The sequence below is a fragment of the Drosophila suzukii genome, chromosome 3 (assembly GCF_043229965.1).
Source record: "Drosophila suzukii chromosome 3, CBGP_Dsuzu_IsoJpt1.0, whole genome shotgun sequence".
NCBI classification, from domain to species: domain Eukaryota; kingdom Metazoa; phylum Arthropoda; class Insecta; order Diptera; family Drosophilidae; genus Drosophila; species Drosophila suzukii.
Window position 1 is genome coordinate 20,147,272 of NC_092082.1, and position 60,948 is coordinate 20,208,219.

Genomic DNA, 60,948 nt, shown 5'->3' on the forward strand with positions numbered 1-60,948 from the left:
AAACAAATAATTATTATTAAATTATAATCAACGCTTATACCCAAAACTAATTTCAGCCCATTTACAATGCAATTTGTTTAAATTAATAAACTAAAATAATAAATTCCATATGCACTTTATATTTAGAACGATAAAGTAAGCTTCAATAACTTGGTACTCATATTTTTGACAAGCCGCGAATTCTTTAGCTCAAAATGAATCAAAAGGAATTTAATTTATACATTTTAGTTTTCATATTTCGGCCATAATTTCAAAACCCATATTTTAAATTGTCCCATTGAAAGTATAGATAAACTTAAAGAAATAAAAAAAAATCTGAAGAACTCGCGCTAAGGTGGTTTTAGGAGGGTTTTTTGCTGCTTTTAATATTTAAGTACTCTGCTAATGTCGATCCCTTAACCTATTAAAATCGATATTTTGTAGTTTGCATTATTCAGCCATAATATCAAAACCCATATTTCAAAATGTCTCATTGAAAGTATAGATAAACTAAAAAAAAAATCTGAAGAATTCGCGCTAAGGCGGTTTAAAGAGGGCTTTTTCTGCATTTCGTATCTAAGTACTTTGCCAATGTCGATCCCTTAACCTATTAAAACCGTGATGATCTGTAATTTTTTCTCTCTGCATCTATCCCTCTCTCGCTCGCTCTTTCGCTCCGTCTCTCTCCCACTCGCGCCGTCTCTCTCTGTTCGTGTGAACTCTGCTTTTGACCGACGAAGCAATGTTGTTCGTTGACCTTTCCCAAGTGTTGTTGCCATGAAAGGAGTGTAAGTAAGTTGTGGGCGCTGCTGCCGCCGCCGCTGCCTCGGTCGGCGTCGCTGCCCGCTGCAGTTTACGCAGCAGCGCCTAGTTGTTGTTGCTGCGGCCCCGCTTTTGTTTCATATTTCGGCAAAAGTTTCCTTGGTCATTAAACTCTTTAATGCAACGACCTTCCAGTGCGATCGAATCGACAACGACGCGAATTTCAATTGAAGTCTGAGGCCTGAAAAGCTTTTTGGCTTTTTGTTTTGCTCTTCCATATTTTATTATATTTTGTTTTATTTTTTATTTTTGTCGTATGAAGGAGTTAATCGTTATTGACAGAAGTGTAGTAGTGGCGTTTTTGGCCAGGTTAGTGCCTTGAATCTGAGCAATGAACCTTCCGGCGTAAAGTGAAGGTTCCTCGTCGTTTTTGGGGCTTTTGAACGCTTTACTGAGGTCAGGGATGGGCTTAAAAGCCGAAGGATTTAGCCTACTCGTGTGAATGAGCTGGAAAATTTGTGGCCACCAGCAGGTTTTTGGAAATTTTTCTAGATATTTTCGTACTTACTTACTGATATTGAAGTTGCGTTTTGGGGAATGCAAATGAACTTGTTATAAACGTTTACAATCAATTGTAAATGCATAGCACTAAACATTTTGGGAAGTTGTAAAGTTCTTACGCATTTTGTTTAACATTGATTTTAAAGAATAAATTACAGTTTATAAAACTGCGCAAATATACATAGAAACTTGTGTTAAAAATTAACATTCTATACTGTTTGATAAAACTTGCATTTTTAAAAAAGGGAATATCTAACGATATTTCCAAGAAAAAAATACATTTCTTTCTGTTTAAAAATGCTTATAAAGAAAACATGATTCAAAAACAATTTACTGGAAAAATGAAATATTCCTCAAATTTAATGATAATGATTTTTAAAAATGTTAAATCCAATTAAAAATAATTTGCTTTTAAATTTTAATTTTTTTTTTAATTTACTTTGATATTTAATGTTTTCTCTAAAATATCAATAAGTTTAAAATATGTATTAAAAAAAAGCGTAAAAAAAACAATTTACTGGAAAAATGAAACTATCCTCAAATTTAATGATTATAAGAACTTGGGTATCATGAAAAGATAAAATTAGTTCGTAACTTTATAAAAATGTTAAATCCAATTAAAAGCAATTTGTTTTTAAAAATTTTATAATTTACTTTAATAAGTAATGTTTTCTCTAAAATATCAATATAAATATGTATTCAAAAAAAGCTTAAAAAAACAATTTACTGGAAAAATGAAGTGTTCCTTAAATTTAATGATTATAGGAACTTGGGTATCATGAAAAGATAAAATTAGTTCGTAACTTTATAAAAATGTTAAATCCAATTAAAAACAATTTGTTTTTAAAAATTTTATAATTTAATTTAATACTTATTGTTTTCTCTAAAATATCAATGATTTTAAATTATGTATTCAAAATGAAAAACCTTTTATTTTGTTTATATTTTCGTATACAGTCTTGTATGCATTACCTCGATGTTCATATTTGCCCGCCAATTTGCAGTTCCCTGCCCTTTTGCAGCCAGAAATTACCTCACAAATTGTAATATGTTTCTTGTGAGTAATTTCGCACAATGAAAAGTAAAATTTGCGGCTGGAGTAACAACAACAAAAGCAGCAGCAATAACATAAACAAGCAAACTCTCCCACCGTTTTGCGGTATTTGCACTTTTGCGTTAAACAATTTGAATGAAATCAGAGCGGGCGAAAAACCAAGAGAATTCCATTAAAGAGTATTAAAACGAAAGAGCAAGTGTCAAGGGAAGAGAGTAAGAGAAAAAAGCTTTGACCGAGAGTGAAAGAGAGCAAGTGCAATTGCAACTGCATGTGATCTCACAAATTTGCACAGAGTCCATGTGTGTGTGTGTGCTTTACTGTAAATAAATTGTTGTTGCTGCATTTTGCATTGCATTTTGCCGGGCGGGCTTTTTTTGTTTTTCTTCTAATGCTGCTCAGTGTACGAGTGTGTGTGTGAGAGAGTGTATTCGAGCAGTTGCAGCTGTGTGCGTGCAACAGCGACTAACTTGTTTTTGTTGCCGTCGCATTCGACTTTTTCAATGAGTCAATCCTTGAAATGTTGACTTCCTGATACGCATATGACTATTGAACAAGTTTGCTTTGTTAGATTTTTTTGAAGGTTGCGTATTTTATTCACAAACACACTCGCACACACACACACATGCACTTAGCTGGGGCAGACAGACAGACATACAGACACACATTAATTTTCGTAGTAAGATATGCCCCTTGCTTTTGTTTCTATTTTTTGGCTTTTGGTGAGTGCTCGTTCTTCTTGTTCTTCTATTTTAATATTTCAATGCACTTTCTGTGGCGTAGGCTAAATATTTGGCAGCGAAACACAAAGCTAATGACTAATATACACAGCATAATTGATTCAATTAAGTCATTAAAATAAGTTCTTAGTATAAAAGATAAAAACTTGGCATTCGATATGAAATCTTTAAATATTTATATATTGTATTTTTTGAAAATCAATTATTATTATGTATTAAAAATACAATTTCGATGTAATAAATTTATTGAAACCTGATATATAAAAAGGAAATATTAAAAAAAACTGATTTAAAGACATAAGAATTGTGGATTTTTCCATACTTTTATAACAAATTATTCGATTATATAATTTTTAATGCATATATACATTAATAGCGAGTTGTTCTATTACTTTTGTCTTCATTATGATTTAATTCTCATTTTTAAAACTGTCAGATGCTTAGAGAAATTCTTAGTTTTCCTGTGTATTCAAATCTGTTGTGGATTTTCCTCTGTATTTACAGTTCTGTAGAGAACAATGGGATCAGTGAGAGGGACAAATATGTCAGACGACAGCTTTGGGGGACCTGACTCAACTTTTCCTTCGCCGCCATCTCCATTATCCATTATCCATTATGCATAATGGCCGCTTCTCGTATGTCTGCTATTTCTTGATCGCACTTTTTATGGCAGTGGTAGAATAATTTTTCCATTTAACATTTTTTCTACTGCTGCTGTTGTTTATGCTTATTTTTTTTGTTAATTTAATTAGAATTCATTTTGTGTTGTTGCCTCTTTGTTGGTTAAATTTGGTTTCTTCTTTGTTTGCTAGCCGTCAAGAATTCGGGTATAGGTTTTTATAATAGTGACCCAAGGTCGCTGGTTTCCCATGGTTAAACCTTATGTTGTGAGTTCTGCTGTAACAATGAGGCCATCGGCAACATCGACAACATCGACAACAGCAGCTAACAGAAATATTACGCATACGCCGCGTGCGCCAGATTCCAGTGAGTTCTCGTCCACAACGATAATGATGATAATAATTTGGTAAATGTTTTTTAAGGGCATATAAGCTTAAAAAACAATGCCCCATCAATTAACAAACCTTTATAAATTAAATGTTTCAGTGGGACAACAGTGCGTATGCGCAATGTGGTGCAGGTTTTTGGGGCTTAGGTGTGATTCTAAGAGTTTTAATGGAAAATTCCTTTTGCTTAAAGTGACTTATTTAAGTGATATAGCTATTAAAATATTTAAAATTAAATTTATTTTTCTTGTTATTAGCTACATAAAATGCCATCATTTGTCTCGCCCCCATTTATATTTCTGAACTGAACCTAAGTGAATTTATTTCTAAGTCTCCCTGACCGATTTCCTTAATTTTGTTCCCCTTTTTAGTAGGTGTAGTGTTTCTCCCAATGCAAATTAGTCACACATAATGAGGTGCATTAGCCAATTGAATGTTTTTCTTTCCACATACGTGGAGCGTTCAACTAAACCGAATTTATGGCTAAAAAAAATCTACATAAAAGGGAAGGAGACTCGATTACAACAACATTCGCTACGCCCTTGGCCAAAGGGGGGGTACTACCTGTAACAGCAACAACAAGCACCCTACAGCTCGGCCATTAGTGCGGCATTAGCGACTGTCTACAGACTGTAGTCTACCGCCAACCGTCTACCGTCTAGACCCCCAAAGCGACGACCTTAAACTTGAATCGGAATAGCAACAAAAACTGAAAAAAAACGGCAGCAAAAGAAGAAGAAGCAGGAAAGAAGGTCACCAGAAAATACAAATAGTAAAAACAATAGCATTTGTGGTTACAACAGAAAACGAAACAAAAAGTAAGGCAGAAAACTAAGGTTAAAATTTGCCCACTTGCTAAATTGTTTCTCAAGTTGTGTCTAATAATAATCAAGTGGCTAAAATCATCTATTAGGTAGACTGATCAAGGGAAAACATTGGTATCCAAGTGATATTTCTTAGGGATTTAGTTGTGGATCAAATGAATTTTTAAATATATGTAATGTACAAATAGTAATACTAATTTTCCCAGTGACCTTGGAACTGCTGTCCAGAAATAAACTAATTAAGCACGAAGCAAACTAAATTAATGTTTTTTCAATTTCTAGCCTGTCACCAAAGCATAGTAAAAACGCAAGCTTTTTTCGCTAAATCGGAAGTATCTTAAGTCAGTTGGCAAAAAACAAAAAACAAAAAAAACAAATGTGGCTAACTTTTGCGAGACTGTTTTTCAACTATCCGCAAGCTACAACAATAAAAAGCTGGCAAAAACAGCGATCTTGAGCGGCACGTTAATAATATTTTGTTCAATGAAAAGCCGTGTGGTTGTTGTTGCCATTGTAGTTTTTCGTTTTTGTTGCTTTTCTAAGCACGACTCGCTTATGTTCTTCACGCACACACACACAGAAAACACAAGTCGACACGCATTGAGAGCTGCATACAAATTATACAGCCGAAAGCTTTTATTTTTATATTATTTTATACGTAGCCATGACAGTGTGAGAAGGTCACCACCACTCACACATACACTCGCAAACGCTTAGAAACTAAACGCACACTGGCACAACAACAATGCAAAAAGCTAAGCACAACAACACACACATATTTACGCAGTAAATAGAAATAGACAAAGTCAAAGAAGCCGGCGCACTTCGCGCTCCCTGTTTCTCTATTTCTCTATTTCTCTACTTATCTCATTCTCTTCCTTGCCACCTGTCTCTGTCTGAGTGTATGGCCCTCTCTGTCTGCCATTCTCTGCAACTAACGCATTTTGCATGCTTTACTATAGTCTATATAGCAAAAGCTCCTCCATAATTTGCAGGCGTCAAAAGCTTCAATGTGTTTCTTTTTTTGTGTTTTCTTCAAAGTGTTGATCGAATTCTATGCAGAAATGGGCGGTTCGAGAGTGGGGGTGTTCTAGAAAAGATCATATTAGATGAGATATACATTAATTTAGATCATATATTTATTGGTTACTGTAAAAGTCTTTCTTTTAAAAATCGGATAGTTTTGATACTTCCTCTTTTTAGGGAGATCGTCCTAAGAATCATTGACTCCAAATTCATTTAAAAACCTTAAATTTCTGATACCTTCCTCTTTGACTCCAAATGCTTTTAAAAATCTGATAGTTGTGATACTTCCTCTTTTTAGGAAGTTTAAAATAGATCGTCTTAAGAATCATTGACTCCAAATTCTTTTAAAAGTCTGAAATTTCTGTAACTTTCTCTTTGATTCCAAATTTTTTTTAAAATATGATTGTTCTGAATGCTTCCTTTTTTTAGAGAGTTTAAAAAAGATCGTCTTAAGAATCATTGAGTACAAATTCTTTTACAAATTTGAAATTTCGGATGTTTTTTCTTTTGAGGGAGTTTAAAACAGAACGTCTTAAGAATATTAACATGCAGAATAAGTAAAAAACTTACTTGTTCCGCATGTTAATATTATAATAATGCTTATATGACAAAAATATTTGTAATAAGTTACATACAACTTAGGACTTATGTAAAAAAGATAAAAATATTTTAAAATAAAAGATAATTATTCTCTATATTACTTATAGTTATCAAAAAAATTTCACTGAGGGGTACTTTTTCTTAAAAATATTGTTATTCAACATCGATAAAATTAATAAAAAAGGTTAAAAAATATAAAAAATCTAATTTATAATGGTAACTGAAACAGTATAATATTTTCAAAAAACAAGATACTAAACAAATTTAAATATGCTTTGATATTTATGATCTCCCGCCAAAAAAAAAGTTAATGGGAACACCCGCCGCCGAGTTATCTTGGCCTCTGCCTCTGGTGACTGTCGTCAACCGGTTTGTCAATGTCTCGCGCGTTTTTTTTAAACAATTCAAACTTATGCAGCGAATTTGTGTTTATTTCATATTTATTGATTGGCCACTTGCCGTGTGGTTTCTTCTCTGGTTCTACTTGCAGAGGCCGCACTGCGAGCCGACATAGGGCCACTTTGGGAGCCACTTCCTCGGGATCCGCTCGACTTCGGGGCCCCGCCCAGCGCCCCCGCCCCCAAATGCCCCAGCGCACCTTCAAACACCATAAATGCGTGCCAAAAGCAGCAAACTGGGAACTGATGCAAATTTGGTCAATGCCATCGAAGTCGATGCTAATGGCAATAAAACTCTATACATCTATCGCATTCGCTGTAAGATAAAATCGTCTAGTTCGGCTAATTCAGAGACAGCTTCCCCGAACTCCTCCTGTGACCTGTGACCTGTGACAAGTGCGGTGGCCACAAGAAGCCAAATTCTTAAATATATATCTAAATATATTTTAAAAACGATACCTAATAAAATGCGCCCGAGTGCGCCGCAAAGCAAATACAACAACATCAAGTGGCGCATCGGTCAATGTGCAACAAGTGAATCGACGGAGGAAATCAAACAACAACTTTTTGACAACTTTACACTGCCTTACGGTTAATAACAACAATATTAACTTACAAATTAATACGTAGTATAATATACAACAAATATACAAACAGCAAAAACAATCAAAATTTATATATTTACACCAACGAAACCATTAACAAATAAGTAAATAAGTAAACAACATTCAGCAACGTCGAGGATCGTCAACGGACAACGACAACAAAAAAAGCGAAAGGTACGTAGTGAATACTTAATGGTAAGAGTTTATTAATTAACACTTTTATATTGTCTAGCAAATGTTCGATTTTTAAAATTATAGTAATTTGAAAAGCATTTTTAAGTAGTTTAAATATGCCAATGACAAAAGCCCTTATAAACATTTATATTAATATAAAAAAATTAACATTTTTAAGTTGTAATTATACTCTCAGAAAAAGTAATATAAATTATTATATAAATAAATAATTATAAATTATATTTGATTTGATTTTTTTTATAATTTTTTTTTTTGATTTTGCTATATAAGTTAGAGGGGGAACACAGATACGTCAGTTCTTGTGAGACAGATTTTACAAAGGCATGTGGCAAACCCAATATTAAATTTTTATTAAATAATATCAACTTGATATTTGTAGCATCGAGGTATTTTTATATAAATAGTAATATAATAAAATCATAGTAATTATTGTATATTATTTAATATTATATATTATAGTATATTATATAATATAATTATAGTAGTGTTATAGTAATGTAACAACATCAATTTTTTTTCCTTAAACAGACAGTTTATATGACGGACAAATAAGTTTGATCTGATTAATAATCCAAAAAATCTTTCTTTAAATTGTAAATTAAAGACTAAAAACGAATAGCAACTTTACATATTTTATTTATAGGATTTTGAATTTATTAGAACTGAAAATAGTTTTCTAAATGTTATATTGGTTATATGTACTATAATTATATGTAAAAGATTAAAAATGTAGAAAATTAGACACTATATATAGTGTATGTTCTTTGGAATTATTTTTTTTTATAAAAATACAGATAAATTAAATTTTTTAGTGATATCCTGAAAAAGTTTTCAACTAGAGTACTATTAGTCTTGATCTGAGGTGATAGCTATGTAAATGTAACTGTTTTATGACTAAAAAATTGTTCCTTACTTTCTTTAATTTTTACCCTGTTTATACCAAGCAATTATTTATTTAAAGTAAGTTCCTATGTATTTTATGTGGTATACCTAACATTAAAATAGTACACCTTATTTCAAGTGGATGTCTTGACTTCCGAATGCAAATTCCACTATGCGTTGTCAACTGTTCCTGCTAAGCGGCCTTAAGGTCACCACTCCCAGGGGAAACTGGAAAGCTTTCAACTTTCGCGAGCAGAACCCCCATTTGTGGAGAGCACTCGATCAACCGATGACTGGGCCCGGGGAGTACGAGTACTGGGTACTGAGTACCGATTACCCAGTACCGAATACCGAATACCGCTCACCGGTCAATCGTAGATCGTCGATCGATAGGCCGCACCCAAATCGGGAATTCTCATTGCCAGCCACTCGCAGGGGAAACCAGGAAGTAATCGCGCGCTGCACAGTGTAGATTCTCGGCTAAGTACACAGGCCAGCAGGCCAGCCGGCCAGCCGCCTTTCTATGCAATCTGGGCTGCCCGCCGATTGCCGCGCTAATCAGAGATTGCGTATACGCACTGTGGCTCTGTGATTACTCGCAAAATGCAAAAGGGAGGTGGGGTGGAGTGGGGTGGGCAATGGCAAAGCAAGCCAACCAATATTTTGCATAAATGTTGAGCAGCTCGGGCCAAATGTCTAATTATAATTCAGCCCGCGGGGAATGGCGAACAGTAAACGGGCAAATGGCAAACTTGGCGCCAGCTGAAGTTGAAGTTGAAGTGGAAACTGAAGCTGCGGCTGCGACTGCGACTGGAGGTTTTCCATTGGCTTTTCCTTTCGTGCTTCTCAGTTTTCTTTCGCTTTTTTTTTCGTTCGCCTGAACTTGCAGTTTGGCTGGAAAGTGAAATAGTTGCAGCGGCTCGAATCGCTTGTATTGAATAATGAAAAACGAGTTTTCCGCCGCGCATGCGCATCATAATAGCAAATGGCAACTAAGCTGTGGAAAACCCGAAGAGGCTGAAAGAAAAGTGCCGATAGGGAGCGAAAAAGAGAAATGACGATGACGCGGGTGCCAGGCAGCGCAATGTTGTAATGTCTGTGCTGCATGCTGAATGTTGCTGTTGTTGCATGTTGCTGCTGTTGCACTGCAGCAATTGATGTTGCTGCCGTCGTCGTTGCCGTTTCTATTGTTTTTGTTCTTTTGACTTCTAATGCTGATGCTGCGAGATATATTGTTTCTTCAAATATTTTATTGTTTAATCTTTACTCCGTTTTTACTTGCATTGCTGCTGTAATTTCTTTTATAAGATGTCATGTATCTGAATCTTTAGCAGTTTTTTTGTCGTGATGTTTCCCCTTCCTTTAATTTAATCGATGTTATTGATTATGTTCTTTATGTCCTGGCGGAATTGTCATATTTTGTTCTTTCTATAGAAAGATTATAATTCGTAAACATTACTTAATGCTCTTAATTATAAGAGAAGATATTTGTAGTCTATTAAGTAATATTTTATCGGATTAAAAATATTATTATTGGATTTTCTATTCAACAATTGTTATAACTTTTTAACATTTTTTGGTTTTAACCTTGTTTGAATTTGATTGCTTTTAAAAAGATAATAATAAACATTTCCATATTTTAATTTTTGTTTTTTTTATGTTATTTTTTCATTGTTATTTCCATATCTCAAAGTTTTAAATAAATATTAGTACAAAAATGAAAATTGTAATTAAATTTTGAGCTCTGAATAAATAAAGCCCATTATTATCATCAGTTAAAAATGCTTTGCCACGTAAGAAATGTTAAAAAAATAGAATGTAATATATTTTTATTAAACCAGGCAAATTTATTGAAGGTCTTTAGGGGTTTATAGTTCGTTGCTTTAGAAACAAGGTTATGGTTGTATAGTATTTCTTTTTTACTGCTTTGGGTTTTTTCTTGAATCACCTATGTTATAATATATATTTTTCAGCTAACTATTGCACTTAAAGTGTTAAATAATTTAGTAGAATCTAATATATTTTTATAAAACCAGGTGACTTTTGACGAAGGTCTTTAAGGTTTTATAGTTCGTTGCAGCTTATCTGAAGTTTTTAAAACAAGGTTATGGATGTATAGTTTTTCTTTTTACTGCTTGGGGTTTTTTCTTGAATCACCTATGTTATAATATATATTTTTCAGCTAACTATTGCACTTAAGGTGTTAAATTACTTAGTAGAATCTAATATATTTTTATAAAACCTGGTGACTTTTGTCGAAGGTCTTTAAGGTTTTATAGTTCGTTGCTGCTTATCTGAAGTTTTTAAAACAAGGTTATGGATGTATAGTATATATTTTTTACAGCTTTGGGTTTTTTCTCGAATCACCTATGTTATAATATATATTTTTCAGCTAACTATTGCACTTAAGGTGTTAAATTACTTAGTAGAATCTAATATATTTTTATAAAACCTGGTGACTTTTGTCGAAGGTCTTTAAGGTTTTATAGTTCGTTGCTGCTTATCTGAAGTTTTTAAAACAAGGTTGTGGATGTATAGTATATATTTTTTACTGCTTGGGGTTTTTTCTTGAATCACCTATGTTATAATATATATTTTTCAGCTAACTATTTCACTTAAAGCTGCTGTTGTTGTTGTTGCCGAATGCGAGTGCTTTCAAGTTTGCTGCAGTTGTGTTTTTCTATGCGCATTTTTCTCTTCGTATTCCGCCTCGTTTGCTTCGTAGTTCAATGTTAACGAACTTTTTGCGCTGTGAATGCATGTTGCTGTTGCTGTTGCTGTTGTTGTTGTTGTTGTTGCTGCTAGTGGTGTTGCATTTGCTGTTGGTGTTGCAAACGCTGGTGTTGCTGTTGTTTTTGGACTTTCACTTGTAATGAATTTGGCGAGTGCAAAACTTGTTGCCGCTGCATTTTGTTGTTGCTGCCGCAGTGCGGTGTGCCTGCAGTTCAGTAACATGTTATGTAAAAAGCATTTTTCCAGCTTTGCTTCTATTTTCGTTTTTGTCTTTCTTTCTTTCTTTTTTCATTTATTTATTTTTTTGCGCGCGCGCAGTTTTCAGTTTTAGTAGTTTGCCACAAAATTTGTGCTGCACGTCTTTCTCCCGCCGTGAATGTGGATGTGGATGCAGCTTGCCCCGATCGCCGAGTTTTCTTTCCGCTCTTGCTTTTATGTTGTAATTCGCAATTTCTAATGTTATTGAACTTTAAACACAAACACAAAATAACAAAAAAAAAATACGAAATACGGGGAGCGGGGTGAAAAACTTTGATTCGGAGGAAAATTAGTTATAACCGGAAGCCACAAGGCAAAAATTGAAACAATGCAACGAGGCGACTTTCTATATTTTCATCGTCTTCTTGCCTTTTGCTCTGGCTATACGTATATATATATTGCCTGCGGATCGGCTATGTATAAATGTAAATATTTTAATGGATGCCCAATGATACGGCATTGTTGGGATGCAGATGCAAATTCAGATGGTCTGGAATTTCCCCAAGAAAGTATCTGTGTACGTTGCCAATGCAATTAAAACGCCTTGATTTGAGATAAGATGATGGGAGGAAAGGTGGGATGTAGGAAGATAAATTAGTTAAATAAAAATACAAAGTTACACAGTAGATATATACATTTAGCTTGAAAGTTAAACGTATTTTAGATTAATTTAATGTATTTATACCATTTAAAATATATAGTTTATTATTTTTATATGTAATACTTTTAATATATAATATTGTATACTTTAGGTTATGATTAAAAATAATTTATGGTGGGGTCCAGCAAGAAAATTAGTTAAATAAATAATGAAGATACATAGTAAATAGATACATTTAGGTTGTAAATTGAACATATTATAAAGCAATTTAGAGTATTTATACCATTTACAATATATACTTTATAATTTTATTACAGGTTAGGATAAGGTTGAGATAAAGGATTTAAGATTAGGATTTTTTCTGGTCGAAGAAAATTAGTTAAATAAAAAAAGAAGTTACATAGTAGATAGATACATTTAAGTTGAAAATTGAACATATTTAAGATCAATTTAGTGTATTTATACCATTTAAAATATACACTTTATTAATTATTATTTTAATTATTATTATTTAGGATACAAAATATTTTTTAAATTTTTAGATATAATTTATAGGCATTTCATTTCTTTGAAAACATATTACATCCATTCACTAACTAAACCATTTTTCTTCCTTTTCAGACTCCAAAACAAAGCCAAAATAATATTAAAATTAAAATTATATATATACACGACGAGGGGATTTTGAAATCTTTACAATTTTAAGTGCGTTGATAAACTTACAACTTTTACACATCGACAAGGAACCTTTTGTCTTTACGTTCTGTGCGATCTTGCGTCCAGAAGCAAACAAGACTAAAGCTAAGCCAACTCTATACAAATTTTAAAACAACCAAACCAAAACCGTCTCATATAAAGTGCCTACAACAAAATTTCCACGCAAATCTTATGAAACATAAATTGTGAAACGAATAGAAATCCAAATTTGATACCAAGTGTGATAGGTATACAAATATCGAATTGGAAGAGAGGAGTGTTCCGCGGCGACACTGGTTAACACTTTCCTGGTTTGAGACGCGAGGAGAACCCTGGACCTGGGTGGCATCAAGATTGATCAGAACTTTCGCGACTGGCAGGGGTATTCAGGAAACGGCTACACGCTGGCAGTTAACAGTATTTGCAGTGCAGGCTTTGCCCTATCAGCGATGCCCTTTATCGACGATGCACTGCTCTGGTGTCCGGATAACGATGGTCGTCTTGTTGGTGGTCTAGACTTGGCAACATGCATAGCCGTAAGTACTTCAGGGGGTCCCTGGAATTCACCCTTAACTGCCACCAATGTTATTCAGTAATCGGGGAAGCTCTTGCTCGACTAAGATACTTGATGTATACGAATAAAAGCCAGAGGAACTAATAAATTGATACCTTTGAAATTTTCTATATAACTGCTTTTATGCTAAATAAAAAAATATTAAAAACAGTACAAAGTCCTATTGCCTTCCTTTGGAAAAAGGGCTAATGATTTAATTTTGTATAATATTCAATTTGTAAAAGTTACGATATTTCATTACATTAAATAATGTCTTGCAAACTAAAATAATATATTCAACCTGGTTAATTTGTATATGTTTATTAAGGTCTCCTTTAAAGGAGTCTTAATATTTAATAATATTTGAAGTTAAAATTATTTTACTTTTAGGGTTTAATTCGGTACTGATTTGTTATAGTACAACAATGTTTCTTGCAAATATAAGAACATTTTTTGAAGCTTTCCGTAAATAAATAATTAACCAAAATCGCGGTATTGACGAATTCGGGTTGCTTTATCAGGCACCCTTATAGAAACACTATTATTTGAAATTTTTCCGAGAGGTGACATTAAAATGGGTGTCACGTTTGAATTGGAATGATTTTTGCTTAAACCTTTATAAGCTTTAATAAATCTAATCATGAAATATGACACATCTTAACTTAAGACTAGATCTATTACTAAATCCAATATCATGTTAAAAATAAATGCAAATAATTTAGTGATTTTTTCACCCAGAAAAAAAAGAACGAAAAAAATCAAGAACATTTTTCATGAAATGCGAACAATCCGTTCTCCATTTTTAGTTCTCACATTTCGAACGTTTGTTCACGAAAATCGAACGGTGTTGGTAACAATTTCTACCGACGAACAACTTGGTTCCAAATTGCGAAAAATGTTCTCAGATATCGAACGCCGTTCATGAAAAAGCTGCGATAGACGCGTTAAAGTCTATCGAAATCGATAAATTATCAACATCGCTCATAAAAACATGTATGTAGGTCTAGTGTCCCGATTGTCCGCACTCGAAAAATTCGCTCGGTGGTCCAGCTGCTAGAGCGTCCGCCTCCGACACATGGTAGCACAGGTTCGAGTCCGCGAGAAGACGGTTGTGAATTGTAAGTTTTCTAAAAATATTATTTCTAACGTTTATATGTACTTCTATAAATAAATAAATTCTTTGTCTTCAGCAAAATATCCAAAAAATAAGGTGGGAAATTAAATAAATCTCTACCAGGCGTCCAGAAAGTCTAGCGTGTACACAAACCTCGTTTTTTTTTTAGATTTTTATGTTCTTAGGTTAAGCCCGAAATGTTCTTAAACTGACACCATTCGTTCGTAACCCGACCCTAAAGTTTCGGTCACATTTTACGAACGACCGTTCATGAACTGTCAACAAACGGGCTCACGCACTTTTTGACAACGTTTGGTCTTGATTTTTGAACGTTTCGAACGGATTTTTTTCTGGGTGTTCTTAGTCATGGGAAAGAAACACCGTTAAAAAGTTATAGATGTTTTGATAAGTTCGCATATCACCGTTCATCGATAGTACTTCGATGTTTCATCCAGATCTACTTAAAGCCTTTTCCTAACTCACTTTCGTACTTGCCACTCCTTTCCAGGATGATTCTACGGTGACTGGAACGGAAAACCTGAACCCCTCGATCCAATCCGCTGGCAACCCGAACAACCCGCAGCAGACCGTCGGCGGCGTAGGAGGAGGAGGCCTGGGATCCGTGGGATCGGCCGGAAACGAACTGAACGGAGCGGCGGCCCGCAACGTGAACGTGGTGGTGGAGCCCCTCTGCTCCGGCGACTCCTCCGACGAGCTCTTCCGCAGCTTCTCCGAGAGCAACTTCGAGATCGAGAGCCTGCTGTCCGATTTGGCCACCGTCGAGGTGAAAGTCGAAAATGTACATCCGCCAAGAACAGAACAGAGAAGTTTAACCACTGCCTATAATACATACCATATGCCCATTCAAACCATTCATATTTAGATCTATTACAATGCACACATATGGATTTTTCATCATTGTTTTGTCTTCCCTCTCTGTTTTCTGCTCATCTCTCTCCCTCTCCGCTGTAACCAACTCCTGCTCCTCCCGCCGCAATCAAATGCTTCCCAGGAGGAGAACAACAACAACGTCATCACGGAGGATGACTTCGCCAGCGTGGCCGCCGCCGTGGTGGCCAACGATGACCTGTTAGCCAAAGAGAATGCCCAGCTGAGTGCCCAGGGCCTGGTCGACTCGGTGGCCGCCAGCTTGGCCGGCGACTCCGGCGACGCCGGTGGCCAGCAGGCGCTCCTGGCCTTCGGCTCATCCAGTTCGGCCGCCTCGGCGGCCATCGCCGCTGCCGCTGCCGCCCTCTGTGGCGACCTCATCAACAACAACAACAACAGCAACAATGGTGTGGGAGGAGGTGGAGGAGGAGGAGGAGGAGGAGCTGCTTCCGGCGGCGGAGTAGCCAGCGACTGCGCCACCAAGCTGGAGTACGCCCTCATGGGCGGACAGCCGCTGGCGGAGGAGCCGCGGTTCGTCACCAGCGCCGCCGCCAATCCCCTGCTCGTCGAGAAGCTCATGTCCAAGTGCCTGAACATCGAGAAGCGACTGGACAAACTCAGCGGTGAGTCCACAGTTATTTTTCCTCTTATTAAAGCAATATGAGACAATAAGTCTTCAAGAAAAATAATTCTTAATTTAGAAAAATTTGAGCGGACTGTTTATAGGATTAAAAGGTATGGGTCTTAAATATAAAAATAAATTTGAGCAGAAACTTTAATTTTCTCAGATGCGGAGCTAGGAGAATTAGAATGTTCATGTGGTTAGGAATATTGGAATTGTTTTTGAAATTAGAAAAAATGGTTTTCGGGGATATGTTCTTTGATACTTATTTATTTTGCCAACAGTATTCTTGCCTTCCTTAAAATTTAAAGGGGATGTTGGATGCTTAAACATATAAGGAGATATGATTTGAAGTTAAAATACTATTTTTTAAATTCGAAGTGATAGAGATTCTTTGTTAATGCTAGTAATGATATTATTTTCGAAATTAGTAAAAAAAAAGGGATTCAGGGATAACCTTATTTTATATGTTGCTTATTTATTCCGAAGTACATACTTATATAAAACAATAGAATTTTTATTCTATGATTTTAATTTCGCTCAGTTTTAAGGTATCTTACATTTACAATACATTTTTGGGCCTCTATTTCAACCCCGTGTTAACGAAAGTAAAAATGTTTTTTTCCAAAATGTTCTTAGTAAACACTATGAAGTATTTTACATATTAGTCGTAAGCGGTGTATAATTCGGACACACGATAGCTTATTATTTTTTAGTTTATAAAAATTGTGTTTTCACTGCAAATGGTTAATTTGAATTTGGCGCCTATTCTAGCGCTGCCACCTTTTCCGATTACTTGCAATGATGCCATTAACAGACATCTACTTGAATCTTAGACGCATTTTATACTTCGTCGCGGCTCAATTGAGTGGCGCCATCTATAGCAAGTATATGTAAGGAGCAATGCATTATACATGTATCTTACATCAAGCTTACAGTAATCTACATTACATTTCTGAAACCCCATACAATTGCTAGAGTGGCATCTCTGTTTTCTACAGTTTTAGAAGTATTGATATAAGCTAAAAGCTTTTAAATCATTCACAGTTTTAGAGTATTGAGTCCTGGCTAAAGAGCTTTTGGAGACTAACTATTGTTTAGTTTTGTAGAGTTTTGCAAAGTCTTATAATTTTTATTTATTTATATTTATTATTTAAATAGGCTGAAAATTATAAGAACAAAAAAGAATTAAATTGTTTGGATTATGTGAAATACATACAAAATGAGGATAATGAGAACATACATTCACAGCAGAAGGAGAGAAAAACAACTTAATAGAAAAATGCCAAAAATCTTTCCATGAATTTAAAAGATTGCCAAACTTGTTATTTATCCTTCAAAATTGGGATTATGAAAATATGTCTTTTAACTAATTGAATTTCCCATCTGGCCTAGGAATAATTTGTATTAGAATCCCTCCTCTTAACGGCGAAACTGTCAGCCAAACAACTGCCAGAAATAAATAAAAAGGCCAGTAACTTGTTTATTAAATCCCGACAGGATGTCCTCCCCGCCAAGCGCCGCCCAACGCCCCCTCAGGACAGTCAACCACCTAACGACCGAGCCACCCAGCCACTCAACCACTCAAAGTCTCAGACTGAAATATAAATGTCGACGCTCGGGTTGTTGTCTCGTCGTCGTCGTACTGCCTAAAAAAAATATATATATATACCGCCCGCTGAGAGGTAGGGATTTTCCAGGGGGGGTAAGGGTTTGGCGGCTTGGGGTTTTCTAGGAGGCAGACAAATAACCGTCTATTGACACGAAAGGCAGACGGAGCCCCCGGTTCGGGGAAGCGTCTGAATGCCACACACAAACACAAAACCACCCACAGTCCTTGGGGCACCTCCGCCCTTTTCTGCGGGCACCTACTTCCTTTTCTTGGCAAAAAAGGAAAACCGAGAGAAACAAAAAAAAAAGCGGAAAAAAGAAAACAAAACCCAGACAGAGCCCAGCGAGGAGTCGGGAGCCCCAGCCTTTTTTCCTTTCGCTGCTCGTTTTTGTTTTCAAAAGTTTCCGAATGGGGCGAAGCCAAGTCAGACAGTCGGGTCAATAAATTTTGCGTGTGGAAATTGTGCGCTCAAGGTCAAAAGGATATTTGCCTCGCTCCGTCTGTGTTTGTGTGTGGGTGGTGCCTGGGTCGTTTGTAGGAAATGTTCACTATATATATATATACTATGTACATGTATTTAGGCTGCCGTCTGCCTAATTCTGCGCTTGTATTGGTGCTTCGGGCCGCAGACAAAATGGCTGCCCACACTCCTTTACCGTTCGTCGGCCATTTTGCTGTGCGTGTGCGTGCGAGGGTGGGTGTGTGCGTGCGGCAGACAAAGAGCCGACTGTCTGGGTGTGGGTTATGGGCCATGAGTTGTGGGTTCTCTGTTCTGGGTTTTTGGGTTCGAATCGGGCTTTCCGGCAACCTTGAACTTGAACAATTTGGTTGAAGTTCAGGCCGAAAACGAGGCGCTATCATTTGGGTCCTGCGCCCCACGGCCACCCACTTTTTCAGTACACAGCGAGAAAGACTTAGCATATGCATTAAATAAAATCTAGAAATGCTTTAACCTTTTATAGAATAGTATACTATACTATGTTTCCAATCCCCAACTAGCTCAAATTTTATTTATTTGCTAGCATTTCATTAAAAGTAAGAATTTACTGTATTACTAACTAGCAAAAACTTTGCTACGTGCTTTTATAAACAAAAAATTAAAATCATATGATTAATCTTCGGAATGTTCTCATAGTTGAGTTTGTATAGAATTTTCTAATATTCAACTTGGTAAGCAGGAAACAATTTAAACATAGGAGTACAAATTTAGGAAGTCTTTTCTACATTTTGGAAACATCTTTATGAGTGAAAATTATATTTTAAAGTGTTTATAAAATCCCTCAACATTTTATTTCCAAAGGATAACAACTCATTAAAATTTGTTGCATACTTTTAAGGCTAAAATGCGTTACAAATGTAAAATATTATAAATCTCAATATATTTCACTGCCAGTCTTTACTTCAGTCAAAAATTCAGTCAAATTTAATAATTGGTATATATTATCAAAATATACTCTACTCTTTTTCAATAGTTTTTGACTTTAGTAAAAATTCGTTTAACTGTTGACCTGTCATTTTGCCAAGTAATAGATATGAAATATGAGCGTACAGAGCCATATTTTCGCCAAGTGACTTGAAAATTTATTTTGAGGAACTGGAGGACGAGAAGGTCCTGTCGCTGCCCTTTTTTGTGGAAGCCACGGCTGGGTTCAAGCGCCGCACGGCCCAAGCATTGAACTCTCGATTTCAAGGATACGCCACCAATTCGACTCGAATTCAGATACAGATTCAGATTCCGACTGGGATTGGAACTCGGATCCGCAAGCCAGGCAGTGGCAGTGGCAGTCATTGAAATGCTGCTCGAGCCGTTGACATTGCGAGCGGTCGTCAACGCTACCGACGCGTCGTAGACGGCTAAGATTGTTCACTTTGCAGCGAGTTCAGCGTCGGTCCAAGGTTCTTTTGCGGCGGCCACAGGCAGCGGCAGCCCCTTGCCACCCCATCCGAAACCCCTGTAAAATCCCCTGCAGCCATCTCTTGGGCCTCTCTTCGAGTCAGAATCTGCGACTCGCTATTAATGTCAAGGGGTTCCACACGACCAAGCCGCAGTTTTTTGTTCTTTTTTAAAATATACTTTTTGAAAAGTGCGTTAGTTTCTGCGTTAGTCCGCTCACTCGGGGCGAGGGCTGGGTGCTATGGGAAAATCGCTGGCTGGGATCTATTCAATTGACAGCATGATTGGTAGCCAGCGACTCTTTGTACATTTGATTGGTGATAATTTCAGCAATTCATTTACAAGTGTTCGGCTTGCATGTCTATTTTTGCTTCGATTGTTAACCACAATTAGAGAATAATTGTTAGTTTTGATGTCAGGATCAAAATAAACGATTATCGCTGGTTGTTTATTATACATTATTTTGGTACTATCGATATGTAAACACTATATTTACTATAAGTAGACCTATTTTCTTTCTTTTATTTACCAAAGAGAAGCTTTTTTATGCATTTTGTATGCTAAATATTTATGAATTTGGACGATTTGATGCGTTTCAAGTATTTTGCAATTGTTTGCACAGCGTATTTCATGCATTTTTGGGGGAATTTATTTGAATTTCTATCTCTAGGTGTATAAAATTGCTTTTATATGTAATTTAAGGTGTCTAAAAGTATACAGTGAATAAGGATAATCGTGTTTCTCAATGAAATAATCTTAATTCTGAGCGTAAAATAAATTGTAGCATACTTTTAGGCACCCAAAAAATTATATTTAAAAGGGATTTAAAAGCCCTAGTGTTTTGTATGGCACCCTCTTATGTTTATATTTGTTCCCATGAGGTTTTTATAAGAATATTATAAGGATTAATATCATGTAGTAAAAGTTTCAAAGGTTTTAAGGCCTGTAGTTTCTGATTAAATTTGAATATGCATTAAAATGGTACGTTGCATACAATATATTTCTCAGCCGAAATCGCACGTTTCACTTTCTGTGGCAGTTGCAGTTGCAATTGTAATTTCATTTTCAGCTTCAGTTTCAGTTTCACTTTCGGTTAAAGTCGCTCGTCGCCATCCCTGGCAGCACTTAGCCAGATTATTTATTTGATTACTCCAGCTGACATTTTCTATTCTACGAATGCGAGTGTGTATCATTTTAGCCACTGCTCATGGCTACAGCTCAGTGCACGCATTTCTTGGCTGCCTTTCGGCTTTAGATTTGGATTGCCAATTTGAATTTCAAATCATGCTGCTGTAGTTGCCGTTTTTTTTCTTCTATTTCTATATCTTTTTTTTTCATTTTTCGCTTTTCAAATGTGCGTTGTTATAACCAAATCAGGATTTCTGCGTGCCCCGGCCTGCAAAGCGTCTAACAACAATTACAACGACAACGATAGCAACAACTATAACGACGAACAATTGCAGCAGCAACACAACACAGGCAACAACAACTAACGATGTCAGGGGCGTTCATTTGTCCATTGCCAGCCAGCAAACGAACTGAACCGAACCGAACCGGGCCGAGCACGTCACTGTCACCAGCAACAGCCCCCCTGCACCCACCTGCCACTGCCCACCCCCCCAAAGACCCCCTGAAACCCCCCTGAAAACCCCCAAAACACCCCGAAACAACCCCCTTTGCCGCCTTTAAAAATCTGAGTGCCAAACGTTGCCACTGCAAAATGCACTTTGCAATTTTGTTGATTGCTTTGGCATTTGTTGTTACTGTTGCCTTTGTGTTTTCACATTTTTATACGCCCGCAGAGGGTATTCTAGTTTGGATCTAAAGTTTGTGGGTCTAGAAAGCATATAGTAGGGATATAGCTAACTTCCTTATATACATAAATCACAGGATTACTATTACTTTGCCTTTAGATTCGTTTCCGAAATTGGAATGTTTTAATTTTTACCCTTTTCTAATACCTAAGGTTTTGATTTTGTACACCTCTAGGTATTTCAAATTAATTTTATGTCAATTTAGGTGTCTAAAAGTATGCAAAGAATAAGGAAACTCGACTTTTTGAATGAAATACTTATAATTCTGAGCCTAAAATAAATTGTAGCATACTTTTAAGCTTCAAAAAATTATATTTAAAAGTGATTTTAAAGCCCTAGGGTGTTGTATGGCACCCCCTTATGTTTATATTTATTCCCTTGATTAATACCAAATCCTTCTTTCCTTTCTTATAAAAATAAGTGGATCGAGTTGAAAGATCCTACATTTGATTGTATTTTAAGATAGTTTTGATCGGAAATAGATTTCATTATAAAGAGGTTCTGATTAAGTTTAGAAAACGACCTGAATGCATACATTGCCCAAGCAGATTCGGGTTTGATTGTATTGTATTAAGATCGCTTGTATCAGAAATAGATTTCTATCTATAGATCTCTTTTTAGATGATTTTTTAGATCATTTCATATAAATCGTAATATACCAAGGTACTATATAAGTTCAGAAAGGAACTTACAGCCGATTGAGTTCTTGGCTTTAAAAGTTTTGGTTAAGGGTATCTAAGCTTCGACGTGGCAAGTTTAACTTCCTTTCTTGTTGCTGTTGTGTTTTCTCGTTTGTTGTTTTATTTTTGTGTATATTTGTTTTGCGACTTATCTAAATTCGCTGGCCTGTTGTTGCTGCTGCTGTACGCATTGCAGGTTGACCGCCGAGTTCAAGTTTTAACGGATATCGTTTAGTTGCTGCTGCTGCTGCTGTTGCTAATGTCGTTGTTGGTGTTGCTGCCGTGTTCTCGTTTTTTGGCAGGAGCCTCGCCTTAGCCTCGTTATATAAGCAGCATTATGGCTCCGTGCTCTTTTGTGCTGCCAATGAAGTCATTTTGAGCGCCATTTTGTCAAGTTGCAGATTGATTAATGGTCCAGTGGCACTTTTTCAGCTCACAGATGGAAAGGCTTAATTAGTTTTTTTTGGGGACGGGCTGAGATGATTCGAGATAATTCCGCTTGGAATGAGGTTGGAAAATTTAAGGAAACTGAACTTTGCCATTGAGAGAATTTGTTTTAAACACTTGATTATTTCTACTGAAGTAAAAAGGGGTATATTTTAAATGCAAGTTAATACTGCGCAGAAATAATTGGGTGTAGAGTTTCCTGTTTGGTGAGCTTTTCCCCTTATCGGTTCATTATTCAATAGCAACTCCCCTCTTCGGGATTTCTCCTTGCAATCCCAGCAATCCCTATTCACAGGACTTCCTCCTCCCGCCCTGCTTTGCATACATCAGCGTTCTCATTACATATTAATCAGATTCAATATATATTGTGTGCACACACAAACACCACCACTACGAACCCATTGTATCCCCTTCGCTGTCCTAATTGCACTGTAACCCATTAACACAGCGGCAACATGCAACCAGTTGGGCATCGCATTGTCTGTTTTTGTGTCTCTGGGACCCATAGAAAGGGGCCGGCAAGCTGTTTTGCACAAATTTTCACCTTCACCTCATCAGCAACACAAACTAAAACCAAAACAACAGCAACAACAACGGCAACCGCATCGGAAAAGCGCGAGTGGAGAGAGGAAAACAATAATGCCATAGGATAAAGATGGGGGAATCGAGATATGTACATATGTTTGCATTTTCTCTATGTTTTACGTTCAATGAGCAGTGGCAGGAAAAATATGCAGAAATACGGATTGTTCCTGCTTTCAATTTAACAGTTTAAGTTTTATTTCATCAATTGTAGATAGAAACAAGGAAGAACGCTATAGTCGAGTACCTCGACTATCAGATACCCGTTACTCAGCTATATGGAGATATGCAAGCAGCAAAGCGAGATTAAAATGCGCCACCTACCGGCGGTATACAGATTTAAGCGTTATGGGCGTTAGAGTGGGCGTGGCAAATTTTTTTTTGGATCAATCGATAGGTATCGACGAGACCAATACATTTCAGTTAAAATTTTTTATCTAGCATGAAAATTGTGGGCGTCACAGGTTTTCGCGGTTTGTGGGCGTTAAAGTGGGCGTGGCAAACTTTTTTTTGGGTCAATCGATAGGTATTGATGAGAACAATACATTTCAGTTAAAATTTTTATTCTAGCATCAAAACTGTAGGAGCCACAGTTTTGGGCGGTTTGTGGGCGTTAGAGTGGGCGTGGCACTGTGCCGAAACAAACTTGCGCTGCGTAAGAAGCTCAGGAATCTGCACGCCAAATCTCAATAGCCTAGCTCCCATAGTTTCCGAGATCTCAGCGTTCATCCGGACGGACAGACAGACGGACAGACGGACAGACGGACAGACGGACAGACGGACAGACGGACATAGCTAGATCGACTCGGCTAGTGATCCTGATCAAGAATATATATACTTTGTGGGGTCGGAAACGCTTCCTTCTGCCTGTTACATACTTTCCGACGAATCTAGTATACCCTTTTACTCTACGAGTAACGGGTATAACAAATGTATCCTTTTTAGAAAAACAACTTTATTTTTGAGTAGATACAAGGTTAAGGATAATTTTAAATGTTGGAATAGCCTTAGTCAGAAACAATTGAGGAAATAATTTGCATGATATAAAACCCAGGTATCAGTACCTAATTTTAAAAAATGCAAATGAAATTCCTGATAATTTCTACCTATTCTAATATTTCTGTACCTTTTTGGGTTAACCAGTTTGCTGCTTATACTTTCTTAAATTTGAAGGTAAACATGTAAGAAAAAGAACTATCGATGTTACTAATAAATCTATTTCCCGAGGTTTTAAAAGTATTTTTTTAAATTTATTTATATATTTTATACGTAAAATTAGATAATACAAAATAATACATTTTCTAGGTAAAAGTGTTATATAGGTTATATATATGTATATAGCTAATTGAAATTTTATATTTTAATTGATTTGAATTTTATCGCCCAGGTTTTAGGCCCTTTAAAATCGACCATGGATTTTATTAAATAAGATAAGATACAGAACGATAGTTTCTTTTATCTGAAGTTAATTTATTTGGTTTGAGTTTGGTATTTTGGTAGTGGCTAGTCGCCCCGGTTTAAGGCCCTTTTAGACCGACCCTGAACTAAACCGGGCTTCGGTTCCAGTTTGCGCTGGGCCTTTGATTGCATTAGAGCGTGTGCCGTCCGTCGCATCTCGTTAAAAGGCAGAAATGAAAACAAAAGGCAAGAGCGGCAGAAGCGGCAGCAGCAACATCACAGCAGCAACAGCAACATCACGGCAGCAACAGCAACAGCAACATCAGCAACAGCAACTGATGATGATACAACCTTACAAAATTCTCAGTCGCAGTCTGCGGTGCGATCCCCCCCCCCCCCCCCCCCCCCCAGCACCACCCCCCAAAAGCCACCCGCTCTGCCCATCGCAACGACTTTGAATGTTTAGCCGCTGAACTTGTCTTGCACACAACACAACCACAGATGCAATTCGCCAGAGAGCAAGGGGGATAGAGAGATAGAGAGCAAGCGAGCGAGCGAGCGCAGAGAGATAGACACCGAGATAGAGATAGAGAGTGGGGGCACAAAGCAACAAAAATAAAAAACCCGGAGAGAGACCGAAGGAGAGAGCGCGACAAACACATTGATAGCTTTATTTTTGCCGTAGCGTGTGTGGTATGCAGCCTTGAATTAGTTCGCTGCACCCGCCGTACATACACACAAACAAACAAGCAAACGCACACACGGCGCATATAAATACACGCGAAACTCGCAAGCACACACACACACACACGCACTCGTATACGTATAGTGAGCATGCCATATAAGCATTTCGCAGTGTGCGAAAGCTCTGTTTTGCTCTGCTCTGCTCCCCTTTTGCAATGCTCGTCGATCCCCCCGCCACCCCAAAACCCCCCTATCCCCTACCCCTCTGCGGGCAAAAAATCCACCCAATACATCCCATCCCACCCAATCGAAATGTAGAAGGAAAAAGAATCTACTGCGGCGCTATAATATATACAAATAGACATATATACGAACATCGGGGCATCCGAGTTGTCGCTTCTTGTTTGCATATCCCATTTTCCGTCTTTGGCAAACAGAATGTTTGCTGCACAGCTAAAAAATTTTATGATCGATGGGGGGATTTATTCGGTGGCAGTGATCGTCTTAGCGGAACTAAAGTTTACTTCCTATTACTTATACGTATTTTTGATATTAATGATCTTTTTTATTAGATACATCTTACATAATCTTTGAACTAGTAAGGAATAGTATGTATCTTTTATCAGAACTTATACCTATTTTTGTATTAATCAATCATGATACCAACGTTCTCTACTACTACAACTCATACGTAAACCTTAAAAGCGTTTAGCGTTGTTTAAAATAGCCTATTAAGTGAAATCATAATATATAACACTTAATAATATAAATTCTGAATAGTAACTTTCATTCTTTAACTTTTTCTCCCTTTTAAAATATCTTTAAACTAATTAACTAATATCTCAAGTGGAAGAAGAAGTGGAAGAACCATTTATTACTGATTGAAATCCGTAATTCTAAAAATTACTTGACTGGAAAATGTAATTCTGAGGATTCTAGAGCTTTTCCTTACAAATTAAAATACCAATGGAACATGGTATGTGCATAAAGAGGACCCACATTCATCGATGTCTTGTCATGTCTTGTGCTATTTTGGGGAATGCAATTTGAAGATGTTCTCCACCATAAGCTCCTCGTCCACCTTTCCCCTTTTGCAATTGATCGACGTGTTGCCCCTAATTATTTCCTCCTGTCTGTCCCACGCCCCCACCTTTTTGGACGCGATCCGTCATCTGCAGCGTCTAGCCTTCTGATCGTGCCGACACACATCTGAATCGAAGCGCTATATACTATATATATACTTCTGTGGCAACGGATATGCATGTCTCTTTCCACTCTCCTTTTCGCCTGTGTGATTGGGAATTAGCGAGTGCCGGGAAATGGGGGAAAACAAGCGGAAAACCGTCTCGCATCGTATGTGTGTCATAAATGCAAAGACTAATTGGCTGTGCGATGGCGAATTGAAGTCACTTTTGAGCAGGAAAAACTAAAAATACCTTGTTTGAAAAGGTCAGGATGTAATCCTACCAGTAACCATAGAGAATAAATATATGTTTTAAGAGCATTACCTATAAGGAATCTTGGCCCATTGCGTGCTCGCATATGCCACAACATTGTCTATGCGTAAACATAGTGTTTTTGTGGTTGTTGCAGTTCGGTATTCAGATCGACACCCAGACACATCGACACATGGGGCTTGTCCTTCAAAGCGAATAAACAGATACGTGAAAAACGAAAGCGAAAACTGCATGCGTAAGAGGTGCACAAGAACAACATCAACATCAACATCAGAACCAACTGCAACTGCAACAGCAAAAGCAATGCCAACGGCCACTGCAAAATGCTGAAAATATTAGGCGGATGTCTGGCTACATTGTGTGCATCTATAATCCAAAATCCGTATATACACCACGTGTATGCCTCTGTATATTAATATTTATAGGTTGCAGGAACCGAGAACGAGACTAGTCCAAGTCGATGAATAATCACGGATGTGAATCCCCCCATATAAACGGGAATGCATCTAGTATAAACGATATAATGGGGAAGTCAAGTGGTGGCCCTAAATCCCAAAGTGCTGTCACTCGGTTACCTGTTGTTGCCGCTCAAAACCCGGAGCTGGAAACGTCAGCAACATTGCTCGCTACCCGGCGATATAGCGATATATAGCGATTTATATATTTATATATGTACCCAGCTGTGTGCATATTTTAGAATGTAATTGTGCATCTGGCCTAGACCTAGAAAAGGAAAATTTTGTTGCTATTATTATTGCTCGTACTCGTGCATTCGCGTTTCGTTCGTTGCAGTTCGCAATTCGCAAATCGCTCGCAACTCTGTCTCTTTCGCTCCGTGTGCCATTTTGTGTAGCACTCATTATTTGTTCTCCTTCCTCGCAAATTAAAAATATGCCTAAGCAAATAAAATGCATTCAATGTGTTTATATATATATATATATATAAAGTTGTCTATATGGTGGCACTGGTGTACGAGTCTCTTGGCATGCATTTTGTGTCTGTGGGTAAATGTGCGTTAGTTCGCACTGAACAGGGTGCTTTAGTCTACCGATCGTTGGAAATATTCAACTACCAGTTGTCAGAAACTTCAAGAGATTTAAGAACTTAACCTTCTCCTTAGGGATTCAAAATCACTTATTAGAACTCCTTTAAGTATGCTAGAAAAATGTCGTTCTGAACGTCCTTAAAAACTTCTAGGGTTTAAAAAACACTTAAATTTTAGTATAACTTAACTTTCGCCGTAGGGTTTTATAATCACCTATAAGAAATCCTTTAAGTAGGCTTAAAAAAATTTTATTCAGAAAGTTCTATTTAAATATCACTCATATGAACTCCTTTAAGTATGCTACAAAAAATGTTATTTGGAAAGTCATTAGAAACTCTTAGAGATTTAAAAAGACTTTAATTGGTTATGTAGTTTTATAATAGTAATATAATATTATAAAAATTCCTTTAAGAATGCAACAAAAAATGTTAGTCCGAAAGTTCTATTGAAAAGACGCGAGACATCCTTTATTTTTCATAGCATACTTTTATGCAGCTTTATAAATGTTTTGAAATCTCCTGGGATTTCTGTGGCTCCAAAATATACTAAATACTAGGTGTTAATACTAAAATATAAAATACCATCACCGTTTAATCTTAGCCACACACATTTTATTATGATCCTTGGCATTTCCGTACAAAGATATATTAATGAAATACCCAGAATCGCATTTCCCGATAAAGCTCAGCACTTATGGCACCCCTTATCGTTACCAATCACCGACTAGCAGAGACATTGGCTTTCAAATACACGCCAAGAAACAACAACGAACGGAGCAGAAACAACTGCAATTGGCTTTAACTGCAATTGCAACGCAATGAGAATTTCAAATAAAACAAAACTGTGCGAAAACAAAGCAAGCCAAAAGAAGAAAAACGATCGGAAAACAACACAGAACAGCAACAACAAACAATTTAAATTGAAAAAATGTTTTTTTTGCGCCTGTTTGCGCTACCGTCAGACAAGCGGCCATAAACGCCGCCTAACCGCGTCACGCCCCCGCCCCCGCCCCCAGCTGCACCGCCCCTTTTGCCACCGATCGATCGCCGCGGTTCAGCCCGTTGCAACATTGCGGTGGCAGTGTTCGATACGCGCCACATTCTATCAAATAAAATGCGAAATTACAAACAAAAAGTGCACTACGAATATGGAGGTTAAAAAGCGATCCTAATTATTAAGATTATTAAAAAATATGGAATACACTTTCTGACTATATATTTTATCAAAGAAAAATATATACAACTAAGAAATATTTTTTAAAGAATATAAATATTTTACAAATCCACATAAATCTCAAGAGTTTTGAAACCACTTATCAAGCTGTCTGAAAGTATGCTATGATATGATATGCTATTAAATTAGTTGGCATCGATTCGGCATTTATCAGATTGTTTTGATTGAAAATATATCTTAACACACACATCTTTAAAATATATGGGTTTTTATGAATTTTTAAATGTATTGTAATTACAAGTAACTGCCCATCCAGACTTGAGCATAAAACATAAAATCTTTAGGACTACATCTTCGGATTAAATTGCTTTCTTCAGATGTCCTCAAAAGATACTACTGAAAACAAAGTTTTAATCAGAGTAAACTGTCATCTTAACTTTAATCTATATTATAATAAAAATAGAAACGATCTTTTATATATTTTATTAGATTTTAGCTTCAGATGTATATCAAACGTTTCAAAAACTCTTGTGTTTCTAAGATGATAATTTAGTTAAAATATCTAATTCTAAATTCCGAAATAGGTTAGATAGTTTTTCTGTGTGTGCCTGAGATCTGAGCGAATGGCCCTGGTAGGGGGTGATGGCAGGAGAACGGGGCGATAGAAGGGGGGCCCCGGGGGCCAGGAGAACCCAGTGAACTGCCCGTGGGGTAATGGCGAAGCTAACGACAATTCATTGCGATTCTCGAGTGGCAGCGGCGAGTGCCGGACTCGTTGTCGTCCGATGTTGCTGTTGTAGTTGCAATTGCTGCTGTTGCTGCTGTAGTTGCAGTTGCTGGCGAACGGAAGGGGGGGGCCAACGGGCCGAGGGGGGGCACGCATGTTGTCCATGTCCCCATTCGAGTCAAGTGACGTGTTATCTGTCGCCTTCTCTCAGAACTTTGACTTCTATCAGTTGAATGTCGTTGCAGTCGTCGACGTTGCCGCAGTGCAGTTTGCCATAGCAATTGCTATTGCAATTGCAAAATTTGACGCTGCTGCTGCGCTGCTTTTGTTTCTGTTTCTCTATTTTTTTTCAAATGCTGCTACCGCTGGCTATGATCGACGATGCCAATCGATCTCACTCGGGCTACCGTGTTGGCAGCAGACAATGTCTACATTCCCCCCTCCCCCTAACATGCCGCCCCTGCCACTCCCACTGCGCCGCGTTTCAATGTCAGTGTGTCTATTATGCGCCATTATGATTGGTATTATTAGCAGCATGCCATGGAAAATGAAAATGAAAACTGAAAACAGCCAACTGGCAGCGGCAACACTTTCCCTCTCGTTGCTTTCCATTTGCAGCAGCAGCAGCAACATCATCATCTGCAAGCAGCAAGCTGCAAGCTGCAACAGCAACTTGCAACCGACTGCTATGCAGTAATTATTGCACGATCAATTTGCCGGCCATCCATGTCGGTGAAAACTTTCCTTTGGCAACATATTAATAAGACCCGCTTAGCGTAGGCCGGGTGTGGCCAACAAAGTGGTGGCACATCCAGAAATTTCCTACGCCTGTTAAATGTTTTAATTTGCAACAAGTAAGAGGTGGAATAACCTGAGCACAGATTTATTTTACTTGAGCAATAAACTGCATTTTGTGAATTTCATTCACCCCCTATGCTGTGGAGATTTCTAGAAATAATGGTAACACCTTTTTCCATGTTTAAATTGTTTTATAATTTCTAGGGCCCTCTTAATATTATATTATAACCTACCTCAATTCAGTATTGATGATAGACTACTTTATATATTTTTTACATTTTTAAAGCATTTAAATATTTTAATTCAAAAATGTTTTCTGCTTTTCTAAGGCTTCTTTTTAATTTAAATATAACCTACCTCAATTGTGATTTTTTTAAAGAGTACTTTATATACTATATCTAATTTGCTATGAGCTACCTTAATTATTACTACTTTGTAGTTTAATTTGCTAAACCCCAAGGCAATGTTTGTTATAGGTATGTTTACATTTTGTTCAATAAATTTATTTGCAGGCCTAAATTTTATCAAATAAAATAAATGTATATACATAAATATACATAAAAAACTTGTTAAAAATTATAAAGGCTACAAAAAAAGAACTAAGCAAAGAAATACCATCGCAAATAAATGATTATCATCAAACAAATAAAAATATACATGAATGGAAAAGCTTAAAATAAAATGTTAATTTTAAATTATATTAAAAGATAAAACTTTTTTGAATAAGTCCTCAAATTACTAGGGAATGTTTATTTTAAATTATATTAAGAGATACTACTTTTTTAAATAGTTCCCCAAATTACTAGGGAATAATTTACTAATAAATGGAAAGAATGAGGTGTTAGCTTCTTAATTTTGTTCAATTTTGTAGTTTAAAAATCTCTTATAGCACTATTTAAGTTAATCCCACTGATAAGATACATTTCCCTGCGACCCTGGTGCAGTTTTAGTTAATAGTAGTTACTAATAATATAATATATATATATAAGTCAGTTTAGTAGGAAATAGTTCTAAAGTAAAAGGAAAGAATGAGGTGTTAGCTTTTTAATTTTGTTCAATTTTGTAATTTAAAAATCTCTTATAGCACTATTTAAGTTAATCCCACTGATAAGATACATTTCCCTTCGACCCCGGTGCAGTTTTAGTTACTAGCAGTTACTTATAATATTATATATATATTAGTATATTTAGTAGAAAATAATTCTAAAGTAAAAGGGAAGAATGAGGTGTTAGCTCTTCAATTTTGTTCAATTTTGTAATTTAAAAATCTCTTAGAGCATTGTTTAAGTTAATCCCACTGATAAGATACATTTCCCTGCGGCCCTGGTGCTGTTTTAGTTACTAGTAGTTACTAGTAATATAATATATACATTAGTATGTTTAGTAGGAAATAATTCTAAAATAAAAGGGAAGAACGAGGTGTTAGCTTTTTAATTTTTTCCAATCTTTTAATTTAAAAGTCTCTTAGATCATTAAATTAGTTAATCCCGCTGATAAGATACATTTCCCTGCGACCCTGGTGCAGTTTTAGTTAGTAGCAGTTACTAGCGAATCGTCTGGCGGATGAGCATTGCAGCTAGCTGCGCTGGCGTCGCAGTGGCCGTTGGCTGCGCTGCCTCAGTCCGCGCTGTCACCCCCCACACCCCCAAGCCCCCTCCCCCGTGCAGCGTACCGCCTTACCTCTAACGTCGCTGCCCCAATGGCTGCGGTTGACGGCCGTACAGTTAGACGGACGTTTGCTTTGCTTGCACTTACAGCACACACACAGCACACACTCAAACCGCACACTCACACAGCCAGACGAAGTGCATTATAATGGCATTGAAAATCGTTTTCAATAAAACACGTAAACAAACAACAAAAACCGAAAAGCCAAATGAAAATGAAAACGCACGAAAAAACACACAAATGCAAATGCAAATGCAACAGCAACAAAGCAGAAGAAGCTTTGAGTTTGCACTTTTAGTTAATAGTTTTTATAAACAAGCTTGTTTTCTTCCATCCATTTTATTTTACTATTTTTTTTTTTTGCGACGGTAATCAACGCTTAATAATGTGTGAGAATTTCGCTTGGGATTTATGTTGCACTTGTTCGGTTGTTTTTCAATTTTTTTGTTGCATATTCAGCTTGGTTGGCTGCTTTCGACTATAAGTATGTTGTTATTTTGTGTTTCTTTTTTTTTTTGGGAATTTTCCAGTCGAAATGCTCTTTTGAATTTACATTTGTATCTTGCGGACTCACAATAGCTTGAACTTGAAAACGGCCGTTGTAGTTGTTGTTGCCGTTTGTTATTGTGCAGTTTAATCAACTTTTGTCTGTTTGGCGACTGACACTGAGCGAGACGGCGAATGCGGAGCGACGGAGACGGGGAGACTTCGAGAAATGTTTCCATTGAATTTCAATATTCATTAGAAGCCGTCGATCCAAGATCCAAGGGGGCGTACTGGGAAGGATATGGAACGCAACGAACCGGGGTGATATGGGGTCAATTGTTAGACTTGGCAAGTTCGAGAATGTTATGGAAAAGCTATTGTATAATCAAGGCCTTATTATGCTTAGTCTAGCCAGTATTGGCGTTCTACATAAACAGCAAGCCGAAAAACAAATACATCTAATAAATTACTTTAGTGCCGCTTATTACATTCCCCATTATTCGTCTGGAATTGTTTTAAAAACATTTCCTACATTTTAAAGTAGTTTATATACTTGGCATAAGTATTCCAAATACCACTTCAAAAACATATCTTATTTTCAAACATTTATTAAAATTCTTTTAGTATTCTTCATCACTAATGAAGTTTATATACTTGGAATAGGTATGACAAAACCCACTTCAAAAAAATATCTTATTTTCAAACATTTATTAAAATGTAAAATAACTAACCTTAGTTGGGATCACATTCTTTTAGTATTCTTCATCACTATCTTATTTTCAAACATTTATTAAAATAAATAAAAATCAACCTTAGGATAACATTCTTTTAGTATACATTTTTGGACTAAGTATGTCAAATAATAAGAAAAATATGGTGAGGTATTTTCGAAAATGTTTATTTGACCCTTGATCCCAAAAATATTAATAATCCCTATGCCCTTTTCCTAAGAATCCCCACATATGACCCACTAATCCAGCAAGTTCGATACCAAATTCACTGGGGAAACCCTTGCTGGTCAGCCATAGAAATGCTTTGATATTTCAAATCGAGTGTCAAGTGAGCGAAAGTAAAAATTCAAATTGATAGCTTTCGGAAATCGAATGAAAAGCGAGCAACAAAACGGCAAATGCAAATGCAAACCAACTCTCGGCACTCCAACGCGATTCGTTAATTAAAATAAATACTTTCCGCCACGGACGTGGACGTAGCTGGCAAATGATTGTGCCAAAAAATATAAAACAAAATCGAATAAAATAAAATGTAAATAGCAGAGAAGAAACGAAAAGAAAATGGGCGAATGTGAAACTGTTGGCCATGCCACATGTGGCCAGCGTTTTCTTTTCGCTTTTCCTTTGATTTTCTGCATACGCTGGTTGCATGACCAAGAAGTCAGTTACTCAGTTAGTCAGTCAGTGTAACCCGATCCGATCCCAGTCGATCCGAAGGCGATCCAATACGATCCCATCGTATCCGAGCGATGCGATGACGATGACGATGCCAAAAGCGGCCTACTAAGACACTTTTACCCGGCCACCACTGCTGGCTGCCAACTGGTTTTCGGTTTGGCTCGGTCTCTTGCTCTTGGTCTTGGCCAAAAGATACCGCCAATCCGAGCCATGCCGTGCAACGTACAGCGCGGAGCATTAGAAATTGGCCAGCAGATCGATGCTTGGCTTCACACAGAGGAAAACCGGCGAGGAAAACTATGCGAAATTCACTTTCATTATGAATGGCCGAATGGCGCTGCATACAAATGCGGCTCGAGATTCGCGATTGCCGGCCATTGGCGATGGCGACTTGGCTTGGTCATCCAACTTGGCCGGCCAAATCATGGGTTTTCCTTTCTATCACATCGTCGGCCGTCGTTTTTCTGCCAATGGTTGTTGCTGCCGCTAATTGACGGCCTAAACGCTGACATTCAGTGGGCCAAGTTCGATGCAGGCAACGGTGATTATTATGATCAGTTGGGAATTGGGCAGTCTTAGGGTTGGAGAGTAGCTAAAAAAATATATCTTAGATCATTTAACTTATTATTTCTTATACTTTTTTGTAGAATTATTTTCATATGGGTGCCTTTTTAAGTTTTAAAATATATTTTAAATATTTTTGTACAACACACTTATTTATGATATACCAAAATATTACGAAAACCTTGAGTACGGTTATGTAAAATTTATTAAATGAATATTCTAAAACATTTTGTCTCAATTTATACCAGTTAAAAAATCTATAGGTCCATTGATTACTTATTGATGTTAAGGTTTCAATAATCTTTGGTATTCGATATATATTTTTAAGCTCTTATAATAACCACCAATGGAATAAATTAACGTAACCCTCTTCTTTTAAATATATAAAAAATTAAATGAGAATTAAGTACCACCAAGAAGTATAAAATATTTTTTAATGATTTTTTTATATAAAATTCTACCACAACTTAAAAAAAATATAAATCGGAGAGTAAATAATCTTGTCAAACTCAATTTGTATTTCATGATTTTTGATAGATGAATTATTTTTTATAGTCCTTAAACATTTTAAATCCATTTATTATTTATTTGAAGGCCGTTAACTATGACAATTTCAATTTATTAAACAAAAATTCGATATACATTTTATTCGATTCCTCGATAGTTTAAAAAGTAGCTATCTTTTGATAGATTATCCCCCTAAGCTTCCTACTTAAGAACCCCGATCAAAAGATACTTCCATCCGTATCCCCAATGTGTCCGGACCTCAGCTGCCCCATTAGTTTTCATGACGCTGCCCCGAGGGCCTGTCTACATGGACCTGCATGTGGCACTCAGCTGGAGACCATTATGCTTGCCACATCAAATCAAATGGCTAACTGAGCTGAGCATAGATGTTGCAAGTTGCAAGTTGCTGGTGTTGTAGTTGTTGCTGCCATTTAGCGCGATTGACGGCAGGTCCCAGGCCAAGACAGACTGCAATTGGAAGTCGCCAACTAACACATTTCAGGTCTTCAGCTTCAACTTTTCCCTCCCTACCCCATCGATTGCCCTGCTTTTTTCCTGCGCGTTTCCATTTCGCATTTTCGCTTTCATTTTCTTTTTCTTAGCAAGCGAAATATTTTTGTGTTTTTTTTTTATAAGCGAGAAAATCGAAAGTTTTTCCCCAGACCATAATGCAAAAAGAAAGTGCAAGTGCAGCAGCTGAAGCTGAAGCTGAAGCTGAATCGACGGGGCTTGAGGGGGTGGCTCAAAGGAAAGGAAAAGCAAAACAATGCCAATGGGGCGTATGAGCAACTTGTTTTCGGGCCAAAATGTAGGATGAATGCCATTGTTTTGCGGCTGACGACAACGACGAGTTTTTCCAGCTACCACTTGGAGTTTTTTCATTGCGATGTCGATGTTGTTGTGCCATTTTCGTTGTCAAGTGCAAGTGTAGCTGGGTTTGCTGGTCAAATGAGCAGTAAAACAGTTACTGCGATGGCCAACAGCGGAATAATGCTGCATGCAGCACAATCAGCAATTTCCTTTCGGTCTGCTCCGTCTGGCGCTTTCGATTTCGTTTAATTAAAACGCATAAAAGTTGACTCCAGCTTGGATGTCATTGCCTAGGATGGGATTTTAGATGGTGGTGGTACACCATTCCCCCCTAAACGACAATCTCTTGGCTCGTCATTGGCAGTGAAAAGCAGATATAGAGCCAAAAAACAGTGGTTTTCTTATCATTGACATTGGGGGGGAAAAAATTTGCCCGCTTCAGCGTCAAAAACTTGTCATCATCATAATTCTTAATCATGATGTGAAGTCTGCATTGCACTTTGATCATTTTTTCTGCGTATACTTTTTTCTTGTACGTCATTTCAATAACAAGTTAAGAACTCGCGCACCCAAGTCGCGGTCAAGGTTTTGGTCTAGAGCTCTTGGCGGCCCGAAAAAGTTGACACTTGTAATGGCCGCTTTACATGCTAAATAAACAAGCGGATTACTCATACGCCGCGTTGCCACTGCAATTAAAGATGACTTGTGGTTGTTCTTGGCACTTGCGGTCTCGCCATTTAATTCTTTTTGCTTCTGCTGATGGTCAAGACCAAGCTGCACCCATTTCGGTTTCATTTTCGCCAATTTGATGGCTGAAAATGGGGAAACAATTGAAACTTGCTGAAGGCTTCGACCGAGAGATAATGAAAATCTGCTGAATTGAATTGTTTTTTGACTGTTGCTTTAATTTGCAGCAGCAAAAGGTGAATGCCATTTGAACATGTGTTTTCACTCTCTCTCTTGAGGGCTGCAGAAACTTCCTGAAGATTTGTAGAAAGCTTTTGGAATTTATTTAGGTATCGCTTAGCAAAATTTGTTTTCTTTTATAAAGACAATAACCAAACCATACTCATAAATATCTAACAAAACTGACTCATCGTTTGGCAAAACCCACCACCTACCGATTCCTTTCCAATCCATCAGAAAACCTCTTTGACAATATAAAATGCATCAGGCTCCCCATCAAATGGAGCGTTAAAGCTCCATTCACCAACAGGTCACGAGTTTGCAGTTGATATCGGGTATCCATCAGACTGCAGCATCTTCCTAATCTCGTCAAGCATCAAAGTCGCAATCATCAATTCGACGACATTATAAACGTCGCTCGTTTAACCCACAAGGGTCCTTTTTCCACCCGCAATCCCATCCCATTTTACTGGTGAGACAAAGAAACTATACGGACAATTTTTCGGCAAGATTACGAGCGATGAACAAAGAGATATCCCCACTTCCCCCATCGAAGCCGTAACAATTACAAAGTCTGCTCTGCTTCTATTTTTGCACTGTCGAAAATGTATGGAAATACAATATTTATTTTGGAAGGAGAAGATATTGATTAACAAGTAAAACTTTTTTATTTTGTCTGGGAATTTTTAATGTAATTGGCAATTCAACCTGTGATAACCTCAAGAAACCTTAAGATGGAAACATTTATTTTTCTTACCTTATTGTTTTCAAATAAAACAGTTTTTAGATGTACCATTTCCAGGTAGTTTGGTTAGTTGAATAATTTTGAATCAGTTTAGTTAACACAGATATTTTTGACACATATTTTCACGAAGACTTTTAAACAGCAGGCTAAATCTTGATGGTTTTTGCTTAAATCGTTGTTCTGTATTTGAAAAGCATATGAATATATAAAAAGAAAGATATATACATGTTTATAACGGACAAATCCCAACTAATTATAACATTATCGAACCCTTTTCACATGTATTATAACCAGCTGGTTAAATCTAGTTATTGATTTTAAATAAGGTTAGTTTATAAGGTCATTTGGCACATATTTTGCCACACCAATCCTTTAATCCTAGTTTGGAATTTGAATATCATATCGATATATAGAAAGAGAGGTAGCTGCATGTTTGTGGCGAACAAATACCAACTGATTATAACTTTCGGATGACATTTTGCCTTGTGTACCTTAACTTCTTTGGTGCGAAGGCGAGGAAGAGCAGCAGGTTTTGTCGCCTTGTCGTTTCCATCGTAATCCGGTGATGGAAAGGGGGACTTGGGAGGGTAGGGTCGCGGAGATTGCGATTGTGATTCTGTTTCTGTTTCAGCTTTCAGCTCCAGTCTGCAGGTTAGTCAGTCAAGTCGGTTTGTCAGTTAGTCAGTCGCTGGGTCGTTCGGCATGTCACTCCAGTCGGTGCGACAAATTTCGGTGGGTTTGAGTGCTCGGCGCGTGTATTAGATGATATGAGGTCATTCACTGCTGTTTACACCGAAAACTTCGTCTCCGCCACCGACAACGCTGCTGCGCTGCCTTCCTCGGTTCAGTTGCCGAAATTTCTGGATGACGCTGCGCTCAATATACCATATACAATATACAGTTTGCTTGCCGCGTCTGTGTGTTGGTGGGGCTGTGCTGAAAGCTATAGACGAACCGAAACGAAACCCCAAACTGTTGCCCTGCTTATACATTTCCGACATCCTCCTTGCCCATCGTCCGTCTGTCTGGCGGTAGGTGGCGCTTTTGTTGTCCTCCAGCTTAGCACAGTGGCGCCAGGATCATTTTGTACCGTCTTTGTAATATCAGGGATCAAAATACTACCATAAATATCTTTTATCGAAGTTTGTCTTTCTAATCACATTTTTATTTTTATATTATTAACTGTATTTACAATCTGTTATTAAAAATGATCAAGTGGCTATCCGGTTTAATCCGATTCACTGTTGTACAGATTAATTAAAACAATTTTTCTTGAATCCCAATAAATATTCCTTAATACATTTTATTTCTCACTCTGTATGCAAATATTTATAGGTTTTACAACTTGTAGCGTTATGAAGTCACTCACTAAAATAATAATTTTACTAAAATTCTGATAAGGAAAACATCTCTATGAAATTTTTTTTACCGATCATGTTTGCAGCTAATCTTAATACATATATTCTTTACTTAATTTCCAAAATTGTGTTACAGTTGTGACTTTGTAATTTGGAAGACATTTTTAATGAGCAGGTTTTATTAATGCAGTTTTAAATTCCTTAAAGAAATTTTAATGAGTTCATAAAATACATTTATCTCATTCGCATTAATGCGGGATTAATCAAATCCCCAGACTGTTTTCCTAGAAATCTCGTAACGGAAATATATTGCAAGTTGAGCGCCTTACAGCGTTCTAATGTACAGCGATACTTTTCTTCAATGCAAGCATTTTCCCATCTTCAACGTATCGAGCAGCTTTCCAATCGAAGCAACCAGTGTGCAGCATTTGTCGTTAGCTGTTCAATGACTTCTGTTGAAACATGAATCGACTACACAGGCGACACCCAAACCAAGCCCCCCGATTCCTATTCCGATTCCCAAGGAGTCAAGGAGCTGTGGCCAAAAGAGGAGCAGGAGTGGAAGCTTCCACCGGGCGGAGCAGAGCCACCTAATGCGCTTCCTCTTCAACAAATTCTTTTACGACTGGCTGTCTGTCTGTCTCAGTCCCCGCTCTTTCAGCTTCTTCTGGAAAAAGGAGCCGTCGGCGGCAGTCAAGCCCCAAACGTTTCCCCCAGGTCCATTCTACTGATCCCAAACCCTTGCCTTTGTTGCTAAATCTTACACAGAGAGAAATAAATAATAATAATAAATGTTCTTTTGAAAGTCAATAAGAACACCTCTGTAGGTGTATTATCAATTTCAAATTCATTTTTTTAAAACAACAACAACAAATAAAAACAAATTATCTAAGATACCGTTTAAATATAAACCACTTTAAACATTGAAAAAAAAAATATTTTATTATCTGTTTAGAACACAAAAGTTTTAACTACCGCTCATGAAAGAATGATAACGTTGTTTAAAAAATATTCCTATATTTTTGTAAGTCCTATTAATACTAGGTAGTATAAAGTGTTAGTTCTAGTTTTTTTTTCTGAGTGCATCCTTAGTTGTCGGTACATTGGACTCATTTCGCACGCACACACTTGCACTTTGACGGGCGCACACAGACAAAGCGCTATTGCAAAAGTATGTCTGTGTCGACGTCGCCTCATTTAGCTTCTCCTTTTGCCTTCTGCCTGCTGTCCCGCCACCTGCCACCACCCCCTTGCAATTCCTCCCAGGTCCCCTAACCCGCCCCCTTGCGTCTACGCCCTCGCTGTTTCTAAAAACAAAACTCTTCCTTCTGCCGCTCCTCCATCGTCTTCTTCTTCTTCGCCGTCTACTTGCTCTGCTTCCTTTATTTGCAACATACATTATATGCCAACCAAGAGCGGAAGAGAGGGGAGAGGGGTAGGGAAGAGAGTGCTGCCTGCCCGCTCGCACACTTGCAATCGCAATCGGCAATGTAAATGGAAAGGCCCCCAACAACACTAAGCAAACGGAAAGTGAAAATTTGCTCCACTGAAACAGACAGCGAAAAGAGAGTGAGAGCGTGAGAGAGCTCTGCTGGCTGTGCCTCTCTCACAAAGACAGGGAAAAGCACTTACATATGTACACTTGCATTGAGTCATAATCGTGTCGATTGCAGCAGAGACGTCGGCTCTCTCCCTCTCTCTCTGCTTCTCTTTCCCCACCCAATCTTCACCCTTCGTCCTTTATCCCTCCACCTTATCCCCATTTTGAGCACCTCTCTTTTGAGACAACATAGACCAGATGATCGCTTAGCCCTTTTGACGTGGCCTGACCCATTTGGCGAGCCACCGATAGCCTTCTCCAGAGAATTGGGGAGAATCGCAAAGAGAGGGCGGAAGAAAAGGGAGCAGAGCGCAGAGAGTGGAGAGCACTGGGTCTGGGTCGCTGGCTGTGATTGTGATTGTTGTTGTGTTACTTTTATTTTTAATCGCTCTCGATGTGTAATGATCTTAAAAGGGAAATAATCAGGCCTTTGTTGGGGCATCGGGAAAATGCTGTAATTTATTTAATTGAAATTAAGAGCGTCGCAATTCTAAAAATAGTTTGTGTAATATTCGTATCAATGCGAAAGTGGTTTGTTTACCAGAAAGCAATGATTTATTTATTACTACTTTTTGTTTCAAAGAGGTTTTATTGGATTTTATAACGCGTGTTTTAAGAAATAACAAATGTAGGTATTCTTATTTGCGTTCCTATTGCTCATAAATATACTTTTTCATGTATGGTAATATTAGTGGTAATTCTTCCAATAAAATTGTTGTATGAAATAAAAAATATTAGCTTGATGATCTTAGATTTTTATCTATAGATGGAGTGTTACAAAAGTCTCTAGAAAATTCATATTGGGTTACCAATTACCATACGTAGATAACTATTCTTGTAACTAAACATCTATGTATATAAAAGAGACTCCAGAGATCATTAAAAAAGATCATAGGATAAAAATCTCTTGGCTCTTATAGACTGTATTTTCGACAGAAATTCTTTCCGTAGAAATCTATCACCCTAACCTAGTGATCAATTTCTAAAGAGTTGCAAGTTGGATTGGTTTTTTTCCTGTGCAGTTGAAAGTAATCCTAACTTGACAACATTCTTGAGGGACTTGCTACTGTGACCGCCCCTCTGCCCTCCCCTCACCCCCTCTTGCCAATCCCCTCGAGAATTGCATGCAAATGCGCATGTGGCACACAAATCCCCCCAAACATGCACACACACATACACGCAGTCATGGTTGCAACTGGGTGGGGGTGGGGGCAAAGAGGAAGACGCAGCACAGAGAGAGCTCCAAACATTCGGACGCTCTATCTCCCGATTACGTTTGTTTGCCATTTTTGCGCTCTCTGGCAACTTTTTTCGCAATACCAGCGGCAGAGCAGCGGCGGCAGCAGCGTCGTCGTCGATTCAGTCGTGCATTCGTTCAGTCGGCGTAAGCGAGTCGAGCGAGCGAGCCCCATTCAGTCCGCCGATTCAACACCTCTCTCTCTCCGCCTCTTCATCGCGCCTCTTCGCTCTTTTGCACCTGTGCAAGTGTGTGTTTCTCCCGCGGTGCGTGCTGTGTGTGTGTGTGTGCGTGAGCGGGGGGCACTGGGTGCATTGGTATTGGGGCATCGGTGAGTGGGGCGCGCGCGCGCTTTTGCTTGCCGCAGCATCGCAGTCGGCGTCGCTGCTGGCGTCGGCGTTGGCGTCGCCGTCGACGTTTGTTGTTTGCGCCTAACAAACACTCGCAGCGGTTTTTGTGCTGACTTTAGATTTTAGTTTTGCTGATACCGTAAGAGATAAATGACGTGCCGCCGCGGAGCGACGAATTAGCGGCCCAAAACAGAAATCCAGCAGTCAAAACACAAACAGTTAAATAGCAAAAAAAAAACAGAAGCAAGCAACAAGCAAATGTTTGTTTGGCCCACCAACAAACATAATGTAATAGCTTAAAAATAGCAAAAATGTGTTTAAGTTTAAGCCAGCAAGTTAGTCTAAAAACGTCCACGATTAGTGCAAAAAAGTTCAAAATGTTATGAAAGTTTTCAAAATCAAACAAATACCTCAGCCGTAAAAAGAAGTAGAAACAAACAAACAAACAACGAACCGAGTGCAAAAACTTAGTGCAATTTGTCCAACAAAAGAAAGAAAAGTAAATCCCCCAAGAGCAGACATAAGAATCATGTCTAGAGAGTGAAACGTTGCGTATACGCAATATCGCTGAACCCCATTAGCGCAGACATCACGCATACGCCGCGTCGTGCAAAATGATTATGGTGCAACATTTGGTGGCCGCCTCGGCGCACAATTTCGCCAGCCAGGCGGCGGCGGCCCTCGTCAATGTGTCCAGCTCCAGTTCCAGCTCTAGTTCCAGTTCGAGTTCGAGTTCGAGTTCCTCCTCCTCGCTGTCCCTCTCGTCCTCCTCCAGCAGCTCCTCGCTGTCATCGGCCACGCCCACGCCGGTGGCCTCGCCCCTGACGCCTACATCGCCACCGCCGGCAGCAGCCGCTCCAGCAGAAGCCTCACCGCCAGCAGGAGCTGAGTTGCAGGAGGAGTTGGAGCCGAAGCAGGAGGATGCAACGTTAAAGGATCGGGATGAAAAGAAGGAGGAGGAGGAGGTCAATGGGGAGGAACCAGGTGCCATAGTTGATACCGAGTCAGTGATGGCGCGGCAAAGTCCAAGTCCAGCTGCGTCCACCAAAGTCCCCGAGTCACTAGAAGAGATTTCCCCCAAATCGCCACCACCCAAAAAGGAGCAGGCGGAGGAGGAGGAGGAGGAGTCCGAGTCCATAGCATCCGACTGTCGCGAGTTCAAAGTGCTCTACAATCACCTGAGGCAGCAGCAGCAGCATCATCCCACCTCCTCCCCAGCCCCCTCCTCGCCGGACAAGACGCGCAGCACCCTGGACGATGTGTCCAAGATCCTGTGGGAGCGCAAGCAGCAGTTGCAGCGCAGCTCGGTGATCACCGCGGCACCCACTGTGCACCATCAGCAGGCCCAACAGCCAATGAGCGACATCGAGGACGAGGAAACGCTGGAGGATGTGGACGATGCGGATGCGGATGTGGAGGCGGATGCCGAGGACGAGGAGCTGCTGGAGCAGTACCAGGATGGCTACGACTCGCCGCTGGACCTGTCGCTGGGCAGCGCCACCAGTGTGGCCGCTTCAGCTGCCGCCGCAGCCGCTGCCGCCTCGGCGGCCAGTCGACGACGCGGACGCACTTACTCCGGCACGGAATCCGACGACTCCGCGCAGTGCGAGCGGGCGAGGATGCGCCTCAAGCCAGAGCGGAAGGCGGAGCGATCGGCGGCCTACAAGAAGAGCTTGATGAAGCGATACTGTAAGTGGCCAGATATATTAAACAAGGGATTGAATATAAACTGGGAAAGTTCCTTACTTAAAAACATTTTTATTTTGGACTCCTTAAATTCCTTGGAATCTAAACCTTGATCTTAAAAATAACTAAGTAAAAGAATACCTTTGTAATTGGCAAATATATACATTTATCGTTTAAATAATGAGTTATTAAACCCTTAAGTTTCAATATTTTATTGTAATTCTTAACGAGCAAACAGAAATTTATGATTTAAGAAATATCTTGTTAGGATCTTATTTACTTTGCAGTAATTAATATTACTAGAAACAAAAATTTCTTAGAATATACACAAACAATTTCATAATTCTAAGTATGTTAAACATACAAACATATTTTCATTAACAAAATCTATTTTTATGAGGTATCCCCACAATTTAGTATTATAAATATCAACTTCTTTCTCTATTCTACCAAAAATAGATTCCATTTAAATTTATTATTCACCATTCCGAATGTTTGTTGTGTTTTTATACAAATATTATAATAATTAAGAGGCAATGAATCAGCAGTCTGCCGTCCAACTCCCCCATCTTTCACTGGCCGAAATTGTGAAATGTCAATTTGGCAAGAGCAAGAAATGTTTGTAACGAAAAACAATGCAGGGAAAAAGAGTGGGGCAGCCAGAGGCGAAATAAACATTATTTAAAATAGCGCAATTTCCGCCGGCGGCGCTGCGTTGAGAAGCGGTAGAAGCGGTAGAAGCGGCGGCGGTAGAAGCAGCGAGTCTACGTCAACGGCTTCGTAACAGTTTCCTAACCCACCTCAACAATTTTATTGATTACTTGAGGCGGCAAACGCCACGCAGAGAGCATAAAATAAAAAAAGAGAGCGGCCCCGTCTATAAACTATTGCGCTCAGCTGGCTGGGTTTCTGTTTCTGTTCCTGGTATCTATGTATTGGTATCCGTATCTTTGGCTCTCCGCTCGCTGCATTCGCTAGTTTGTAACGCGTATCTGTGAGTCTGCCTTTTGGTTTTCGGGCTGCCTGTGTGTCTTGGTGTGGAATAGTTTCCCAGTCACTTGCTCTAAAACTGCCACAGCAACTCGCCAACTTGCGACTGGCAACTGCTAAATGAGCTGGAGTCTCCGACTTGGTCTTCAGTATCTGTAGCTGTATCTGTATCTGTAGCTGTGGCTGTGTCTGTGTGTATCTTGCACTTGCTACATAGCCACTTGGATATATGTATATCTGGTAACCCTAGCCAACAACTTGTTTCCTCTATTTGACTTTTACACGGGGCGTCGTCGTCGTCGTCGTCGTCAGCCAAATCCAGCTCCCGGGCTGCTGCCTTCACTTTTGCCGAAGTTTACCCCACTTTAGTTTGGGTTTTCGCTTGGGTTTTTGATTTTGATTTGGCCCGACTGGAGAGCCCTGGGCTTCGGATACACACCAAACCGCCAATTGCAGTTCTTGGCCAAGTGGCTGGCGGAAATGCTCCTCTCGCTCACATCTCACATCTGGCCAAAGTGGTCGCCGCCAACAGATTTATGCAGTGTGGGAATGGAGGGGAAAACTAAGGCCCTTCTTGAAGGGGGAAAAACCGAAAGTGGGAATCGTAATCTTAATCAAGGGGAGAGAAGGTTAAAATAAGTTAAAGGGCTTCGTTAGTGGACTACTAGAAAATTCTGTGCTTCTATCTTTAAGATGTATGACAATATTTCCAGGTCAAATAAAAATAGCCTTGCTTTAATCTAAATCAAATAAGTTGGTTAAGCAAATTGGCATGTTATTAGACGTACACGAAAAGCAAATAAGATGGTTATTAAGAAAGATATTTAACTATGGTAAATAGTAAGGTGACAAAAGCAAACCTATCTTAACTGGGGGAAATCAACCTTAATTATTACAGATAATTACAAAATAACATTAACAAAATATTGGTATTCAAATTGCTACCTATGAATTTGAAATTAACAGAAAAATAAATATTTATAAGTTTATTAATATTGATTTATTTATTCTTTACTCATTAAATATTTCAATATACTTGTTTGCATATATTGTAGCCAAATTAACTTAAACTAATTACTAAGCCAATCGATTTGGCTGAATTCCCCCATAAATCGAATGGCTTAAAATGATTGGGAGTACGCAAAATCTGCAAGTGGAACCCCCTTGACCGCCTCGCTCCAAAAACCTGCAGCTTCTGTCGAAATATTCCCGTCGGTCGGTAAATCTCTTGGGTTTCCTTTTCACCAGACTCCATTTCAGACATGGCCATATTATATTTGTTTTTCGCACACAAATTCCTAGATGATATATATTTTCCGCTTGCAACACGACACAGCATTTCCATCTTTTATTTATATGTGCTTTAACCTTTTTCATAGTTTGTTTTTCTTTTTACTATTTTTTTTCCTGGCTGCTTGTGTGCGTTCCTCATGACTTCATTTTGTGGGGCTTTGTTTTGGTTTCTGGTCTTACCTTCAACCTTTCGACGGCAGCCGTATTGAACCACCCACACGAAATGAGGCACACGAGTGGAGGCAACTTTCAATTGCGACATGCGGCGGAGAGCGGTGGGCTCTCTCTACCGCTTTACCCCTTGCCACCCCCTCCCGCAGCGTTTCTTTACATGAAAAAAACCAGCTTGTAGCGTCTGTGTTTGCTCACTTGCGACTGTGTGTGTGTGTGCGCTGTGGGAAATAGTGGAAAAGAGCGCCCCCTGCGAACGCCACCCCCCGCCCACTGCCACCAAACTCAACGCTCTGTTGCTTTTTTTCAGGCCTAACGCAAAACATTTTGAGGTAGGTTGGGAATAGATTGGCAACAACTGCGCACACACACACACAGATACACACACACACTCACCGACTCACACATACCACTGCACACTCAGAGCGTGCGCGGAAAAACTTAAATTTCTCGTTTCGTGGCAAGAAATTAGCAAATGATTTTCCATTTTTTTTCTTCTTTTCCTTTTTTTTTTAACCCAAATACGGCGGCGGCGGCGGCGATTTTTTCGCATTAGAATTATGTAAGCTGCCCCATATAAACAAACAGTAGGCCTATACGTACCGCACATATCTTTCTCTGGCTCAGATTTTGTAATCGCTTTGGCTTTACTCATAATTGGCCAACCGGAGGTTCTGCTCACTGGGCAATGGAGCTTATCTCCTTATCGGTAGACGAGCAGACAATCCTAGTGGCAGGGATTATGTCACTGGCAGGCCATGTAACTCAATTACAAAATCGGATTAGCAAAGATAGATTCAAGAAATCGAAATCGAATTGAGCAAATGTTTCCCGCTCGCAGTGCAGCCGATGTGGCCATATGGTCAGCGGACAGCCGAGTGCAATGGGTCGGGTCAAGGCCCAAACTTGTTGCTGGGAAATTCGCGACAACGAGGCGAATACGTAATGCGGCTACCTAGAACTTGCCGCGGTTACCGAAACTTCCGTTTTCGGAGCGCGGGTCTTGAATTCTTGGTAAGCCAGCTGCCAAACGGTTGTAAAAACCCACACTATAAAATGTCGATTTTATTGCATTTAACCTATGCTTAAAGCTATGCCAATTAAGAAACTACAATCTATGTATTATTTGCTTAAAATGAAAAAAAAAACCTTTTTGAAATAGAAGGTTAGTCAATTGACAAACTCTCTTACTCTAAATGAAAGTTATTTTAAATGAAGATCATTCAGAAACATATATATGTATTTAAAGTTTAACAAGCATATTTATAAAATACTTATTTGTTATAAATTGTTACCTCAGAACTTAAATTAGTTTTCTCTAAATTATAGAGTATAAATATAGTTTTCTTTGTCAAACTGCCAAGCTAATATTTTTCCATGATTAGCTGGTTAAACATTAATTAATTAACTTGGCAATACCCGAACAGAATTATAATATTGACTTCCAATTAGCACATGGAACCGCATAAAAATTCGACGCGTGACCAAAAAAGGGTTTTTTTATTAGTCTGAATAGAAAGTGTTAATTTAAACAGAAGTTACCAGAAGTGACACATTATTTAAGTGTTGAAGGAGCTAAAAATATAATATAATAATAAACAAATACAATCAAGCAGAAGACATTGTTGATGAATTAGAATGCTTTTGTGAAATGCTAATGTTACTCAAAATCATTATTACTAAATTATGCAACAATAAAATGATTTATATTCATAATACAAATTATTTACCCAGCATATGACAAATAATAAGTAAATATTTAAAACATATGCCAGCTATTAAAAAACACGCATTACAAAATCTCATTTGAACAATCGCCACAAATTCGAAAGGTATATAAAATCATCTGCCCTGGAGGCAAATGCGTCAATCTATATGCACATTATACCACACCATAAAACAAATAAAAGTACTTAATGACAAATTAAAACAAAGATTCGCCCAAAAAATAAGGTACAAAACATCAGAAAGTATATAAAATTACAATATATATTTCCTTTTGTGAGATACGAGAGATTTTCGAGTATAGAGAAATAGCGGTCATAAAAAATGCAAAAAAACAAATGAATGCAAAAAAGAAAACAAAACACATGAGATCGGAGCGGATTCTCGTATCATTTCTTAATGCGGAAATATTGAAGAAGAATTTCTGCTGTCTATATAAACACACCAATGTGCGTGCGTGTGTGTGCGGACTTGTATTTTGTATTAAATGCATATGTAGCTTAAATAAACATACATTTCGTACGACAATGAGAAATTGCCTGATATGCATATGTCTCGCTGTCTGTGTGTCTGCGTGTGTGTGGTGTGTGTGTGCAAACAATGAGAATCTGGTGTCTGTGTGAGCAGTGTGTCTTTTGCTGGTGTGCGTTATCCGCGAGACCTTGAACTTGAGACTGAATTTCCAAAAAGCGAACACACACACAAAGCCACGAAAAAAGCGAGAGAACAACAACTGGCTTTTATTCTGGCCACCAATACATAGGCGCCTGTGAAAGCAGCGACGCCGGCAGCGGCATAAAAGCCAAAATATGTCGGCAGAACAGGAATTTAGAGAGCCAAAGAGAGCCGCAGAAAAGAGAAGGCAAGAAGTTGAGAAGTGGAGAAAAAAGGGGAAACGGGAATGGGAACGGGAATAATGGGGATCGTGCAAAAACGAGGCAGACGGAACCCGAAAAAAAAACATATACCTACATATAAAAAAAAATTTTGGGGAAGAGACATTCACGCCAACAACAAATACAACACAATTGCCAAACAAACACATAAATTATAATATTTAAATATAGAACTTTTGCGTTGTTGTCGCCCGTTCCTGTTGATTTTGTTTTCGGCTCTTTGTGCATTTTACTTTCGTCTGCGGCGACTGCATTCGTATTAACTTGAATTCTGCTTTCTTCCACCACACCCATAACTCTATTGTTTTTTTTAATGTTTTTTATTTGGCAACGCCATAAATTGTATTATTATTATTATTGGTAATAAATAAATAAACATGTATCCCAGTTGAGGCACATTTTGATTCCGGTTTGGCGCATATTATTGCGCCGCACAAGTGAAATTATCGATACAAAACAGTTTCTAGTTGTTGTCGTTTTTGGTTTGGGCCATTCGCGGAATTCGTGGGGCATCCATCGCGGGTTTTTGTAATAGTTTTTATGATGAATAGAATTTGAATATGTGTTTTTTGCTGGCTAGCAAGTAGGGCAAGGCAATTTTATGATGGATTATTTGGTTTTAAGGGAGTAATCCATTAAATGTCAAAGAAATGAAAGATATATTAATTATGTGCATCTTATTTCCTATTTTAATTGTAAATTTTGTAATAATAATATAATTTCCTTGAACTATTTTTAAAATAATTTATTTAAAATATACGTTATAATAGGTATTCCTTAAAAAGATTTTTTAAATATCTTGAATAACATAAAAATTGAATATATTTTTGTATTTAAACTGAAGATAAGTTAAAAATTGCAATAGAAAATACAATAAAATGCCCTCAGCTATTATCCACAGTAATTTGATCGGTCAAACCAGCGCCTTAATCCAAAGTCAACCACTCTGAAATATACATTTTCATTTGCCTACTTTCCACTGATTAATGTCAGATGAAAATACGTTGTATGCGATAAAAGCTGAGCTCAATAGGTAAATCCCCCCTTTGGCTGGGGCCCACACATAAATTCACTTTCCGTTTCTTACTTACTTACTTACCAAACCGCCCACAACTCACAAGACATCAAAAAATAGGCCAATAACCAAAATGCCATAAACAATTACAAATTGGTGTGTGCAATTGTTGCTGGGCAGACAGGCGGGCAGCTTCTACGGCTTTCGGAAATGCTACGAAAATTGTAAACAAAATTCAAGCACCTCCGATGACGCCTTAGCCAACAAAACTACGGCCAAAAACAAAACTACAAAACCAAAATAAAACAAAAGACGTATCGGCTCTATAAGGCAGACTAATCATCGAGGTAACAAGCGGCGATGGCTCGTACCTACATTGACCTACTATTGCGGCAAATGCTGCGCTATCCGCCGGAATTGTGATGTAACTGTCCCAAAATGCCGCGCACATATCAACGAGCCAGTTCAAGTCCAAATTCGACTTCGAATTCAGCCAAAGAAAAATATATAAAAAATAGCAAAACCCACCAGCTCACATGCATACGACTTTACCGTTAATTTCTTTGACATGTTTCAGTGTGTGTGCGAGTTGGTTTTTATTATTTTTCATGTTTGCCAATTTTGCTTTGTTTTCTCGTAATATATTTAAGTTTTTTTTCCTCCTCTTGTATCTCTGTGTATTTTGTGTATTTTGTCGGTTGGTTAGTTTCTGCTGGTTTTATTAGACCGCATTTTTAGAGGTCAGCGCACATTTGGCGCAGCATTGCAATGTTTTGTAGACTCTATTACCACTGGCTATTTGTCTTTCTTTCTGCCGTGTTTGTGTTTGTTTATGCACCATTAAAGCTGAACCTCTGGCGGTCTGATTGTCGGTTTCTGTTTTTTTTTGTTGTATTTTTACCATGGGGGCGCCACAGAATACAGTACAGTGAAAGCCCGCGCAAAGAACTAATGCTCTTCAGTGAGAAAATCTTTGTATATTCCTTGCCTTCCTTCCGCTGTACAACTAGGCGTATGCCTGATTTCAGAGGTCGTATATTACTCATACGCCTAGTATGCCACACAGGAAGTAACCGCTCACGTTTTCTACGTACGGACATAAACTATTTCAACGGGAATAAACACAGTAATTTGAATTAATATTTCCAGGAATTTTCTAGAGCTAATATAAAAATGCAAAAAAAAAATGTTACAAGTTATAGAAGATAAATTGTAGGTATATCTTTTTTTCATGGAAGATATACAAGTTTTCTTTGGTTACTTGTCTTTTTCAATAAATTTGTTTAGACATGGCCATGTCAGTGGTTTCTTAACTGGAGAACTTTAACCAACTCAACTTGTCGGTGGCCACCTGCAACAAATTACGCATACGCCGCGTATGCCGCAGTAAAAAACAACACGTGAGCACTTCCCCACGGAAAAACTAAAAAAGAAAAACGCAGACAAGCGCTGAAAAATCGAGCCAAGTGACGGGCATTTCCGACATTTCCACTTCGACAAGCGATTAAAGCACCAAGTAAATAGAGGGAAATTCTCGGCAACGAAAACTTTGCGAAAATTATATTTATAATTTCCGTTAAAAAAGTTGCTGCTGTTGCAGGCTAATTGTGGGTGGGAAGGGGGGTCGGTGGGTGTTGGGTGGGGGGAGGTGTGTGGAAGGGGTAGGGGGAGTTGGGTCTGGTTAACCAATGCAACCGCACAGCTGTTTTGTTGCCGCGCGATTTCCGTCACGACTTTGGCTTTTTATTTTTGTGGGTAAATACGCTTTTGTGCTGCTGCTGCTGCTTTTGAATTTTTTACATATCAAAAAAATATGGGTTTATATATATATATTTTTACATGCTTCTCATTCACCCACGACGAGTGGAGCGGCGGGCGGGCGGCAATCAAAACGAGACGGCTACGTTGCACAGTGGGGCAAGTTGCTAATGAAGGGGAAATAAATTATTAATCTGGTAATAATTTAAAATTATTTTAGGAATCTTATTATTTTAAATTAAATATGATTTTATGTTTAAATATTTAGTTTTCCTATCTTAAAAATTGTAATTTATATTGGTAATTAGTTTAAATTATATATTATAAACTGTGAAAAATATGGAAGGTAAAAAAATAGCTTCAGTCAGAGTAATGTAAATCAGCTTCTTTAAAAACATATTCAGTTTAAATTTAAAGTGTTCCCATACAATATTTAGTTTATTTGGTAATTAGTTTAAAATATATATTATAAATTTTGAAATATATGGAAGGGTAAAAAAAATTTCAGTCAGTGTAATGTAAATTAGTTTCTTTAAAAACATATTCAGCTTAAATTCAAAGAGTTCCCAAAAAATGTAACCCTCTGCGTCTATTATTTTTTTCTGCTGAGTGATTATTATGGGATTTTCATGCATTATATATGTATAGATAGGCAGTTTAAATTTCTACCACTCTGTATAGGCCTTTTGGCCCAGTGTGCGATGTCGGCTGGGCCGCCGTGTATTTAAAAAGCTGTAAAAAGCACTCGCACACAGCCGCAACATGCAATAATGCAGCCAGCAAAGCATAAATTGTAAACTCGTCGCCGTTGCCGACAAGCCTTGACCTGATTTCTCTTCCTCTCTTGCTGCCACCCGTCCGTGTGTGTGTGTGTGAGTGCTGTGTGAGGGTGTGTGTGTGAGTATCTGTGAGAGTGAGTGTGCTTGCAAGCTTCATTGCTCCGCTGGCTTTGACGTTTTCCTGCACACTGCAGTGTGTGTGTGTGTGTGTGCGTACCGCTTGACATTCAATGCAATTTTTCCCCTCTGCTTATTTTCATGCCGCTGCGGCTGCTGCATGAAATAAGTGAAAATGCACTTTTACTTTTCAGCTGCAGCAACAACAAAAACAACAACCACAACAGCAAAAGCCAAAGGAAAGTGAGAAGCTAATTTTTTTGCTGTTTTTTCTGCCTTTCCACTGGCTGTTGGTTGTTTTTAACGGTTGCGAGTTCATGGCTCACCAAATTGGGGCATTTCAATTGTTTCGTTTCGTTTGGTTTCGTTTTGTCTTATTCGTTTTCCTTTTTGCATACATATTTCGCTCAACATGACATTTCTATGAAATTATGATGCGAATTTTTGTATTATTAGCCCGTTGGATAGGCATTTTGACAGCTGTGAAGAGGACAGGGGCGTAGCCAAGTGGTTTAGGGGGGCAAAAAAGAAAAGAAGAGGGGGCTGCAAGGGCCCTGCAAAAATATTTCGCGTTAAGGCTAAGTATTCGTTTAATTGGAACAGCAACGGCGACTGGGGATTTGAAAGTGTAGGGCACACATTTGAGGTGATTGAAGTACTCGCCAAAATTTAATTCAAACTGATGTTGCTGAAGGATGTTTCATTATTCAGCTATTACCTTTGCTGACAGGGGATATTTTTAATACACATGATTATTTAAGCTCATTAAAACAGAGGCAATCTTTAATTATGGTTGATGTAGCTGAAGGATCTTTCTATATCTAATGATTTTAAGACTTAGGAACATAACATTTATAATGATCATTACACTACAATATTTGAAATTTGAACTCAATATAAGCATAAATACTTGGGTTTAATGTTTAGTATCATATCATATCATCTTAGGAACAGTCCAACCGATATTTAATATTTATTTTAACAAAGAAAATGATTGGTTATATAAATTTATTTACTTGAAAGGGAAATTAAATCAGAAATTAATATAGTTAATTAAGTGACAGCATTTTAAACCATCTTTTCCCTTTTGTTATCCTTTTCAGACACTGAAATTCCTATTGTCAAACAATCGACGAGTCCGGCACCGCAGCAGCAACACCAGCAACAGCAACACCTGCAGCAGCACCAGCAACAGCAGCCGCTCAATGCGACCACCTTCGCCGGCGCCACCGCCCTGCTCCACATCAAGACGGAGCAGAATGCGCTGCTGACGCCGCTCCAGCTGCAGCAGCAGCAGCAGCAACAACAGCAGCAGCAGCACAGCCTACACGGTGCAGCGGGCAACGGTGGCAGCAACAACGGCAACAGTGCCCACCAGCAGCAACAACCGCTGGCCATACCGCACCGCCCGCTGCTCCACAATTTGCTCAGCGGCGGTGCCATCCACAATCCGCACCACAGAAACTACACGACGGCCACAACAGGTGAATATACGGCAAACAAATTATTATTTATACATTTTTCCCTGGTTTTTATTGCTTTAAAACAACTTGATCTTAAGGGGGATTCAATATATATATCAGAAATACATTTGCTTTACTTATAACGAGGAAAATAACATTTTTAGAAGTCTTTTGAATAACATTCTAATGTAAAATAAAATATTAAAAATTACGAGTGCGTAAGTAAAGTCTTATTTTTACTGATTTTCTAAAAATACCATACGCTAGATCAAAAATACTTATAAATAGCAGCGTAAATACAAATTGCCATCAATATTTTAAAAAGGCAGGGAACTAAAAATATATGTAATATTAAAAAACAATGTTAAGGACTAACTTACATATTATACTTCACTTATTAATGCTGAAAACTGAAGAAAAATGAACTTAAGAATATTTTAAAATGTAATAATAAGAGGGCAACCATAGTATTACCACAATACCCATGTAAAGTCAAAGAAGATCACGTTTTTTTCGAGTGTAACTGCCTGTGAGGCGAGCGTGTCCAGCAGCAAGGTGAACCACTGAGCCACTGAGCCACTGCACACGCCCTCGACTCGATTCGAGCCATATCGATTGCTAATTGCCCCTCTTCTTGGCTCGTCCTCGCCCCCCGCCTCTGTATCCCGTTCGCAGGTTCATTTCCGCCCAGTCCCGCGGACAGCGGCGTCTCCGACGTGGACAGCTCCAGTTCCGGTGGCCAGCCCTGCGCCGACGAGCTGAAGGCGCGTCTCGGGATGCCGGCGGCCACCTCGGCGTCGGCAGCGGCCGCAGCAGCGGCGGCGGCAGCGGCAGCGGCACACCTGCACACGGGCACCTTTCTGCATCCGAATTTATACCAGAACAATGCGGCGAATTCGCTGCGGAACATATGGAATCGCAGTGTTGGGGGTGAGTATACAAGTATGTCTGGGCCAAACGTGGCCAACTTTTAGCTGTGTGTGCAGGAGAACCTTACTGGCAACAAAAAGGATTAAAGCTAGAACCTCATTTCCCTTCAGTTTTTTATAGACTCTAAATATGCAGACATTGCCAGCAAATTGTTTGTTTTTTATGTCTTACTCGATATCACAATAACAGGTTATTTATAGAGCAAAAGGAACATATTAAACGGTTTAAAAATACGATATATGTATATTAATGACGAAGTAAAAGTAAACACTTCATGTTTTTTAGGTAAAATATAACAATAAATTTTTAATTTTTTGAAAACAGTGTTTAAAAATCCCTTCTTAGATAACTGGGGATTATTAAAAGGACAATTTTACACAGTATGAAAGAAATGGTTCTGTTCCGGTTTAAAAAAATATGTTAGAAATCATTTCATACATAAGAGTCTGTAAAAGTTTAGGATCTATAAATTATATATAGATACTTATATAGAAAAATTTATAAGGTAAAACATAGAAGGAAATTTTAATAGTATTATAACCGTCTTTAGAAATTTCTTTAAAAGTAAATGAGCATTATCAAAAAGATAGTTCTGCTTAGTAGAAAAGAAAAGATTCTTATCTGTTTTTCAAAAATCTGATACAAAACATTTCAAAACAGTCTGTAAAAGTTTAAGAATTTACCCTTTATTGGTTAAACGCTTTAGTTAACGATTTGATCTCAGCCTAGAACCGTTTTATGTCAGCCAATTAATCCTATGACCTAATGAGACATTTGCATTTTGCAATCAATCTGAAGTTGCTATAATCTGTTGCATACATAATGCACTCCTAATCCAACTTGCTCTTTTTTTACAAAAATGTCAGGCAAACAAGGCGCACACGCACACTCACACAAACACACACACGAGCAGTACAATCAATTGCAATGAGATTGTGTTGCACTCGCTGCTTTTAAGCTCTCCGCCAGCTGAGTATGTGTGTGTGTGAGTGCGCGCTGCCGTATAAAAATCTGTGGTCATCGACACATTGCCTTTGCGCAAATTGTGAAGGTCACAACGACAACGACAACGAAAGCAACAGCAGCAGCAAAAGCAACAACAACAGCAGCCCCAATGTGGCAATAATGCTGCTCTCCCGCTCTCTTTTTTCTTCCAGAGAGAGAGAGGGAGAGGGAGAGAGGGATAGAGAGAGTGCCAAACACCAACGCAAATGCAACAGCAACACGAATGGGACACACGAGCGCAGCGTGCGTTGCTCTCTGTGCAGAGTGTCGGTGTGTTGGTGAGAGAGTGCTGCTCACTTTTGTTTTTATTCAGCTTCAGCTACAGTCTTCCCCCCACTCCACTCCACTCTTTCACTGCCCCAGACCACCCCACCCCCTTTGCAACACCCCCTTTAAAATGGTCCATCGAGTCCGAATCCGAATACGAATCCAAATCCGAAACTGAATCCGAATCCACCGACTGCCAACTGGCTGAGCCGCGAAATTGGGCAACGGCAACGGCAACGCCGGATGTAAAAAAAAATAAACTTACTAAATAGCACACAAAATTATACCTGTGCCACCACAGAGAAACAGAAACGGTGTGAAATAGTCGCCAGCGATCTGCGATCTGATACCATGGGACGGATTGGCTTGTCAGCAGACAGATTCTTTTGGTCATGTTCTGTAAATTTAAAAACAACAATTTTTAAATGTCAAGTGGATCGGCTATAAATCTCTTCTCCTAAGCTAACCACACCTAAAATTAAAGCTCTGTGCCAAATTGATTATAATGAGATAAAACAACCCACATATATCAAATTAAAAAAAATGTACCCTAACTCACCAAATTGATTTTTGAATTTATTAAATGCAAATATTTTTTTCTTGAAAAATTTCGTAAAGAAAACTAAGTTTAGATATCTATAGAGAAGGAAAATCTCTCACAGCAGAGCCTAAAAGTATGCTACAATCTATGTTCCAAGCGCGATCCCTACAAATAAATAAAATATATAAAAAAAAAGCAAAAACTAAATGCATATTTATTTAAAAAATTTTATTTAATAAAAGGCATTTAAAAAAAATTTTTAAGTTTTAAATTCTATACTTATCTTGAAAAATCCGCATTTCGTAACTATTTTAAGCTAACAAATTTAAAGACTTTAAAACTTAAGAAAAAATTTTTGAGTAGTTTTTAAGAAAGCACACAGTAGGTAGGGTTATTAGCAAGAACAGGGCCAATGACAAATTTGATTTTAAGATCTGAAGATTGTTTACATTTTAGTTTGAAGATTAAATTCAAGGAGCTTACGATGGAATTTTATCTTTTGATATTGCGTGACACATTTTTTCTAATGTTCTAATGTTTTCGTTTCAGTGCCCGACAACTATTACGGAAGCAGTGCCGCCGGCAGTGGGGGCGGCCAGCCAGGTGGGCCAGGCAACCCCCAAACGCCGGGCTACCTGCCAACGTCCTACTTTAACGCCCCAACAGCAGCGGCGGCGGCGGCGTCCCAGCGTGGAACCACCATCAACGGCTATCATTCCCTGCACCAGCAGCAACAGCAGCAGCAGCAACAGCAGTCGCAGCAATCGCAGCAGCAACAGCAACTGGCTCACCAGCAACTGTCGCACCAGCAGCAACAGGCGTTGCACCAGCAACTGTCGCACCAACAGCAGCAGCAGCAGCAACAACAGCAGCAGCAACAGCAACAGCAGCAGCAGCAACACCCGCACTCGCAGCTGAATGGTCCGCATCCGCATCCGCACTCCCATCCGCATTCGCATCCGCATCCGCACGCGGGCCAGCACACGCATTCCACAATCGCTGCAGCGGCAGCGGCAGCAGCAGCGGCCTCCGTGGTCAGCAGCAGCAGCAGTGCCGTTGCAGCGGCGGCCATGCTGAGCGCCAGTGCAGCGGCAGCGGCAACGGCAGCAGCGGCGGCGGCGGGCGGATCCCAGAGCGTCATCCAGCCGGCGACGTCCAGCGTCAGCTACGATCTCTCCTACATGCTGGAGCTGGGCGGCTTCCAGCAGCGCAAGGCGAAGAAGCCGCGCAAGCCCAAGCTGGAGATGGGCGTGAAGCGGCGCAGCCGGGAGGGATCCACCACCTACCTGTGGGAGTTCCTGCTGAAGCTGCTCCAGGATCGCGAGTACTGTCCGCGCTTCATCAAGTGGACGAACCGCGAGAAGGGCGTCTTCAAGCTGGTGGACTCGAAGGCGGTGTCCCGCCTGTGGGGCATGCACAAGAACAAGCCGGACATGAACTACGAGACGATGGGCAGGGCGCTGAGGTACTACTACCAGCGCGGCATCCTGGCCAAGGTGGATGGCCAGCGGCTGGTCTACCAGTTCGTCGATGTGCCCAAGGACATCGTGGAGATCGACTGCAATGGCGTGTGAGGATATGATAAGGATGCCTGTACATATAGCTTGATCCGAAGACGGATCGAGCTGGCATGGCAATAGGTTCTGGGGTGGGGTAAAATCAACCGGCTAGCGGCAATAGTGGCTGAAGGCCACGCGAGTTAGGGATTTCTTTGTACATGCGTTGAGTTTCTTGAGGTTAGCCAGCGATAAGCATAAGTTAAATCTAGCTGATAGTCCCAACACGCGTACATATATACTTATATATATATATATATATATTCACACCCTGTGTCCTGTACCCTATACATACACCCAGCTAAATCGGCGGTAATTAATGATCTATTCATTGGCGTTAGTGTTGTACTTGTAACTGTAACTTTAATTGTAAACTGTAACTGTAATGAATATTGTTATTATTGGTTATTATTATGATTATTACTATTATTAATATTATTATTGCTATTGCTATGGCGGAAGGAAGGAGGACGAGGGACGACCGAATTGATTCATATTGATATTCGATAGATGTGTGTAATATGTAAATGAGTACGAACCCATATAGCTGCAAGAAATTCTCTATCTCTACTGATCTAAATCTAAATGTATATGAGTATGTATATGCCTAGCCTAATGCCCTTTCAACTGTCCCCCACCCCCGCTGCCCAAGGACAAACACAGAGGATATAACTTTACACATTATATACACACATATATGCGGATCTGAACGATCTGCGTGGGTGTCTGTTCTTGGGCTAATTGTTTTTGTTGCTTATTTTATAAAAGAAGAGAGATGGAAGTTTATTATTTCATAGTTTTAGCTATTTGTACGACTACGATTAGGTTATTTATTTAAGTGTTTCTCCAGCTAAACCCCTTAACTTCCCAAACCACAAACAAAAACACACACACACTTCCTAACTGGAGCTAAGAACCCAGACAACTGGTGGTCTAAACTTTCTTGTAATTATTATTTGATAAGTTTTGTATATTTACAACATCAAAAGCAAAAAAAAACTCACAGGATAAACCAGAAGAAAAGCACTCCTTGAGCCATCGTTTAAGCAGTCTTAGAACACCGAACCAAACTCAACTTTCTCTCGATCTGATGTTTATTTATAAAGCGTAAAGTTAAACTATCGTATTCTTGTTAACGTCACACTGCCACAAATCGAAACAAGCCTAACAGAATGGAACAGATCTGAACGGACAACCGAACAGAACCGAGATACTGACCCATAGTTTCAACAATACTGCTACCGCAATCCTCAATGCAATATACCGACAACTTCTACAATAATTTCCAAACACTGCCCAAAACGTGCAATCTCTGAAAAGGAAACCTTGAATAGGAAAAGAGAATAAAACCAACTCCTAGTTCTTTAATCTATTTCTTTAATAGTTGCGTTCTCTAAGTACCTTTATCTATTATTATTATTATTATGTGTACGTGAAGATGAAATCTACAATATATCATTTTGTTTATGATGATTGGTGATTGATGATGCAAATAAACAAAGTGAGTCTTGAGTTCAACTCTGTTCATTGTAAACAATTTTTTATGATTATTTTTTATTTTTTAAATAAAATTATTATTTCAATTTGTGCATGCGTTTTATTTACATCAAGCCCAAACAGAAAAACACACCAAGAAACATAAAAAACAAAAGAAGAATAGCACGTAAGCAAAAGATATGATACAAATACAAATATATGGAACCCGCTACAAATTTGGAATCTAGATATACCTCCCATGAAAAGTACATAAAGTTGCATAAGTTAAATTATATTCAAAGTCTATATAGGATAGTCGAACGGATTACCGATATTTGAGGTCGAGATCGCATATTTTAGATAAAGTCGAATTGGTGTATTTTGTAGTTCTAAGACACAGTATGGCATTTGACACCATTTCACGAGGTCTCAGTTTATGAGGTTTCCCCACAGATCATGGATTTATATGTATGTCTACTTATTAGTGTACCTAGCGTAAATCAGTTATTAGTTGTTAGGGATGAATATTAAAAGTTATAAGGATGCTAGCTGTAAGCACACCCACAAACAGAAGCAGAATCGAACCATATGAACAAAAAAGTCACGACTCGAGTACAACGAAATCAGTAAACATGAATCTGAGCCACAATCCGAAGAATACAGCTTTAAATCGAGATAGTACTTCCCAAATTGATTTTCGCAATTCCCAGAAAGACTTTCCTTCACTTCGATAGCCTAAAAACAGTTGGAAACTCCAACCCCAAAGCATTTATACATGCTAAGCACGATAATTGTATATAAACAACTTCTGGACCTCATGATTCCACTTGATTATAAACGTATTTTATATATATACACCAATTATTTGTTAGATTGGACAACCCCTGAATGCTGGATAAGACCAACTAAATTAAATATTAATGAATACCGATGCCGTTTGGCAAGATTTCTATACTAGGCTAAGACAACATAACTTTCTATTGGTAACTCAAAAAACGAAACGAACTATATAGCTTTTAAATCGAACGTGCGATAATTTCAATATACTCTTTGGCGTCTGAGAAAAGGGGAACGTAAGTCTCTCCAAAGGCACGGATTGGCCCAGATTTAGATAAATATGTTGTATTTACTAACATTAGTTATGATTAGTTTACGGCTAACTAACCTAAGTTAAGTTTTTGCTCGTTTATTTGAATTTTTGTTTGATCTTTGTACATTTGACAGACACATT

At 38.4% G+C, this 60,948-nt stretch overlaps 1 protein-coding gene across 2 annotated transcripts; it reads left to right on the forward strand.

The window, feature by feature from the left end:
- The first annotated feature begins 7,343 nt into the window (after positions 1–7,343).
- On the forward strand, positions 7,344–59,824 carry Eip74EF (Ecdysone-induced protein E74). 2 transcript variants are annotated; one of them, XM_036815078.3, is made up of 7 exons: positions 7,344–7,730; positions 12,847–13,457; positions 15,097–15,387; positions 15,601–16,099; positions 53,583–53,963; positions 54,618–54,872; positions 57,235–59,824. In XM_036815078.3, the coding sequence occupies exons 2-7, from the start codon at positions 13,371–13,373 to the stop codon at positions 58,257–58,259; spliced, it is 2,538 nt and encodes an 845-aa protein (XP_036670973.3). In that variant the 5' UTR covers positions 7,344–7,730; positions 12,847–13,370; the 3' UTR covers positions 58,260–59,824. The 2 variants fall into 2 exon arrangements, with proteins under 2 accessions (XP_036670973.3, XP_036670972.3); XM_036815077.3 differs by lacking the exons at positions 7,344–7,730; positions 12,847–13,457; positions 15,097–15,387; positions 15,601–16,099 and adding an exon at positions 41,855–43,738.
- Positions 59,825–60,948: the final 1,124 nt, after the last annotated feature.

Excerpts from the sequence above, each read along its gene's own strand:
- Eip74EF (XM_036815077.3), top strand. The coding sequence starts at position 42,664 with ATGATTATGGTGCAACATTTGGTGGCCGCCTCGGCGCACAATTTCGCC. Across the intron at positions 43,739-53,582 it reads GAGCTTGATGAAGCGATACT|ACACTGAAATTCCTATTGTC; the intron begins GTAAGTGGCCAG and ends TATCCTTTTCAG. Across the intron at positions 54,873-57,234 it reads ATGGAATCGCAGTGTTGGGG|TGCCCGACAACTATTACGGA; the intron begins GTGAGTATACAA and ends TTTTCGTTTCAG.